At 35.0% G+C, this 72,089-nt stretch overlaps 2 protein-coding genes across 3 annotated transcripts; one reads left to right on the top strand and one right to left on the bottom strand.

The window, feature by feature from the left end:
- The first annotated feature begins 45,718 nt into the window (after nucleotides 1–45,718).
- Nucleotides 45,719–58,143, top strand: LOC123320130. Of its 2 annotated transcripts, XM_044907321.1 has the most exons (8): nucleotides 45,719–46,214; nucleotides 46,292–46,531; nucleotides 46,600–46,713; nucleotides 46,822–46,932; nucleotides 53,859–55,790; nucleotides 57,354–57,467; nucleotides 57,560–57,652; nucleotides 57,800–58,143. In XM_044907321.1, the coding sequence occupies exons 1-8, from the start codon at nucleotides 46,076–46,078 to the stop codon at nucleotides 58,024–58,026; spliced, it is 2,970 nt and encodes a 989-aa protein (XP_044763256.1). In that variant the 5' UTR covers nucleotides 45,719–46,075; the 3' UTR covers nucleotides 58,027–58,143. The 2 variants fall into 2 exon arrangements, with proteins under 2 accessions (XP_044763256.1, XP_044763258.1); XM_044907323.1 differs by lacking the exon at nucleotides 57,354–57,467.
- Nucleotides 58,144–62,552: 4,409 nt separating this feature from the next.
- On the bottom strand, nucleotides 62,553–63,944 carry LOC123320997. The gene has a single exon (XM_044908498.1). The coding sequence runs from the start codon at nucleotides 63,942–63,944 to the stop codon at nucleotides 62,553–62,555; it is 1,392 nt and encodes a 463-aa protein (XP_044764433.1).
- Nucleotides 63,945–72,089: the final 8,145 nt, after the last annotated feature.

Genomic DNA, 72,089 nt, shown 5'->3' with positions numbered 1-72,089 from the left:
ATAAATATAATTTTGAATGGATTCTAAATCCAAAAAGAATAGCAAAGGAGCGGGTAAGATGGGGTCCCAACCCCGTCTTGCCCCGAAGTAGGTACCCCATCTTTCCCAAACTGGATTTATAAGGTATATTGCATTTTTTGAGGTTATAAACCAAAGCAAACCGGGACGAATTAATGAGTTAAGAATGGTAAAATAAACGAACATTCATAAAAAATATATCACGCACCTTGTATAACATATATTTTGAACAGTCACGCACTTTATACCGGCCAATAATTAGATAAAACCACGTAATTTTAAAAAAACATACTTACCAAGTGGGTCCCTGCACTTCTACTCCTAAATTTTACTAACACTAACTAATACTGATGAATACCGTCAGATGACGTTAAAATAAATTTTCTAGTGGCACTGCATTATCCATTTTGGTAGGGTCCCCATCTTACCTCGCTACCCCGTCTTACCCCACCTTCCCCTACCCAAGGGAAATGGGGGATGTACGATCCAAAGGGACTCCTAGATTTAATGAACTCCCCCTGCGTAATTAATAAAAGAGATGAAAACGGAGAAAGAAGACATTAAACGAATCAACATATTTGCAATGATTGTGTTTATTTATCCTATCTTCAATAGTTTATTTAGAATAAAATAGAAAATTTATGTTGTTTTTTATTCGTGAATTCCCATTATCAAAGAAAAGGGACACCTTCTGAGGGATACTCAAAGGATAGGTGCATTTTTGACCGTGAAAATACTATTTTGTACTACCAATAAATACCGAAGATATTAATTTTGTGCGTTAATTTATGAACAGAAAATGATTTGAGTGTTGTTTATCCTTTCTACTGCCACTATGTATAAAAACTTCAAATACATAGTTGGAGTTTCAAGGATAGGAAAAATATATTCCGAGATAACTTCTCCAGTGAATTGAAGATGAATCAGTAATAAAACGAGAAAGATTGTTCAATGGTGAACCAGACAGAAGAATATGCGAGCAAAAAAAATGAATTTGCAGAGCTGTCGCGAGCCATCCAGATCTGTTTTGTGCGTCGAAATTCCAGAGTTGGTGAAATGGAGGTACAGTTGGACTCCTCTCAGTTATGATAACTGGAAGGTCGAATAACCATTCCTTGTTTATTTTATTCAAATTTAGAGCGAAAAAGACCCCGAATATACATTTCGAAATATTTATATTTCACTTCTGTGGGGAAATTTCTGGTGCCATTTTCCGCTTTTTATCTCTTCAATATCTTCATTGGCCCTCGGCATAAGGTAACTGGCTGTCACAGCACTGCCTGTCAACTCATTCGCCGCTTTACACGACTTTCAAAGTAGCCAATATGAATTATCGTAAACGAAGTGAGATTTATATTCAGAATCTTACATCATAATATTTTTCATTTGATTTTCTCGATGTTTACTCGATTGTAATTCTAGCAAAGAGTGGTATGGCATATTATACACAAAAATCTCAAAATCTACTTCATTTTAGGATATTATAATATTTCTGTCCTTGAAATGACTTTGTAATGAATATTTGCCAATGTAGTGGCAGCTGATTTTGGTTGTTTCAGCACAGCTGTCTTAAGTAGATGCCAGCGATAGAGAAAAAGCTTTCAGTCATCTCAACAACACAATTGTTCCATTATTTCTTCAAAACAAAAAATAAAATGACACTTCAAGCCACTTACCAACTTACATTAACTTTTCTATTAGAAATAATAAGAACTTAACTGCTCTTAAGATTAGAAGTTATTAGACTGATACATTTCACTGCATTCGATTGAGTCAACACCTAAAGATTATCTAAATCATTTTTAAGAACTTAAAACATAAAATAACCTTTGCAATTAAGCCAAAACAATAGTCATCTTCAGCCATGCCGAATGGGAATGAATACAATTCAAAATTCTTAACTTCAAAAAAAAAAACCCTCACTGATTGTAGAATAATTCAGTCTTTCTAGAAATACTCCATTCGCTATTGTTCCCATAAACAGCAATTACCATCTTTCTGCAAAATAATTTCTGGCATAATGAAAACCAATTGTTTCGTTTATTACATTGGTGAAACTAAAAATGGACCTTTTTTAATCCTTTTCAAGGAAATGTGGGGTAATACATTAGAGAAAAAATGAATTAAATCAATGATCTAGAATATACAGAGTGTCAAAAAGCGAATCAAACGTCAGACCACGGTAGAGTAGATCAATTACTATCGAATGACACCAACATTAGTTGAGCGAAAATGTACCGTTTCCAAAAAATCCTAACCTGAAATTGCCGATTTTCGGTCTATTTTTCTAATCACAGGGCCAATTTGTGATTAAGGACTGCGTTTTCCGCCCATATTATCATCCCTGTAGAGGGGGTTTATTCTGAGTAATAAAAATTATGTAGAAAAAAACAATCGTTTTAATTTACATTTACTGGAGTTTTCGATTAACTACTTGGAATAATTTTAATTAGGTGTGATAAAACAATAATCTAGGATTAATATGATTTAAAATCGCTATCCTTTGTTACATACTGGCCCTGTGATTGAAAGAAATAGTTCGAAAATCGGCAACTTTTGGTATTTTCATAAAATTCTGATTATTTTGGAAACGATACATTTTCGCTGAACTAATATTGGTGTCATTCAATAGTATTTGGTCTACTCTATCGTGGTGTGACGTTTGATTCACTAGTTTTGGGACACCCTGTATGTAAAACCATTGAGAATTCAACTTTAATACACAATAGTGAAATGATTCTACTTATATTTTGTTTGTGATTTCTGAAAGATGTCTGGATCCTAATCATCTTGAAATTTTCATCATGATCTACCAAAAAATGTATATTTCCGTTTTCTCTTCAAAATTCTGCCGGTATAATTGATATTCAGTAGCTGGATGTTTTTGTGATAGCCATATATGTAGGTCAAAAAAGAACCTTGATGATATAAATCGAGTTTTTTCTCAACATTTCAATTTCTACCCAAGCATCCCCAAACAATTCATTTATTCCATGAATGGAACACGAAAAAACGGAGCTTAGGCTCCTGGACAGAGGCTGAAACCCCTTTTGAACGTGGAAGCGTATGTAAACATAAAAAACATCATTCACAAAAGGACCAAACACAGAGAATCCAATAACAAAGGCGACTAACAAGTAGGCAAATATTTGTAGGCCGTTAAGGAGTCACGTTGTATTTTTTATCCCAGGACATTTTTTCAGAAGAACAATTGTAATTATGAGGTGAAGTGAAAGCGGTAACTTCTACCATATGAAAGTATTCAAAAGACGTTATAGGATTCATCAACACATAAAGATACGATCAAATTCAAGACATAATCTGAGATTTGGATAGCCAATAATTTGCTGACAACACTCACACACTTGTTTCCAAGTTTTTTTTTAGTTTTCTCACTCGACTATCAGTAATTCATGTTTACTTCTGGCCTAAAATATAATTTTCTGTTGTTGGACTTCCACAGTCGTCTTCGATAAAAATAAATTATGATTCCTACCGTGGTTATAACTAGTGACACCCTGTGTTTTCTTGAATAAGATAGATCTTGTCTAAATTAGGGTTTCTTGATTTGTTCTATTTCAAGTTTCGTTTCTGAACCTTCATTGTGAATATTCCATGGGATCATGAATTCATCCCCTTTCTTTCCAACGTTGAAATAATTACACGGAATAATTGAATTTTTTTTAAGCAAAAAAATTATTTCTTCATTGCTCTCTATCTCCAGAACAAAAGCAGAAACCTCTGGCGGTCATTATATTCGAATTGTCTCCTTTGTCGTGGAAAATTCTGACTGCTAAGGGCGGCGGCGTAGAATCCAACTTATCTTAGAAAGGGGTTCCAAATACTGAACGGACATAATCTCAATGAAGTTTGTTTTTCTCTTAAAACCTTAACCTTGAAATGAACATAACTGTTCATATTCCAGTTATTGCATTTTTTGTTATACAGGGTGTTTCATTGGTAACTGAAATGCGGTAACCTGAGCTAGAGCTACCCTACGCGAATCCAAAAAATCCATATTAGATAGGCCTAATCAATTCCATAACCGAGATACAAGGTGCTTCATGTATTCACCTAAAATTTGAATTTCTCAAAACTTTTGAAACAACCAGTCGGTTGATATTTAGAATATATCATTCACTTACACAGGAGCGATTTGTATCCAAAATAAGCAAAGAAAATATTTCTCCCTTCGCTTCCCCTGAGTTTCCTTTCAGCAAAATGACGCGCGGAACAATGAAATCTACTGAATCTCATTGAAAATTTTCTGCTCTTTTCAAATATCTCCATCAAATTCAAAAATTTCGATATACAGGGTGTTGAATCCCAGCTTGGAAGATGTCCCATGTTTTTCAATTACTGACCTGGAATTTTTTGGAAATTTAAATGTGCATCTATCGACCTGTGCAAGTGAATCATATATTCCAAATATCAACCCACTTTACTGATTGATTCAAAAGTTATGAGAAATTGAAATTTTAGGTGAATACATGAAGCACCCTGTATCTCGGTTATGGAATTGATTAGACCTATCATATATGGGTTTTTTGAAACCGCCTAGGGTAGCTCTAGCTCAGGTTAATGTATGTTCATTTACCCATGAAACACCCTGTATACAGGCAGAAAAAATTGAAAAGTAAGCTTTTTGTCAGAACATCCTGTGGACTGAATTGTTGACCGACATGTTTACGAACTCCCAGATGTCGCCTCATCCCTTCTGAACATTTCTTCCCATTATTAATTGTGATATCTTGATTTTGAGAGAAATTACAGCACTCTAATTGGTTAATGGATTGTTAAACAAATATGATTGAGAATCGGGACATGTTAGGTATAAGGCTTAGGAGCAGAGTCTCTGCAGAGAAAAATCGTACACAATTACACATAACACAAACATACGTAGAATTACAATTATGCACAATTGGCAGTTGCACTAATTGAGATTTGAAATGATCTGTGTCGACAGATTATCGATAATGTTATACTGATCATAGGTGGCTGACACAAGATATTGAGCAGAACTGAAAATTTTGTTACCTGTCTATTGTTATGGCGTATGAATCAAATTTTGACCAGGAAATTAATGTTTTGAATCGCAACACTCTTAACGTTTTTTTTGAACTGCAAGATATTTAATTGACATTTAAATTGCGGTAATTTCTTTTAAAAAATTAAGATATCGCAATAAATAAAGGAGGATATGAAAAAAAATTTAGGCAACATCTGAGCTGAATGTTCGTCAACTCACTTACTTACTTACTTCTCATTTTTTTCTTAACCCCTGTATATAACGAGAAACACACAGTCATGTTTTCGAAGAATCAAGCTACAATTAAAAAAAAAGACTGATCGGCCAAGGGTTTCAAGGGAAAATGAACTAAAAACTTCTTTGGGATTTTTTGGGTGGGTAAAGATCCCTGAAATTTTTTATACCGGGTGGACAACCCCGCTCATTTTGAGGGAGTAAATGCAGATATTTTGAAAATCTTTTCTTGTGGTGTGTGTAGGGTGTTCAAAAGCACAATTTAAAATTATTGTCATATATACAGGGTCTTCGAAAACGAAGATATAGACCAAAGTTACACTTTTTCAAATGTAACACCCTGTATTTGACTTCAAAAATGGAATGGCAAGCTCAAATTATGATGATTTTCTTCAGATCACTTTATACCTCAGAAGGACCATTTACGAGATAAGGGCGAAAATGGTTTACTAGTTTCGAATAAAAATCGAAAATTGCTCAGAAACTATCAGGTTAGATAGATAGGAAAATTTTATGAATATAGTTTCAAAATTAATTTTTACGTTCAACGAGATATAGAAATACCGGGTGTGTCATTTGAAATAAGAAAGTTTTCGACGATTATTTGTAGTTGATGTTTGAGAATTAATTATGATCACTCTGTATATTCCAGAGTTGAAATTTTCTTTTATATGTAGGAGTAGCTAACTTGTCTACTCGAAAAAATTCTGTCTGTATCGCTGGCTTAACTAGTTTCTTCGTCAATTGCTATTAAAAAAAATCTCCATATTTTCGATTTTTCGCCATTATCTCGTAAAGCGTGCTTCTGAGCTATAAAGTAATCTGAAAAAACTTGAGCTTGCCATTCCATTTTTGGGGTCAAATATAGAGTGTTACATTTTAAAAAGTGTAACTTTGGTCTATATCTTTGTTTTCGAACACCCTGTATATATGACAATAATTTTAAATTGTGCTTCGAGACATCCTACACACACCATATGGAAATGTTTCAAGTCTTGTTCAGTCAGATCCGGCTGTAAAGAAATTGAGAATTACGTATTTCCTTCTATTGCAGGTATATGGAGTTTTCTGGCTTTTGAAAAAAGCCTATTGCCCCTAGTATCCTGCGCTACTGCCAACTGTCCCTATCTGCCTTTTTTATTCTGTAGGAATGGAAGGATAAAGAAACTGCCGGCGATCCTATTTTTCGTCCTCCTATTTCACGAATTTGTTTTCCAGATAAAAGACTCCACATCCCCGCACGGATCCAGCATAGGAGTACTAGCTGTGTCAAACTTTTGTGTGAAACTATGTGGGGAAAAGTTTCAAAGCCTCCCCTAGCTTTTTTAAGGGACGATTCAACGATTTCCCTGAGCCATTCACACTTGGCGAAGCAGGTGGCAATATTTCGGTCGAGGATTTCGGTTTCTCGCGAATTTTGAGGAGTTCGAAGTTTCATCTCACTGGTTACGAGACTTTTCGCGTACTTTTTCGAGGACTTGTTATCTCATATATGACGTTCGCTTTTATGGCATTTACATGTGCGAAAATATGGAATACACCATGATATTAAACTAGCGTCTCAAATTTCAGCGATACTCCGTATGAGTACAGGAGGTATGGTTTTGTTTGGATTCCTCAGCTATCAGAAATTCGATAAGGATTATATTTGAAATTCCGCATTTTGGTAGTTCAATTCAAAAGAGAATTATTAGATGATATTTACGCGGATTTATTGATATCTAGTTAGCCTAGACTAGTTCCATGCATAAGAAAAATATTGCGTTACAAAAGCAACCAACAATAACTCATTAGAAGTGTCAGTGTGAAGTTTGAGGCCAAAAAAGTAAACCAGAAATACGCAATAAATTGAAAGAAAGAAGATGTCCACCGAAATTGTGAAAATCGAAAAATTGGAGTATCGAGCCATCATCAAGCACCTGTATTTAAAAAGGTTAAGAGGTAAGCAGATTTACGAAAATATGCTTAATACCCTTGGTGATCAATGTCCTCCTTATGCGACCTTGAAAAATTGGACTGCAAGATTCAAAAAAGGTAAATTTTTTATTGGAGATGATGACCGATCGGGAAGGCCAGTTTCTGTGTCAGTCCCCGAAAATATCGCTGCAGTTCATGACATGATTCTATCTGACCGTCGGATTGGGCTAAAACGGATATCTGAAGCACTGAATATTTCATACGAATGCGTTCATCATACAGTTGACGTCAATTTGGGCATTTTAAAAATTACTGCAAAATGGATCCCCAAATATTTGAATAATGACGAAAAGCGTGCAAGGGTAGAAGCATCGCGTTCAATCTGTACTCGATTTGAAAACGATGTAGACTTCTTAAACCTAATTGTTACTATGGATAAGACTTGGATACATTTCTACGATCTAGAAACAAAGCAACAATCGATGGAATGGCGACACTCTGGTTCTCCAAGACCTATAAGCAGTTTAGTGTCCAAAAATCTGCTGAAAAAGTTTTTGCTTCAGTTATTTGGGATTTCGATGGGGTAATTATGATTGATTTTTTAGATAAGGGTACAACTACAGCTGGAGATTACAATTCGACATTACTGATCACTCTACGGGAAAAAATTAAAGAGAAAAGACGCGAAAAGCTATCCAAAGGTGTTTTGTATATGCAGGACAACGCCCCTGCACACAAATCTCATGTTACCATACAAAAAATTCGTGATTTAGTGTTCGAATTACTAGAACACTCCCCTTGTTGAGATTTGTATTCAATGAAACAGTCAAAACAAACCATCTAAAAAAAATTTTTCAGTTCCATTAGACAACGTAAATTTCCGTATCTTTCGCAATTTCTTTAATACATCATGGTGAGGAAGGGGTTCCGACAAATTGTCGAAGAAGTTAGTTGATATGTTCTCCCAGATTAATTGGATCCTAAGGTATTTTCTCAGTTGCAAACTTTCGGATGAGTTGTTGAATGTGACGCCATCCTGGCAGATTGACTTTCAACGTCGAACATATAAAATTGTGTAGCGTCTTTTCGGTTAGTTTAACAATTAATTCCTGTTGAGTTTGCCATGACCAGAGCGTTTGAATTGACAGGAAAAATTAACGAATTCAAGAGAGTAAAAGTGCGTTTTTTATGGCCCTTATACTTTCTAGTGTCCTGTACCTGTGTATCACTTTGTGCATGTGTAATTTTTTTTTCTGGATACGTGGGATATTAGATATGTCATGAAACAAGGTTGTTTACAAATCAAACGGCAACACGGATCTCATTCATTTAATTTGTTGTTTCATAGGGTGACCTGGGACAATGCCGAATAGATACAAGCGGCGCATTGGCAGCAGGAAATATGCCGATTTTTAGCAGGATATTATTATTCACGTTATTTCTACAATGAAATCATCAAAGAATAAAAGATTGATGATTTGTTCAGTTTTTTTACATTTGAGATGCAATATATTTACTTTCGCTGTAATAGGGGTTTATTATTTAATTTCCTTACCGAATTTCAACTATATAATAACAAATTCTAATTTTTCAAAACCAAACACCGTCCCAAGTCACCTATTTCATTTGAGAATTGAGAAACCAATGGATTTTAACTTGTATCCCAAGCCTCCCAACTCGGTGGGTAACTTAGGACAAGAAGAGTTTATTTTTTTTAAATTTATATCCGAATTCTGAAGCATGCTATAAATCCTGACCAATAGTCTGAGTGATTCAGCATATTTGAACCTCTTTCTCATATGAAAATAGGTCACCGCTTTTGAAATATGACAAGTTGAATTTCAAAATTGTCCCAAGTCACCCGAATCTACGGTATTCTCAAAAGAATAACGTATTTTGGACAGAATAGTCCAGACGGGATAAAATACTTTCTCTTTTAAGAAAACACCTCTCAACTGCCAACTCGTGGATGTTTGATCATCCTCCTGTGAGAGGTAAGCAACCCTTCAACAATCTTATCTGCATCAATAAAATCCTTTGTACAAGTGTGCCGAAAATTATTTGTTGCTCATATTTCTCCAGAAGGAAAGATCGTTGGGATATTTCAGTCATTAGACCACGATTAGGTACTTCCCAGAACATGTCATTAGGATACAGAAGTATAAATCAACTATAAGTCAAGGGTTCAAAGAAAGTAGCGATGAATACCTGGAAGTGGGAATTCCTAAATGTTCTATTTAAAGAATATATTTTAAAGAAAACAGATGACACATTCTCAGGCTATTTTTCATGACTAATCCAAATCTGAAAACAGAATCGGGCTATCATTTTTAGATTTCGAGTTATAAACAAAAATTGAGATTTTGTTTGGACGATTCCGAAAATTCCCATAAATCTTTTGTCTTTGAAGTTACAGATCTGAAACTTGAACCTTCTTAGGCACTTTCATACGTATAATCTACTAACAAAAGATTTTTTTCCAATGCAAAAATAACGAATTCAATAAAAGTTTGCATAAAAATTAAAGCTCACCTAATGATTCGAAATGAAAAAATATTTGGAGCTCATCAGTGGATTCTAAGTGAAAAAGTGCATGTAGAAGGTTCAAGTACAGATTTGTAGCTTCAAGGACAAAAAAGTTATGTGAAATTTACGAAATTGTCAAACTCAAAAACGAAGTATCGTAGGAGGCTGCGGTTTTCACCATACTTTGTTTCTCCGAAAATGAGCTCGGAAATGTGTCATCCGTTTTCTTTTAGTTGCTATAGTTCTCGAGATCCTCTCAGTAGACAACGAATTTTGCTCACCCTGTTTATGAGCAGGAGATACTCACACTATTTACTGACAAAGAATCACAACCTGTATATCGTCCCATCTATACTATGCCTGGTTAATTCAGAGTATGGCATTACCAAATTTCATTGAAACAAATAACACAAAATATTCAAACTCGACAGAAAATATTATTTAATGATCAATTCCCGTTTTTTCCTGACACTAAGTATCCTCAGGTCTACAAAAAGATCTCAGTAAGACATCAACGAAACTTTTGGTCTTTAAAAATGGCCCAAATTCCAATTAAGCACCATTTGAACTTCAGTTGGTATTTCCGATAAAAATTAAGAGCCAAACCCCTTGCAATCAATTCATTGGGCAGCATCTATTCAAGAACGAGATGATTGAAACAGGAAACGAATTAATTCTTTTCTCGGAAGGATATTCATCATCTCCTTTTTGCCTCGCATAAAATGATTATCCGGCCGTTGTAATAGGATGAAGATGAGAAGCTGAACCTCTCTTTTTGGGATTTGCAGCTCTTCGATTATTCGATTAAGAAAATTGGATCATGTGGCGATATTTCGTAGTAGGTTTGGATATTTTTTCAGTCCTTCGCCTTTTGTGAAAGAATTTTTCCTACAATAGCCAGACAGTTTTTCTTCCCGCTCATGGAATATATCAGTAAAATAAACCCCCCAGTAATGCTTGACAAATAAGAGATGTACATGATTTTGCACGTGATTTCAAACAACATTCACTTTTATTTTAGCACTCGGTTGGCCATGAAAATTTGACACATTTCACTCTGTATAGTACGAAAATGTGGAGTTATGGTGCTTGTCAAGACATTTTTGGGTTTTAAATCAACGCTATGTTGCCCGTTCTAAGTAAAAGTATCTGTTATTACGTATTTTATCACAATGTCGAATCTCTTCGGAAAATATGTGACGAACATAATTGAAGTTTATACAAACTGATTGAAGGCATATAAAATCTAGTTATTTGCATGGAAAATGGAAAGAGATCAGTATAATATCATAATATGCACCAGCTTGAGGAGAGTTAATGTTCGTTATAATCGTTATCTTCTTTGGCTAAAGTTTGAATACGGTACATCAGTTGTAGATTTCAAAAATATTAACCCGAAGATGAAATGCATATATGATGCAGTGGTTGGGAATGGGTATCTCCCGAAGGAATTAACAGAATTACAAGAACGTTAAATTCTTCAACAAAAATCATCTTGCATCAATATAAATAAAAGAAATTAAAGAAAGTTTCAAGTCAAGATGAACTTCACCTTTGAACAAAAATTTCACATGAATAAACAATTAACAGGACAACTGGCGCGTATTTGTGGCTTCATCATGATACATTGATATGATAATAATACATAATTGGTTATTTATTGGACCTTAAGACATTTACAATGTATAGGACAAGTCAAATGAAAAATAGAAAAATCAATTTTCGGGAACTTATTCTACGATGACATTCATCGAAAATCCTGTAGTAAACTTTTCGCATTAATTCACTCAAACATAAAATTCTCAAATGCCACCGTTTTTTTGGGTCTCCCAATAGAAGGAAATTCTTTGTCATCCTCTTCATTCACAATCTTTATTAATTAATTAATAATAATAAGGTTTATTCAATTCCTACAATTATTGTGGTACAACAAGAGGGAATAACTCAATTAATCTCAATGATTACTCCTTACAAGATTTCTGTGAGTTTTACTTTGCAAGATTCAAAATATTCTGGTAAATTGTATGGTTCAATGTTCAGCAAAAATTTCATCAATTGGTTTTTCAATATATTAATATTTTTCATCAAATGAAACTGTTTAGGTAACGCATTGTAAATCTTCATGCACTGCACATGTATTTTGCATTGTTCTGTACTAGTGTTAGTTGTTGCCTGGGGTATATGTAAGGGTTAATTCTCCTAGTATAGTGAACTGTTTAAACAGTTCACTGTGGCTTTGTAGGAAGATAACACACTTCAACACATATATTGCTGTCAACGTCAATATTTATTTCTTCTGAAAACACCTCTGCAAGTCTCACTGTATTTCATTCTATACATAACTTTGATTGCTCGCTTTTGTGTTTGAAATATTCTGTTCAAAGATGTACAATTTCCCCAGTAAATAATGCCATATGATAGGGTTGACTGAAAGTTGGATTTGTATAAGAGCTTCAGTGTATCTTGTTGGACGTGGTATTTCATTACATTGAGGGTATATATTATGGTGTTGAGTTTACTGTTCAGGTTTTCTATTTGGGCGGTCCACTTCATATTTGAGTCCAGCCAGATTCCTAGAAATTTCACTTTTTCTGCGGTCTTCACGGTAGCGTTATTCAGGGATATGTGTTCAGGTATAGTATATCTACTTCTGTCAGTGTGGAATATGGCAAACTCCGTTTTGTTGATGTCAAGTTTGAGTTTGTTTGAGATGCACCATTTCTCCACTTCTTTCATAATTGATTCACAATTATGTGTCACGCTTTGAAGGCTTCTTGCGATTGTAATAGCAGTTATATCATCAGCATAAATAGTAGTGTTAAAATTGATGTCGTGGTTATTTGTTTTTATCTCATCTGGTAGATCGTTGATATAGGCAATGAATAGCAATGGACCCAATATGCTTTCCTGTATAACTCCCATTACGATTTGTTCCTCCTCAGATAAGTATGTGTGATTCTCAGTTGATATAATCACTTTCTGTGCTCTATTTTTCAGGTAGCTCTCTATCAATTTCAATTGGTTGTTGCGAATTCCGCATTGTTCTAGCTTTTTGAGCAGTCTGATATGGTCTACGCAGTAGAAAGCTTTTGACATGTCCAGAAACAGTGCAGCTGGTATATTTCCACAATCTAGTCCATCAAATATCATTTGCGTCAGTTCGTACATTGCTGTTTCAGTACTTTTACCGTTTACAAAACCGTGTTGATGCCTTGAGAAGATCTTATGCTTCTTAAAAAACGAGATTAATCGATTTGCTAATACTATTATTGGGGAAATATTCAGCTGAAATATAAGTCGTTTAGATTCAGATGAAACATTATAAGAATTCTCTTATATACATTGAATATATTCGCTACCGTCTGACGTATTGTGGATTTTAGAATAGATAACTATTTGAATGAGCGGACCTGAATTCTAAATAGCACTTCCTGAAACCCTGTCTCTTTTTTCAATCACTTTCGGCATTTGCGTAATAAAAATTGATATTAGTTGTGGCAACGGCGTTATGACATTAACGACATTTCATGAGTGCCAACCTTACTCCGTTCTAGTTATAAAAACTTGAGAAAATTATTTCATGGCCAACCGACTGCTAAAACAAATGTGAATGGAGTATACACTAATTTTTGACAAGGAATCACCCATCAAATTTTTTCGCAACTATCCATTTACACCCTGTCAAATTTCATCTCTCATTTTCACAAGCCTACAACTATACTTTTTTAGGAGAACATATAATTGAATTATGGATGAAATATTATATTCGAGATACATATTGATGACAGCAAACTACCCCTAGTAACAGAAAAAACTATAACTGAATTTAATAAAATTTTTTATTCGTACTTCCCATAAACTTTCGCAATTACTGCCATAAAACTGTGCTGAATGGCGAAATATCCACATTGATATCAGGACATTTTAAATTTCATGCCATATTAAAGGTATCGTTAGGGATGGATAATTCGAAATTGAATTATTTTATCGACATCCAGCACAACAAATGCAAAGGGACAATTCTAGAAGCCTGATTGAATTTCATACACATCAATATTATCTAATGAACAAAGGACATTTTTAATCATGAATGCTCGGTCCGATTTACACATGTGAATGAGGTTTAATTAATTCAAACCGTATAATTTCCCTCTATGAAATACCATTGTATGGTTGGCATGACAGATTTTGGAATAAACAGTGAATGAGGATTTTGTTGTTTCAGTGTGATCTTTTTTCAACATAAATATGAAATTTTTAGAATATTTATCAACCGCACACTGAATTAATAGATGATTAATTAACTCAGTATTAAAATGAATGTTACTCAACTCTCCTAATATTCTCATCACCGAATTTATATTCAATCTGAGACTTTTGACAAACATAACCATCTTCTTGTTCAACATATTAAAAATATATCTGGCTTTACTAAATAAAAATGCACAAAAAAAACCGTTAACGGGGATTCAGCGAAGTAAGTCATGAAAATTAATTTCCCTGGGGTGTTATTCTTCAAGAGATTTATGTAATGCATCTATAAACTCCAAGAAACACAATTACATTATTCCTCCTAGACTTTCCGAACTTTCAGACAGACGTTGGAATTAAGAAAAAATGATTTTACAAGAATCATCATCCATCATCGGCAATCTGTAATATGTGGATCGTCTTTAAAATTAATTTACTCATTAAACTTGAAATATATCATTATTCACGCGCTAAACAATACAGAGAAGCTCAATTGAATTACTCCTGTATAACTGGAGAAAATTTTATAGAAATATTTCTTGCTCTTTCCATGTTGTCATTGAAATCATGGAAAAGCTCTCATATTTGGCACACCATACGTAGAAAGGGCTGCATATAAGACACATATGCAGGCGGTATATGAATAGTTATGAAAAAAATTAGGGGTATATCTTTCATATATAATTTTTGGAGTAGTCATCGTATGATTAATTTTGTTTGAAAGTTTACTTTCTTCTATTCAGTCTCCAATGATTCAATCGTGAATTCTGAAAAACAGGAACAAGGAGAGCAAAAAAATTGTTGTTGATTAATGAGGTTCGAAAGGTTGAGAGAATGTAATTTTTATTTATTTTTTTCTATTCAAACGTCTCTCGATATCATTATTGATTTCTGAGATGCTTTTCTAGACTATACATTGAAATTTTTTTTATTTTCATAGATGTCATGAACTTTTTTTATTTTTGCAGCTCTGTACTGTCAGGACGAATGGATATATTTACGTAGACAGTATGTGCTGTACATGAAGCATATGGATAAAAATATCTATACGCGAAAGAAATACAAGGACGGCCATGCATTCAAGCCGCTGGTTTTGGAGTTCTTGACTGTAACTTCAAATAGGGTTGAGAGGTTAGAAGCAGTCAAGGATAGACGTCTGCGTAGGTCATCCGATTACGGGTACACATATGAAGACCCAGAGCCGTGGAACAAAGCGGACTTGGAAATCATAGAGGATTTCCACGCAGGGGAGCTGATGGCAAAGTACAGAAAAGCACGGGAGGAAGCCAGAAATGCCAGGGTGCCGCCGCCGAGGGAGCAGATTCCTGAACCGACCCTGAATTTTGCTGGTTATCCTGATTTTCTGGTGAAAATGGTGGATGACCTTGTGGGGCCTTCCTCGGCACATCGGCATCGCCAACCGGGAGCGCAAACAGGTACATTATACCATTTCCATCTTTTTTATCTGAAATTATAAGAATAATTTTTTGGCTAAAATCGATAGAAGATATTAGTTGAAGATGAGTTTCACTACGTACTTGTCGAAGAGTTTGCAATTCAATAATTTTCTCCTTGAATTTCAGGTGCAGTACGGAAATGCAGAGCAAGAAGGCGTCTATTTCCATACTAGGAAGAATTTGCTGCCGACTGAGGAAATTTGCATTTATATGCTTCCATATATGAACCCCATAATATTGTAAATAGTTTATTTTGTAGATAGTTCTTATTGTAAATAGTTTTTATTGATATGAAAATAAAAGTCCCATACACCGCAAGGTAATTTGGGATAATGATTATATATAATAAATAAAAGTGATAAATCGAAAATTTCTTTCAATTATTAAAGTTTCCCTCAAATTACCAATTGAATAGAATTAACAGGGTGTGAATGCATAATTGGGGAAAAGTGGTAAGGGGTAAGCCCTTCTCGAAAACTAGTGGGAGCCTCCTATATAATCTTAATATGCGTTGTGGGAAAGAGGTCGAAAACAGCAAGATATTCTATATACAGCAACGTCTCGCAGTTTTTCATCTGCTTCTTCAGACCTACAAATTTATGACTAACATGAAACATCAGACAACAGCCACAAGCACGTGTGAATAACAAACTAAAACAATAATATTACCTCTATAAAATATGATCCTTGAGTCATCCAGAATTGAAACAGCATAAGAATGGTCTAGGCAATACATCAATTCAACTATTAAAGAAATTTTTTCTTTTATTCATAACCTTCTCTACCACGGGAACATGAAATATGCTGAACGATGTACAATAACCTCACTGAATTTTTTTTTAATAACCTTGAATTCTTCTTCTTTGCAAACGGTCTCTATACAAAATAAAATACCAAAATATATATAAGCTATAATAAATCACATTTGTTTCATTATTTCAGATGATGAACCTTTGGGTACTCTGAGAAAAAGCTGCAAATTATAAATAATACAATAAAGATAATTTACAGCAACTGACCATCGAAAAGGGATTCTTTGAAACAAGTCACCAGCTCAATTCCAGATCTGGGCTATTCGATCAAACAAGAATTTAAAAAAAAAACTTATTCATGATATGATTCTTATTACAGTCAAGGCTACAATAACATTTTAATATGGAAGAAAATTATACATCACATAAATAAAATATTTCGAAACTCATCCTGAGCATTTTTGTTTATGTGTTCGCCATATGTTTATTTTCCATCAATATCAATAAATTTAGGTTAACTTGGCTAGTAGTTGTCTTATGATGTTGTATCAAGTGGAATATAATCTCTTCAAAATAATACGCAAATGAATGATGTAGAACTAGGGAAACTAGGTAATAATGTAAGTACTTTTTCTATTTAAACACATATACGTTGATGGATGTAAAATCTTGATAAGTTCTGTCATTTATTCTTTATCAACTACGAACTGACTGATGGGGTTGCAGAAAGTTATTCAATTTTATTCGAAAAAATTAAGTAGAATGGAAATTCGATCAATGTGCTTCATGTCTTATTGGTTGGGAAACTATTAATTTAATTTTTTAAAGACTTTTATGTTTCTTCTGCTGAACAGAAAAATCAAAGAAAAAACAAAGTATTCCTTGTTAAGTATTATTCAATAATTAATTAATTTCCTGTGAGATTTCCAACGGGCCCGTATTATTTATTTTTGCGTTGTTTTTTCGAGCGAAAGTAATCCACTTTTTCGAGGTAATATAATTTTCGACGTTTTTCTCCTATTACCAATAAAAATTCAATGCCATTCACAAGTAGGTATTACTTCTTCAATGCAGCAAATTTCAAACATAAAAGATTCCAATTTAAAATTTTCAAATAAAAATTTTAAAAAATTACAAGAAGCCTCGAACTTGCAAATTACCCCTATTTGCTAGGAGTGTTGCAGATATAGGTACAGGGTGTAAGTGAATACTTTCGAAAAAAATTGAAGGGTGATTCCTTGACAATAAACAATGTGGTTTTTGATGTAAAAATAATTTTTGAGCAACTTCTGCTTAGATGCAACCCCTTCAATGTGGCACCTTAAAAGCTATTTTTAATTTTGCCTTAGAAACCAGAAAATTGACAGAAATGAAATTCAACAGAGATTATATGGGATATAGAAGGCAATAGGAAATTTTTTGGTTGGTGTTTTCGTACAATATCAAAACGATATCTGCCTACTAGGTTAATTTGAGTTCGCAGGTAATTCCAGCTTATACGACATACTCTACGTACCTGTTGATTATTTATTCTCAAAAACCGTTAGGTAATTTCACCAAGAATGACCAAAAGACCTTATAATATGTTAATATTGAATCAAGCTGTCGAAATTAAATTTTTCTATGAGGAAATCTGAATAAGCAAAAAAGGTACTTTCGGAACAAACTTTTTGCTCTGGCGATTATAAGGAAACACCACCAAAATTTTTTTTATTGCCTGCACGATTCTATTTCTAACATGTATTCTTGTTTCTATAAGAAAATAATCAAATTGCTTTTTGAGTGTCATCTTCAGGGTGCTGTGAATAAGCAGAAACAGCTTAAAAAACAATTGTATGAAAGACGCATATTTTTTATAGTGATTTTCCTTTAATATTCATTTATACCATGTATACAGGGTGTCCCAAAACTAGTGAATCAAACGTCACACCACGATAGAGTAGATCAAATATTATCGAATGACACCAACATTAGTTGAGCGAAAATGTACCGTTTCTGAAAAAACCTAACCTAGAGTTGCCGATGTTCGAACTATTTTTTCAATAACAAGGCCAATTTGTGATTAAGGATAGCGTTTTTCTCCCATATTATCACCCCTCCTATAAAGGGGGTTTATTCTGAGTAATAAAAATGATGTAGAAAAAACAATTGTTTTAATTTACATTTACTTAGGTAATCGATTAACTACTTAAAATAATTTCAATTAGGGGAGATGAAACTATAATATCAGTTCAATATAATTTAAAATCGATATTATTTTTCAGAAACTGGCCCTGTTATTGAGAAAAATAGTTCAAAAATCGGCAACTTTAGTTATTTTAATAAAATCCTGATTATTTTGGAAGCGGTACATTTTCGTTGGACTAATGTTGGTGTCATTCGATAATATTTGGTTTACTCTATCGTGGTGTGACGTTTGATTCACTAGTTTTGGGACACCCTGTATATAATATTCTCGGACAAGGAATCACCTCTTGTATTTTCAACGCATCTTTGATAAGCACTCTTTTTTGCCATGCAAGGCAATATTTCACATACTTTCCACGTATATATCGATAGAAGTCCACTCGAACTCATGAGTGTTGTGTTCTGATGTAATCAAATGAAGAAATGAATGAAATGAGAACCACGTTTTACAACTTTATTTCTCATAAAATAAATCTTCGTACAGGTGTTTTTCTATCTTTGCTACAATACTCGAACTGGTTAATTACATTTATAATATCGGCTTGCGCCGGATTCGTATCCCTCCTACTACGCGCTGCGCACATAAATGCGTAAAGAAATAGTCTTGAGAATATAAAATATAACAATTCCTCCCTCTCTAAGTTTACAAAGGTTCCATACCTAACCTTGATGGTGCTTTTCGTATGCGTGTGGACCTCCTTAGGGTACAAGGATCATCTGGAGCAGGCAACTGTTTTGGTATTTCCGTTTGAGGAGCTTTAGTTATGTTCAATGTCTGTTCAGAATCTTTATTCTCCTCAGTATTTTCCCTACAGGAATTTTCTAAATTTATCTCAGAATTTTGAGCTGATTCTGTTGAAATCAAAACAGGATCCAGAGTAGGATTGGATGGTGTATGGCTAATCATTAATGGTGTTTCTTGACCTATTTAACGTATCTGGTCAACATGCCGTTTCCAAATTCGTGAATCATCTAGTCGAACTAAATAAGTTAAATTACCTAGGACTCTTTCAATGACACCGAACTCCCATTTATGAGAGTGTAAATATTCTCTAGTCATTACTCTCTCCCCCTCCTTAAATTTTCTCTGACAACCATTGTCTGTGTTAATTGATTTTGAAATATTTTCCGGTGGTAATAATAAATCCAGTTTAGTTCTTATATTTCTACCGAACATTAGGGTGGAGGGACTTACGCCAGTTATAGAATGAGGCAATTTTCTGTAGTTCATTAGAAATTTTGATAAGTTTTTCTCAATGTCATTTTCAGTGTGTCCTAATGTTTTTATCACATTTTTGAAAGATTGCACATATCTTTCTGCAAGTCCATTGGTTGCAGGATGATATGGTGGCGATAATTTATGGAAAATGTTGTTTTCCTTCAAGAAATTTTTGAATTGAAAAGACGTAAATGTGGGTGCATTATCACTTACTATGACCGATGGTAAACCGAAGGTACCAAATATTTTTCTCAGTAAAGGAATTAAAGTCTGTACTGTCATATTTTTGACTAAGTGTATTTCTGCCCAACGACTATACGCATCCACTAGAATGAAGAAATAGTGGTTCATAAACGGTCCAGCGAAATCGATATGAACTCTTTCAAAAACAGTTTTAGCCTGTTCCCAAGGATGAAATGGATATTTGGGAGGGTTATTTTTGAATTTATTACATTCTAAACAATTTTTAACCTTCTGCTCAATATCTTCGGAAATTCCTGGCCACCAACAATAACTTCTGGCGATTTGCTTAGTTTTAATTATACCTGAATGTATCGCGTGCAGTTCATCCAAGGCTTTTCCGCGTAACGTTTTAGGTATGACAACGGTTTGTCCTCTAAACAAACAATTTTGTTGTAATGAAAATTCTGTTTGATCTATGTTGAAACGATCTCGTTTATGTACTAGTTTCCCACGTCGCAATGCTTTTATCAGTTTTGAAAGACTTTTATCTCGCAATGTCTCTTTCTCGATTTCTTCGAAAGTAACCGGCAAATTTTGAATTTGAAATATTTCAAAAGAATCTGGTTCATCATAACATGCATTAGTATTAGTCGAATTCATAGGTAATCTAGACATGCAATCCGCATTAGAATGGTCTTTCGTGTTTTTGTATTTAATATCGTATTGAAATGATTGTAGAAATAATGTATAATGTTGCATTCGTGTTGTGGTCAAAGTTGGGAGATGCTTGGATGGAGACAAAATCTGTATCAAAGGTTTATGATCAGTAAAGAGCGTGAAATGTCTACCATAGAGGTAGTAGAAGAATTTTTTAACACCGAAAATGATACTATAAGCTTCCTTGTCTATTTGTGAATACCTTTGTTGAACTGAACTGAACTTGTGAAGCAAATTGTATAGGCCTCTCTGTACCATCCGGATATATATGCGACAGCACAGCCCCGACAGCATAGGGACTAGCATCGGTAGCTAATATTAAAGGTAGTTGTGGATCAAAATGAGCAAGTACCCTATCTGACATGATTTCTTTTTTTACCGTATCAAAGGCTTTCTGACATTTTGCGGCCCATTTGAATACTACGCCGTCTTTTAGTAAATTGTATAACGGATATAACTTAGAGCTCAAATTCTTTAGAAATCTGCCATAATAGTTTATTAAACCAGTGAAAGCTCTAACTTCTGTTTTATTTTTAGGTATTTTTGCATTTTGAATAGCCTGAATTTTATTTAGTGCTTTATGTATTCCAGTCTTATCAATAACATAACCACAATATTCTATTTTGTCTTTCATGAATTCAGATTTATCATAATTAATTCGAATATTATGCTTAGCTAATCTAGACAAAACCTCCTCTAGACGTTCGTAATGAGTTTCGTCGTCTGGTGCCGTTATTTTGATATCATCTACGAATACAGATACTCCGGGTATGTCTTTAAGTATGTTTTCTATTTCTCTTTGCCAAATGGCTGGGGCGCTAGCAACTCCATACCATAAACGAGTACATTGATAAAGACCTTTATGCGTACCTAATGTCAAAAGTCTTCCATTTGTAAGTAAGCTTGCTGTAAATCTAATTTTGTAAATTTATCTCCCCCTGACATTGTTGCAAATAATTCTTCTATTGAAGGTAACGGGTGTTCGTCAATAATTAAATTAGGGTTTAGAGTTACTTTGAAATCTCCGCATATTCTTATATTACCATTTGCTTTAACAACCGGAACTATTGGTGTAGCCCATTCTGATTGATTTACTTTGACTAAAATATTCTCTGTTTCTAACCTACTCAATTCTTCTTCAACTTTATCTTGCAAAGCATACGGAATTTTCCTAGCTTTAACAAAAACCGGCTTCGCGTTATCCTTCAACCTTAAGCGAGCTTTGATATTGAGTATTTTACCCATAGAATTATCTGAAAGAACTGGGTATTTATCTAAAATATTTTGTAAATTTTGTTCATGACCAATTTTATTTAAATTTTCGAGTTTTATGTTTAGTTGACGTATCCACTTCCGACCTAAAATAGGCAATCTATCTGTATTGACAATGTAGACATTTAACGGCCGTTTTCAATAACCTATCTATCCATCAAAACTGTGGATAGATAGATACTAGGGATAGACAAATCTGTCATTCTGTGCTTGTTTACGTTTCAATATTCTATCTGCAGATAGCGATTCTTACTGGCCGCAGCGATCTATCCCTTCCTCTGAAATGAGGTCAGATTGACAATCAGAGATAGGAACTTTCATTATATATGCGCCTATCTGCGTTTCAAAGAAATTTGAAGTAAACCATCGATTGCAAAAATTATCTCCGGTAGTTCAGTTTTTTGATCTGTCGAGTTCGAGCAGTAAGGGGTAGGGATAAGCGTTGGAAATTGCTATCAGGGTGCATTTCAGTGCTTTTTTCTTAACAATTGAATTGTAATTAACTTTAAAAAATGGATTATTTGAGTAGCGACGATAGCGACATGGAATTATTAGAGATGATTATGATGAAGAAAGTGAATCGGAAGAGACCCAAAAAGTTTATAAAGCACGAGTTGATTACATGATTATTTTGAATGATTACGAGTTCACATGTAGAATTCAACTGAGCAAAGGTGCTGTGAGTGAATTATTGGATTTAATTAATCCATATTTGAGGGCGCAATGTGGGAAAATTGAAACCGAAGAGTTGAAGGATTCGGTCAATCTTCTCCAACTCTCCTCTTTCAATTTATTGTTGGTAGCATTAATAGCTCTGCTGGTAATAACCTCATCAGCTGCTACAAATTGTATCAAACGTATGGCCTCTTCTTTAGTCATTGGTTTTGATTTAGGCTGCAAAAATCATTGCCTTCAGAACTTGAAATTAATGAAAAATGAATATCGATAACAACGGCGCTTTTATTTGAAGGTACTCACGGTTGAGGAATTCATTTTCAAGTATTGCGTGTTTGAGAATCTCGATCAACAATTATTGTGATGTATTTATTGCCGTATGCACCTTTCATTGAACGACGTTTAAGCATAGAATCTCTATGGGAAAAAAAGACATTAAGGAATTGAGCTCGTTTAATGAAATGGTGCATACGGGTATGTAGTCATACACACACGATCAACCTTCTATACATAATATTCAAATATTTACACTATCTAACACACTCCAATATCTCAACCGCTAGAAATGAATTAATGATGTGAGGTCTTATATTAGTGTTCTGTGGTCTGAGCTGAATAGATTCCTATCTATCCTTGCCTTGAGATAGATAACGTCAAACCATAATTGTGAAATGCAAACCATAGATAGATAACTACAAGGATAGATAGGCAGACAAACTGGAGAGCGATCTATCCCTTATCTTGGATAGGTTATTGAAAACGGCCGTAAATGTTTTAGTTTACCCTCGTATACGCATTTCACCCTTGAAAAGCCAACAACATCCAAAACTCTCTTGCAATATGTAACCAATTTCCAGATCTGTCTTATGGATTTCTAATTTGGGAAATGACTTTTTAAACAATGCATGACTCATTATTGTGACAGCAGCTCCACTGTCCAGTTCAAAATTAATTAATTTATCTTCAATTTTGATTTTTACCATGTATTTATCTCTGTAACTTACATGTTGTGATTCTACCGCAAAAATTTCCTCAATTTGATTGGTATGCTCAGCTTTCCTGGAGCTTTGTCTGCCTTTGAAACATACCTTTGCCAGATGACCCTTGACTTTACATTTTGAACAGATAGAAGAGATGTATTTACATGTATTTGCAAAGTGAGAAGGAGAACCACATCTGTAACAATAAGAAGATTTATTAGAATTTTTATCATTAGAAGAAGGCTTTGAAGAAGCCTTGATTTTCAAAAGTCGATCACCCATTTGTTTTCCACATTTAACACTATTCACAGAAGAACTGGTCACGTTATTCCGATGAAGTTGTGCTGCATCCCTGGCAGAAGTTTCCATGCTGATCGCTACCTCTAAGGCTTTCTCGATTGTCAAATCCTTCATCTCCAATAGCCTGCTTTGAATATTTTGGGTTCGTAGACCAAAAACAAATTGGTTCCTAAAGGCTTTCTTCAGGTAATCACCAAATTTGCAAGTTGTTGCCAGGCGTTGTAGGGCCGTCAAATATTCTTGAACACTTTCCCCATCATTTTGTTTTCTTTGAAGGAATCTAAAATTTTCTGCAATTTCCAACGGCTCAGGATTGTAATGGTTCTTCATTTCTCTTATAAGGTCTTCGTAAGGTGTATCATTGGGGTTTTGGGGTGATATTGTATCACATAGAACGTCATAAGCATCTGGCCCCATGTAATGGAGTAAATAGGCCGCTTTTTTATCATCAGGCACTTGAAAAACTTGGAATGCGCTTTCCAATCGCATTAACCAACGATCGAATTTTTTGGTAATATCGTAGGTCTCGATCGAAAATACTGTATGAATGGAATGTGTTGGGGCAGCCATTTTGTGATCTTCGTAAATCTCACGTGTTCGACGTAATTAAGTAGTTAAGTTTATCCAATTAAATGCAGGATCGTTTCTTTCTCGTCGCCAACTGTTGTGTTCTGATGTAATCAAATGAAGAAATGAATGAAATGAGGACCACTCGTTTTACAACTTTATTTCTCATAAAATAAAACTTCGTACAGGTGTTTTTCTATCTTTGCTACAATACTCGAACTGGTTAATTACATTTATAATATCGGCTTGCGCCGGATTCGTATCCCTCCTTCTACGCGCTGCGCACATAAATGCGTAAAGAAATAGTCTTGAAAATATAAAATATAACAATGAGGTTTTTTTTATTCCATATTCTTGAATAGGCCCAACTTCCGAGTTTCCTATTCCGAGTTCATAACTCGTTTTCTTCCCGGAACTCACTGTCGGCCGCACCATAATGCGGAACACTAGGACACTGGAGTATTCCAGAACAGCCAGCAAAAACCACATCACATACAAACTGGGAGTTTATGTAGAAATTCGTCTAGTGGTAATGGCTTTCAGCTACAACGTTCCAATTGTTCCAGGCTTGTTTTCATTCAACGCTTATCGCTAGCGAATGGAGTCTGCGGTTAATGATATAGGACAGTGAATATATAAATCGAATGATCGAATTTTGGTCAAAGGCCCCTCCACCTGGCCCACCGAAGCAAATGTTGCCAGCTACCCCTAATGGGGAATTCTCCTCAATTTGGGTTATCACTGCATATGCAAGTTTAAACTGAATAATTATTAGTTTCATTCATGATTTTTTCAAATGCACCACGAAAACTGTTCAAAATAATTCTTTAAATATGGGGTTTTAAAATTCAAATCGCTTGGTTTCAAGTTTACGATTTGGCAGCAGCGCCAACTAGAAAATTAAGAGAACAATGTCCGATCAGCTTGTTTATAAAATATCAGCTGTTGATTACAGGCGCGTACTTTCTCAACTGCAACCGGCCATAAAAATCCCATAAAATTTTACGACCTTCCTCGTTCGTCGCAGACTTCATAGACAGCCATCTTTGGGCCTGTTCCGATATTGCTGGTTTTACTGGCCCGCAATCGAATAACAATAGAACTCGAACGACTTGGCCAATAGGCATCGTCTCTGAAATACTGACAGTACTGTTCAGGAATATGGGAACAGACGGTTTGTCTATCTCATCAAGATAATGTATTTGTTGTCCTTTAATATCGAGGCATATTTCAGTCGATGTTACCAACTTGTGCAATTGAAATGAAACGCTTTAAATTTCAAATGACCATTTTTATTTTCCATTTTTAAGTGCTTAAAATAATTTTTTTGTTGTACGGTTGAAGTGGTTTTTTCAAAATGTGACGTTTCAAAGATATTTCATAAGAAATACATCATTTTCGTCAGAACGAGTATTCCCTATCGAGGCAGAATATGAAGCCATTACTCAATATGCTAAAACTTCTTTCGGATTTGATTCATTACCCATATTTATTTATTTTTTTCATTTATTCTATTCGTTTTCGAAATATTGATATTTGAATTTAGAAAAACGTCTTATACTCTTGCTGGGGTTTCCCCATACTTCGTTCATCAATCGAAATCTCATTTATTCTGTTTTGATCCCTCGTGTGTTAACGATTATCATCGAAACCGTAGAATAAATCGGTGAAAATTTCAAAATTTGCATACTTAATGGAATGACCACTACTTTATACACAAAATTTGAATGTGAATATTTCAAAAATGACTGGATTGAATGAAAAAACAACTAAATATGCTGAACTCAGTGTACACTGAGAAAAATCTTGAGGTTACAATGTGAAATTACCCATATATTAGCTGGACAGGTTACAGTTACACAGTTGGATTTTTTTTTTCACAACTAATATCTGGATGTTTCTTCAAGGGTGTTGCGAAATTTCATGAAAAATGTAAAACTATCGTGTATATTTACAGTGAATATGAAATTTACAGAAAATATGTGTTAATTCTCTGTGATATCACAAGGGTTGTAATATTCACCTGAAAAATTACAACTGCAATGCAATATTACAATAAATTTGCGAATTTCAACATGAAATGGTAATTTCACAACATTATTGTGATCTAATTTTTTTTGAATCACAATAATTTTGTGAATTATCACATGAAAATGTGATTTCACAACGTTATTTCACAAAGTTATTGTGATTTTGGAATTTTTCTTGTGAATTTGCGAAGAAAAAATTTTGTGTTGTAGAATTACAATGCAGAACCCTTTTAATTTTAAAATTCCTCCACAAATGTGCTTATACAATGTGTTATTAAGGCGGTTGTGAAATTACCACGAAAAAATATAATTGTACAACATGATATCGCGGCACAATTTCCTTCAAGGATCGAACACTTTTTATGTAGATACATGTCTACAGTAAGAAAAACTCTTACAAGAAATTGTTAAAATTTATTATGGTCAAAATATTTCTCTCAAATATGAAAACAGAATAAAAAAAAAAAAGATCAATCGGTTTCCATTAGAGCGTTCCAAAGATGCCGCTTGAAATTTAATAAACAACTGATGATCTTACGAAGGCCAAAATTGTGCTGTTCTTTTTACGATCCACGCATAGTCTCATCTGAAGCTGACTTTTCAGAAGCTCATATAGTGGCAGCTCTAGGAGCTTTCGGGTGTAGATCGGTGAAGGAAAGACGAATTTTGTTGTTGTTATAACTATTCTGTGCATGTCTAGGAGTGTGTGTACAGGATTTTTTATTGCTTCCTCTCCTCCTCATTAATTGATCTGTGTCCACACACCCCAATGCCTGTACCTCTTTCTAATTTTGATCCATCAGTACAACATAGAGTCCATACAGATGACTTTTTGTCCAATTTATTCATCGCATTGAGACAGTTCACAATGACGTTTTTTGTAGAAATTTTTTTCTCGACTTGTTCTTTATATGAATACATTTCTGAAGATAAAGATGAAATATATTTTATTCTATTCTTTGTATAATTCATATAGGAGATTATAGGTTCCTGCATTCCTCCTCAACCATAATCGAAAAACAAATTCTGTCACTTGGTCAGAAAATATTTTGAGTAGGTAACTACTGCTGAAAAAACTCGTAAGACTGGGTATTTCTGTAAAATATCTATTTCAAAAATGTGTTAAACTGTGTTAAACACATTCATAGCTTGAACGTAATATTACAATATGATTGCAAATATCAAGTCATTTTCCACCTATGCGGTACGTGACGTCGCTCGGCTGGATCCGAATTCACAGCTTCAAGCTTCAATGGAATTTCATTATGCAATTGTAAAATCACAACTTTTATCTGCTTCTAGATTTATTCCGTGGCCAATCAAAACCTTTCCTGCAACTGGCACCTGCTCCTTGCCCAATCCCATATCCTATCGTCGTAGATACTCACTAACTCACCCCATAACCCAATTCCCAATTCATTCTGGATTTCTGGAATGATCCACAGTGTCTTCAAGAACTATGAAGTGCGAAGAGTTATACATGGTTCAGTTTTTTGTTTAATATGATTTAGTTCTTTCAAGTTCCAAGTATTTCTGCCTTCCAAGTTCCTTGAAGGTTTCAAGTGTGTGAAAAAAGAAATATATACTGGTAAGTAGATAGTTTAAATTTTTTTAAAGCGATGTTTATTTTTTCGATTTCTGGTTTTCCTTTGGCAGATACTAATGAAAAAAATTGAACACCGCATGCATACAACTTATTATTCAATTATTCTGTATCGAAATATTGCTTATTGGATTCCTACTTATTTAATTTTTTTTTTCAGGAATAAACCACCGATAAGAATTCTTTATGGAAAAACCTAATGTGTTTACAACCTATGTATTCAGGGAGGCCCTCAATTTAATCTATGGAGATGTTCCGAAGGATGCATTTCAACATCCATCCGGATTCTGGAAATAAGTCAAGCACGACAAAAGCAAGTTTTATAGCAAACAAATTCATAAATTTATCTATTCCAGAAGATTGTGTCTTTTTTGTTGGAAAAAGACTAGGTATACTTTGTTTTTGAATTTTAATTTTATACTCTGAAATTCTGTCTGTTCCGAGACTGGAATTATGTGGTGCCTATCTTCTGGCTAATGCCATGGAAATTGTTAGACAGACATACCAAGATTTGCCTGTGGATGAAATTTTCTTTTGGACTGATTCGATAGTCGTTATTTCATGGCTTTCAGCATCACCACACAGGTGGAGTACTTTCGTTGGGAATCGGGTAAGCCACGTACAAAGAAAATTTCCTTCGGTTCCGTGGCGTCATGTTCCTTCCTCTCAAAATTCCGCAGATTATGCATAGAATTGCTTCATCATAATCAATGGTGGAATGGTCCAGAATTTTTGAAGTTGCCAAAAAATTGTTGGCCAACGGATCAAGGTCACCACGGAGTTGACGAAAACTTGGTGATACAAGAGGAGAAAAAACAAATTTTCTTGACAGAGGTGGAACATCATTTCTTGGATGATCTGCTGGATAAATATTCATCCTTGTCGAAGATACAACGTTTGTCGCATATATATTAAGATTTAAGTGTCCTAAAAAGTATCCTTATTTTTCAGAGGATGAGCTCAATAAATCTTTGAATGTTTGGTGAGGCATGTTCAGAAGACTTCATTTCCTGAACTGTTTCACAAATTAAAGTTACATTCGCTTTTACCTAAACCGTTTGGAAACTTTTCACTTCTCTTGGATGATAACGATTGTATTAGAGTTGGAGGACGTTTATCCAATGCAAACCTTCCGTACAGTGCAAAACATCCGCTTCTTCTCACAAAATCACATCGTTTAACAGACCTTATTATTGAAAGTACCCATGTAAAATATTTGCATCCGGGTTCAAATACATTGCATTATTTACTTAGACAACAATTTTGGATATTGTCCGCTCGACGTGCAATTGAAAAGATAATATCTTCATGTATAAGATGCTTCAAAGTTTCTCCGAAATGTTCTTCCCAATTGATGGGAGATCTTCCATCATTTAGAGTGTCTCAGTTAAAAGCGTTTCTCATGTTAATGTTGATTATGCTGGTCCTTTTTTCGTAACAATGGGAATATATAGAGGAGCCAAAGTGTATAAATCATACATTTGTGTATTCGTTTGTGCGGCCACTAAGGCGATCCATTTGGAATTGGCCTCAGACTTGAGTTCAGAAACATTTTTGGCTGCCTTCAAACGATTTGTAGCTCGACGTGGTCGCGTGAGTAACATTTATTCCGATTGCGGTACCAACTTTGTAGGGGCAGAGAGATTGTTGAGAGAGTTTTCTGAGAATGCCTGTCACGCATTGCAGTTAAAATGGCATTTTTCTCCTCCTGGAGCTCCTCTTTTAATGGTTTAGCGGAAGCCGGTGTCAAGTCGGTTAAGACTCATCTTTTACGAGTGGTGGGTGAACAGCGCTTGACTTTTGAGGAATTCTACACATTCCTTTGTCCGATTGAGTCAGTTTTGAATTCAAGACCTATTTGTGCTCAAAGTTCAGATCCGAATGATATGGTCCCACTAACGCCAGGACATTTCCTCACCCTAGAGCCGCTTAATTCTTTACCTGAACCAGATATAACTAATTTAAAATTGAATTCCTTATTTAGATGGCTGCAGAAACTTCAAGCAGATTTTTGGAAAAAATGGCATCTCGAATATTTGCATACCCTTCAGCAAAGGGTATGCAAAATTTTTTTTTCTCGAAATCGTTGGTAGATACGACAAAACTACAAGAGACCGAAAAGTTCAGTTTAAGAACAAAGCTTCTATAAACATTTTTTCAAATTAACAGTTGCTCACCAAAAAAAAGTTCTGCAGAATAACAGGTGGCAGTGTTCCAGAAAAATATCACCCTGTAGATCTTCTATCGAAATTGCCATGTCACGTGGTGAGAACTCTAAAATGTAATATCTATGCCAAATTTCATTTGAATATCTTGTGAAGTGTAGATACTATGAGAAAAAAACTTGAAAAACATTCAAACTTCAACACTCTGTATCTCGAAAACGAAACGTTTGCGACCCCATGTATATGGGACTTTTTTTCTTAAACTCACTTAAAAAATCTCCCCTTTTCGTTTGTACGTTCAATTTAGGAACACCCTGTATATTCACGATATACCAAAATCTCCAAGGACTATGCTGACGCTATATGCCGACGACACGGAAATCGCAATGCGACATCGCAAGCCAGAAATCATAGAAGGAAAATTCCAAGAAGCTATGGATGAAATATATGACTGGTGTATTAAATGGAAAATAAAGCTCAATGGATAAAAGAGCCAAGCGATATTACTGCAAAAGAGGAGAATGAGAACCACAACAAATCTAGAGGTAGATGGAGAAGAAATCGAATGGAAAAAAGGAGCGAAATATTTAGGTATCACCCTAGACAAAAGTCTAACTTGGAGAAGCCATATCAAACAAGCGGTTGGCAAAACCAAGGTAGCGATGAGTATGCTCTACCCGCTGATAGGTAGAAAGAGCCACATGTCAAATGAGACAAAATTGAAAATAATCAAAGCCGTTGCTAGACCGCAACTGACTTATGGATCAGGTACTTGGGGATTCGCGGCTAAGAGCCATATACAAAGAATTCAGGCAACAGAAAACAAGCTACTACGATGTGCCATAGATGCGTCTTGGTTTGTCAGGAACAAACAGATATATCGAGATTTGAAGTGGCAAACCATCACCGAATTTATGAAGAGAAAAGCTGAAAAGTTATTCGAAACAGCGAAGGAACATCCAAACGAAGAACTCAGGAGACTAGTGGACTACGATCCGGAGGAAGACAGAGGAAGAATGAGAATTTACAAAAGGAGACCGCGAGATCAATTGAGGAGAGATAAAATGAGTACGGAAACTTATTAAAACTATACTAAGAAGAGATATCCGAAATGGACGAACATGGAAACCCTAGCACGACAATGTGCAAGAAGAAATCAACCGATCAAGGGATAAATGGTTCATAGGCAATGCCCGGAACAAATGTAAAGCAGGTTAGGTTTAGTGGGTCGCGAACTCAGGAGAGTGAGTAACCCCACAGTGTTCCCTAGAAATGGGTTCCTCTGGGCGAGAGATAGAGTCCCGTGTTTTCACGATCGCAGATTCCCCCTGCTATATAAACAAAAACAAAAAACTACATCGCTGCCAACGAGACCGCTGCACCCTATAGTTTTTATTGTAGTAGTAGTAGTAAATATCCCATTAGCTTGAAACTACAAAGTTCATAACATCATATTTACAATATATCTACATCAACAGTCATCCGCTCAATATCTATTATTAATATTACCATTACCAGTCTCTTGAATTGATTCAAATTATAAGAGCAGATCTTATGAGAGATGGTTATGACTATATAATTACCATTAGGTAACTGGTAGAACATACTCAATCCATTATAAAAAAGTGATCGCTTTTGCTCTTACAATGCCACATAGAGGACACTCATTCTTTTTCGATATAATATACATACTACTTGGCACGACAAGGAAACGTTTCATAATAGTGGCTACAGGAAGGAGATGTTCGTTGCTTTTTATAGAATATACTTTGAGAAAACACCATAGATCCACGTTTTATATTCGTGACTACAGTAAAGAGTTGTTGAATGATTTCGTATACAACGTTGATGTAATGTTATTTATTTCCTATTGAATATACGTTGAGCAAGTATGCTAAAGAAACGTTACATATTGGTGACTACAGTAACGAGTTGTTGAATGGTAACGTATTCAACGTTAATTTAATGTTTCTCACTTCGTATTGAATACACGTTGAGAGTGCACTTAAATAAAACGTTTCATGTTGGTGTATTCAGTAACCAGCTTGATCATAAACGTTGATTATATGTGAAACCAACGTATGGTGGAATTTAGGTTTCTAAATAACGTTACAAAATTCAACAAGAAACCTTGAATCAACGCCCCCACCACATATAAACGTATAATACACGTGTGTGTGTGTTTATTGGTTACTTCGCTCTTCAGTCTATTACCCTATGCCCAAGAAACAAGATCCACATTTCAGAATTAGAATATCAACAGATTATCGACCCATCAAGTCTTGACAGGTTAGTGTGTGCTTCTAATAGTGTTGTGTTCCAGTGTTCCCAAAATGAGGTGAGCTATTGTTGTAATGAATTTGTAGAATTACATCATTCATTCATTCGCGATCCTTCGAAGTGAACGCATGTGGTTTGAATGTGTCAGCAGATTAGAGGGGAAAAATTCTGAAAATTCGAGTGAAACAAATCCGAAAATCGTTTCATAAGTGAAAATAGGATATAGTATCCCACACTACAACAATCTATAACAAAAACGATATTCAAGATAATTATAATAGTTCACGCGAGTTTCCTGCGTAATTTCTTTACCTTGGAAAAAGAGTAAACATGGGAGATAAAAATACCAAGAAAAAAACCAAACACAAGAAGACAACGATAAAAAGGGAACTCCAATGTGGCGAATGCAAGAAGGGAATTCCCAAATCAAAATTCAAAATTCCATGTGTGGGCATATGCCAGCAATATTTCCATGAACAATGCACTAGATGAGAAAAGAAAGAACTGAAAGAGGTGAAAGATGGTAAATTGGATTGGTACTGCACCCGGTGTCAAGACTGTGAAACAGGGGAGGAAACATCGACAGGTTTGGACTCAGACTCTGAAGATGATGAAAAATCCGACGATACGGCGAGTGCAAGGAAAAATCGTAAAAAAAGCACAACACTTGAGGATATTGCCGAAAAATTGGATTTAATCTGGCGCACTATAAACAATCAAACACAAGAGGTCACAAAAATCAAACAGGTAGTTGAAGAATTGAAAAAACAAAATATTGAATTCAAAAAACAACTCGAAAATTTCAAAATTGAGAAAAGTGATGAGAAACAAAAATAACTGAAAAACAATATAATCATATCCGGACTCGATAAGAAAATTGAAACAGACGAAGAAATGAGAACACTAGCATTGAAAACAATACAACTCGTCAAGAAGAATATAAGCAGGGATGATGTCGAATGTAGAAAAATTGGTCATAAAGAAAAACCTAGGATTAAGATAACTTCCAAAAATTATGAAGACAAAAAAACTGTGATGAGTGAAAAACGTAAAACAACTTTGAATACAAAAAAAATTGGTTTACTAGAAGACAATACTCTATATATCAATCATGAACTAACCAGGGAAAATCAATACCTTTTTAAAGAAGCTAGAGAGTTCCGGAAGCAATTCAATTATAAATTCGTTTGGACTAATGAAGAAAAAGTTCACCTTAGAAAAACCGAAACGAGTAAAATTCTTCCTATCAATAAAGAGTCACAATTGAATGAACTGAGAACCCAAGAAACAAGGAAAAAATCATTAAATGGTACTGGAACAAAAAACTAATTACACTTCTCTATCTAAACATAAGATCTTTAAAAACCAAATACAAACACGAAAACATAAATTATTACATTTGCAAGCACAACTATACAGAAATTCTAATACTAACAGAAACCGGGCTGTACGCAGACGATTGTAGATTTTTTAAATTTGGGGGTTATACAGGATACTTCAGTTGTAGGAATACTAGGGGAGGAGGCACAGCAATATTCATAAGAAATAATATTGAACATGAAGAGATATATAGTTACCAAGACCGTTTTATGAACTTTGTAGGCGTAAGAATGAATAGATACAAACTGAATCTATACTCAATATACAGATCCCAAAAAAATCGGATTGAACATTTCTTTTCCTTGATTGAACAACTTCTGAGTGGAAGAAACAGCTTCATCATAGGGGATATAAACATAGATATCAAGAAGCATAATAATATGACAACTAATTATACAGAAATCGTTATATCTAATTCTTACAAATTTTTAAATACCAAACAATATACTAGGGTACAAAAAAAATCAAAGACAAAAATTGATCATATTATTTCACCTCAAAAATTAACCGGATCATATAAACTTTATGACACCCCTATATCTGACCATAAAAAAATTGTTGTGAAACTGGAAACTAACACAATACCCACAAATTACAAAAATTCCGTTACGACAAGAATATTGGATAGATCGAAATTCAAAAATATCGTGGAAAAAATATGAAAACTTTAAAATTAGACTCTGAATTCAATGGGGAAACTTTTATAAGTATAATCAAGCAAGCTAAAACAGAAGCAACAACCCTTAAAACGTTTAAAAAAATTGAAAATAAGCAATGGTACAATAGAAGTATAGCGAAGATTGTTCGGAAAAGGGATAAAGCTTATGTAAAATTTAAAAAACACCCTAAAAACATGAATTTAAAGGAAAAATTCATTGAACTCAAGAGGGCAGTATTCAAAATAATCAGAAGATCAAAACAAATATATTTTCGTAAAAGATTTATGAATGCAAGCTCAAGTACAACAAAGCTATGGAGCACTATAAAGGAATTAATTAACACAAGTAATAAAAGACAAAATAGAGTCCAAAAATTGATAATCGATGGGGAAGAATACACAGATCCAAATGAAATTTCGGATACATTGAATAAATTTTTCATAAATGTCGAATCCGACACTAGCTGGGGCCCAATTGAAGATGAAATCGAGCTGAACTGCTCTGATAGGTCAATATATCTGAAAAAATGCACAGAGGACGAACTGAAGGGAATTTTACATAATTTTAAGAAAAATGCTTCTCCTGGGAACGACCTGATTACAGCAAATGATTTGATATTTTTATATCTAGTAATAAGCAAATACCTCTTGTATTTCATAAACAACTCTCTAAAAACAGGGACAATGCCAACACAATGTCTTGAAAGCAAAATAATACCAATATTCAAAAAGGGAGAAAGGACTTACCCTAACAACTACCGCCCTATAGCACTCACTTCAATATTCTCCAAACTTATAGAAACAGTAATTAAAAAAAGAATTTGCTCATACTTCAATTTCTCTATCAGTATGGCTTTCAGAGTAATAGCTCAACCCTTGGAGCAACAACAGATCTAGTCCAAAAAATATAATAAGTACTAGCATAGATACTAGAAATTATGTAGTTGTAGTGTTTATAGAGTTACGAAAAGCTTTTGACATGGTTGACCACGATTTACTGCTGAAAAAACTTGAAAACATGGGAATAAATAGAGAAGCCTATTCTCTCATAAAAACATTCTTGAAAAACAGAAGACATCACACAGTTATAGGAACTAAAAGAAGCTCAGAGGAAAGGGGTACCCCAGGGATCAGTGATTGGTCCACTTTTGTATCGTTTGTATGTGGAAGATCGTGCAGCAGTGGGATTGGAGGCACTTTACTTCATGTTTGCTGATGACACTGCGTTGTTCTACGAGGGTAGGGATCTAGACAATTTACAGCAGCGCATCGAGACTGATCTAAAGAAATTCCAAGATTGGCTAACTGACAATAGACTCATTTTGCATGTGGACAAAACAGTTGCTCTCTTTTTCAGTCAGAAAAATAAGCCCACAAAGCCACTTGACATCACACTTAATGGAATAAAAATCAACCAAAAAAATTTGCACACGTACCTTGGATTGAAAATTGATACAAAACTGGAATGGACTGGGCACATAGATTATTTGTCACGAAAACTCACACCTTTGATTGGAGCATTGAGAAGAGTCAGTCCCTAACTCAGTGAACAAGCAAGAAGGTCCATTTATTACTCGAATATTCATTCAGTGCTCACCGAGGGGTAAACCGCTGAGCAAAATCTGTACACCAGACATCCCCATAGAGAAGGGACAACCTAAGACATCCCCGAATTTACTAAGACGAGACATCCCCGGACTTCCTAAGACATCCTTGGAATTTCTCGAAGTTCTTAGGTCTTTTTCACACATTATTACATCTCAAAAAAACTTAATATGAAGAACTTAAAATTTCTTTCGACATAAACTTGCTATCTACTTGATTATATTATCCGTGAGTGGGTATAATTTATTACATACAGTTGTTGAGTATGAATAGTGAGGGACAATTTGCCAAACTCAGTTTAGTTTATTGAAGTTTAAAAGGCAGATGTCTGCAGTCATATAGCTACGAATAGAATCAGAAAACGATGAATGTTCTTGATATTTTGATCATTTGCAAGTTGATGTTGGTGTCCCATATTGTTTAAATTTGGCCATTTCTCGAAAATTTAGGCCGAATAAAAAAGAATTATTGTGAAAACTTGTAAGAGGGAAACCTTTTTCCGGTACAATAATCAGTTTTTGAGATATGACTAAATTTCTATATTTTGTCAAAGTCGAAAATGTAGTATATTACAACTATTCTATTCTTTGATATATCCGGAAGAAATAAAGATTTTCTGGTGCAACTTTTTACTAGAAATATGATACTTCCTTTCCATTTTTATTTTTCCCTCGAATATACTTCGATATCCAGTGAGGATATCTCAGAAACTGGAAGAGCTTGAGCAAAACAGGAGGAACTTTTCCGAGTTTTTTTCGGACAAACAAGAATAGTGGAAACCTTGGCCTCCCACGACAAAAAAGTTATTTGAATTTTTTAAAATCTACGAATCCTTCATTTTAAATCACGCAACTCTTTCATGTTCAGTTGAGGAGTTTGCTATATGTACCCTCTGCAAGGGTTCGATGGTAGTTAGAGTTTTTTGAAATGGCAACCCTCACTATCTGTTTCAGAAATTTCTTTTTGTTACTGAAGATAATTCTGTGTTCGATGAGGTTTTCCTACCAACCTTTTTTTATTTTAAAGATTGAATGATTGGACTCAATTAATTCGAATCTTTTTTTTTCATTTATTTCTCTACGTACGACGTAAGTGTGAGCCGCAGTATATAAAAGAATTGATGAATTTTTTGAGTTATGTCTCAATGTCCAATGAATATACACCGAAAAAAACTTAAATGGTCTATAAATAACCAATGAAGAAAAAAAGGTTTCTGACACCAAGGCTCATTTGAGTTCCGTTCCATAGTGTGATGGTCAGATGTCGAAAACTTCTTAGGAAACACAATGGAGAAAAAGAAATAAGCCGACACAAAACTAATAAAGGTGATGAAGAGTGCCTAAGGCAGAATATACTCATTATCGTAAGCAAGTGCTTAAAATACCTCTCGATTGCAGTGAGGTTACATGGCCTTCACAAGAGACGGAAAAAACACGAACTCTGTTCTCTATTGGATAAGACATATAAGTCGGACCAAGCATAGCATTCCATGAAGAAAGGACACCACATCGAATGTTCAAGAACAAAAATAACCACTGTTAAAAATTGGAGGAATTTTTAACCCAACTCTACCACTCGATGCACATCTTTAGCAACTCAGTGACTACGTTTATCGTTACATGCTTCTGTGAACGTAACCTTAAAATCGCTGTCAATCAGCTGTTCAAAAAAAAAAACCGGTGGAACCTGTTGAATCTGCTCAATTTAATTCATTCTCTCTAGATTCTTCGATCGCTCAAGTGATTTGTTAACTTGGTGTAATCGATATCGTGGTTTTAGTGCTCTCTCATTCTAAATTCATTCAACTCAAATCATATCAATATTAATTCATAATAATTATAGGATTAACATCTCAAAAAGTACAGTACTTTTTTCACTCAACAAAAAATGTAATCATTTTTTGCATGTGTCACGTTAGAATATCATTCTACATAATTTTCCTCTCAACATTAACTCCATCGCTATGCATTTTCTCACAATTACATTTGCAATATTCTGCTCTACATCTCTATATCATATTTGCATGTATATTTTCTCAATTTTCTCCAAATCTCTCAATCATCCACGTGCTCAATGTACCTAACTGCTTCAACCTCCTCAAAATGCATCGATATTTCATTCACTGTGAATCACATCACCTCGACAACCACTCAAATTTTAATTTCTCTAATTTTAGCACCAAGTTCACATTTCACACCACTCTATTAGAAGCTTATATACTTGTATTCACTCTCATTTTGTATACATGTCACCTCAGATTAACTTTACACCTCTTACGATCAGACTTCTCAGGCCTCTTAAGTTTCAGGTACCTCTACGCTCAAGTTGGACACTTCGAAGGCTTCTCATAGACCAGATCGAAATCCATCTCACTACACTCAGAACTCTGAATAATGGAATACACTCAATCAACTCTCTTGGACAGACTGGTTTGTGATAATGCTCGAGGAGGTCCAACCTGATTTCAACTCAATAAGTATAATTTATTATAAACTTTCTCATGACTCTATTACCTGAAACTTATGATACCTTATTTATTTTCTCTAACGTTATGAACTGCTCTTCTTGTTTCATCTCAATTATGAATACTATACATTAATTCTTTCTACGTTTACAATATTTCATTTCTCTACATTACATTTGTTACACAACTCACCTCAATTTATGTACACTCATAAAACACCTTCTGCTTTTCTAATAGATTTGCTATTCCTGTAAGCGTTGGTAATCATCTCTCTCATTCTGTCTCATTACACCTGTCTCACTACATTACATATCTCTAACTTCTCAAGTTGTCACTGCAACCTTCTGTTTTTCTGATAGCGAGACAGTTTATGAAATCGTAAACTCTATCACTGTAAACGTTGTGCTTGCATGATAACACTCACATCAATTCATAACTATCAAGCTCAATTATTATGCAACTCAAAATACATAAACACATTTTGATGTAAATCTATCTCAATTCTCTCAATTCTTATCAAACACATAATAATTGATCTTGTTACTCGATACTTGAAATTCACTCAACCTGCTCTTTCTCTCAAGCAAATACAACGTTGATTTTCTCATTGAAACATTACTCTCAAATTCTCTCAATAACTTCTCAATACTTGTAAATAGGTTCACTCTGTTTAGATGTTGTATATAATTTTACTTCATGCGAGTGTCTATTTATTATGTGAAGTGTTTGATATACAATAAATATTTTATTTTACCATCTCCAACTCAATCATTTGGTAACAGTCCACTTTTAAGTAATTGCCAAAAATCTCAACACCCAGATTTTTGAACAACCACCAACATAAAGAGTTATCATCCGGTGATGTGATATGAAGCCATCGAGATCTATAAACAAATAAAATAATTTCAACAGAAAAAAAAACAGAGTCCTGAGCTACATAGCTCAGACGAATTTGAAACCAATGCACAATGGAGTATGCGGAAACATAAGAGCTGGCAACGTTTCCGTGCTCGCCGGGTGGGGATAGGAATACAACTCCACCTGACCACACTACTTCAATATCAATGAGGGGTTAAAACCGGTAAGATACAATATTAGAACCAAATTTCTTTGGAGATGTCTACCACAGCATGAAGGACTGTGGCTTTGAAGACCGGAAATAAATAATACTCAAATACTGGGTTTGTGCTGAGTTCCTAAGAAGCAAGGGGAGAACCAATTCGAGAACCAATCTAATTGACAGACGGCGATCATGTGACAATGGGATTTTTCATTTTCCCTCTTTCTTCCTTGGTCTTAGTTTTCAGGAAGTCCACATACACGCACCATTTTATATTAACGAAATACGCTATTACAAATATTATATATTATATACCCATTCTTCGATATACAGGTTTTTCATCATGAAAAGCTTCATAGAAAAATTCATGATTCAATGATTCACGGATAAAAAACAGCACTTTCTCTGCCAGAAATATTCTGTTAAAGTGTGATTATATCCGAAGAACTACTTTTTCAGCTACCTCCTAGTGGATCTAATCTCTAGATATGGCATCTAAAGGTGCCTTGGTCGCTCATAATCTTGTCTATATAAGTATGTACCAACAACATTCTGTGCGAAGGAAACAGAATTCTATTTTTTTTTTTTTGGAATAAAATTTGTGAAATCTGTAGCACTGATAACTATGTAGAATCTTTGAAACTACTAGCAGCACCATACTTTCTCGCATTGCCTTTAAAATGCGATTTTTTTCTATCGATGGAAAATCCTAGATTTTTGATTTCATAATTCAAAATTTCAGTTAGAATAACGTTTTAACGCTACATCTTTACTATTTGACGATCACAAAGATTGAGCAATTGATTGATGGATTCATATCGATTTGTGTGTAAAGATTTTCCACGTAAAAATCATTGAATTTTGGTTATTGAGTCCTATTTATCCAATAATACGCATCACTCTGCTATTATACAACATGAATTGAATAATTTTTAATCGATATCTCAGTAGATATGCCCATAAATACAATTCAGATATTCCAAAGACATCACCGGACAACCCTAAGACATCCCCTGACATCCTTAAGACATCCCCGGACATCCCCAAGACATCCTCGGATATCCCATGATATCCCCAGCCATCCCCGGACATCCCCAAGACATCCCCGGATTTCCCCGGACATCCCCAAGACATCTCGGGACATCCCCGGACATCCCCAATCTTGTACCAGACATCCCCAGCGGTTTACCCCTCGGTGCTTACATACCTGATTAGTATATGGTCCAACACATCAATCAACAACTTACAGAGAATTCAAAAACTGCAAAATCGAACATTGAAGGCTATATACAATTTACCAAATGACACTGCAACAACTGACTTATATAACACCTTGAAGATACCCAACATGAAGATTGTTTATAAAAATATATATATATATATATATATATGTCAAGCGGCAGTTTCGGGGACATATTCTGGCAAGCATTGGCAGTTTCGAGGACTTTTGGTGTTTATGAGGACAGTCCTCAGAAGCCTTTTTTGTCTATCGGCAGGTTTGGGGACTGTCCCAGTAAGCACCAAATGTCCCAGAAACCTCCGATGCCTGCCAAAAAATGTGGTATGGTGGTTATGGGGACATCAGATCTAATGGTAGTTTCGGAGTCTCATTTCTTCGGAACAATATTGCTAACTGATTTGTATTATCAAAAACCCAATGGCGTAGCGAGCTTAACTCGCGTATGGGGCATAATACCTTTTTAGCGCCCCCTCCCCCTCGACTCATTCTAAAACCATATAGGCATATAATATATTATTTTAATTATACTGGCAAATTAATGAATGAATAAAGTAAGATAAATATGATGATAGACTCAAGCAAATGTATGTGATCTTGTGATCGTCTAAAATTACTTCATTAATGTTATTTATGTTTATAAAGAAATATTAAGAAGTAAACGTATTTTCAAAACTATGAAAAAGTTAATATTTAATATTTTCAAGGAGATACAAATTCAATTATCATATGAATATAGTACAGATACTTTCTAGAAAACGACTAAACATTGTATTTGTTGGGTGTCTGAGAAGTATCTGTATAGAAAAATAGACGATCCTTCAGTTTTTGTTTTCCGGAAATTTTTTTGAGTGTACAGGGTGGGCAGATTTCGATGTTTTAGCACTACAGTTTTTAAACCAGAGGAGATACACAGAATCTGATACCCCATTCTCATTCTCTTCTTCTGAGAAACTAACAATTGTAGTAGTCATTTTTGGCCACTTACTTTTGTTTTCGGGTTATAAGCAAAAATTGGAAAAATGGCGATATTGAAATGAATTTATATCTCCGCTAATACTGATGATAAAGCTCTGAAATTGAAACATTATACAGGCACTTTTTTACTTAGAATCCAGTGGCGTGCTCGCCTTTTTAGCAGGATTTTTAATTACGGAGCTATTATCCAAAGTTATGTTTTTTTAAATGGGAACACTAGTTTTCTCTGCAATTTTTTGAAAAATTAATTTTTTCTGATTTCAAAAATATATATCATCATATGGTTTGTATCAATATAAATGATGAAAATGGTCAAAAACCATTTTTCTCAATATTTCTATGGTTTCAACTTTTGATGAGCACAGAAACATATAGCATCGTATGATTACCACTGTCTCCTTCTATAAGTCTTTTCATTATTATGAAAATTTATTAAATATATCTTAATTCAAATTTTGTGAAAATTGGTAAAAAGCATAGAAAGAATGACATTGCCGGAAGGAGACTGCTTTTGTTATAGGAAACTCTATTTTTCTGTGCTCGTCAAAAGTTGAAACCACAGAAATATTGGGAAAAAAGGTTTTTGATCATTTTATATCATTTATATTGATACAAACCATATGATGTTATATATTTTTGAAATCAGAGGAAATTAAGCTTTCAAAGAATTGCACAGAAAATTAGTGTTCCCATTTAAAAAAACATAACTTTGGGTAATAGCTTCGTAATTAAGAATCCTGCTAAAAAGGCGAGCACGCCTCTGGATTCTACGTAAAAAAAGTGCCTGTATAATGTTTCAATTTCAGAGCTCTGACATCAGTATTAGCGGAGATATAAATTTATTTCGATATAGCCATTTTTCCAATTTTTGCTTATAACTCGAAAACAAAAGAAAGTGGCAAAAAATCACTACTACTATTGTAAGTTTCTCCGAAAAAGAGAGCGGGAATGGGGTATCAGATTTTGTATATCTCCTCTGGTTTAAAAGCTAAAGTGCTAAAACATCGAAATTTGCTCACCCTGTACATAGGCACATTAGAGTGTTATTATTATCGTTTTAAATAACATTATCATTATAATGAGGATAAATTCAGATGCATACCACCCGACGATATGAATATCGACAAGTGTTACGATCTGAATTGAGCTAGCCAATTTGTCATCGTCAAGGCCCCCAAATGGAGTACGCTCCACCGAAGAAAAGCAGATGCTGACCATGGTTTCGGCCTCATTTGGCCTCATCGACCATGGCCAGGCCGAAACCATGGTCAGCATCTGCTTTTCTTCAGTGGAGCGTACTCCATTTGGGGGCCTTGACGATGACAAATTGGCTAGCTCAATTCAGATCGTAACACTTGTCGATATTCATATCGTCGGGTGGTATGCATCTGAATTTATCCTCATTATTTTATTCATTGCCTCCCTGTTAGGCGTGATCACATTCTTCATTATCATTATAGTTTCAAAATAACAAGCGTAAGCTACGTAGCGTCAATAAAATAATAGGAATATATAAAAAAAGTGTTCTGAAAGAAGGAATGTTTGTACACTGCAAATATTTATCATAACAATTATAACATAGCAGTAAGCCCATAGAACTACCTTGTAGGTAGATTTACCTTTACAGGCTGATTCAGTGATGATTCTTATATTCTTATATTGATTATTATCTTATTAGTTGGGGAGCCGACGATGCTAAGTCGGGATTTACTCTAGCGTCGTTGAGACCTAGTGCATTTTAAAGAATAGATGGTAGAAAGAAAAAAGGTTCTATGAGGCATGCACTTTTAGCGGTGAGGAAAGCGTCTGCAGGTTTTTTTTTGAAAGTGAAGGGCTTGAAGAATTTGTTTCTTGGCGGAAGCTCATAGCTTCAGAAAATTTCTACAAAATGGTCCAAACACTGATTGCATACCTCGAAAATGACCTAGATGTAGTTTTTCATGGATGTGATGAATCTTCTCCGAACTCTAAATTTTACCCACATTTTCCAGTTTCTTCATTGCCATAAAAATACCAGAAATTCAAAGAAACCAATTTTAAAAGTAAGTTGAACTCCCACAAATATAAATATATTTTATATATACCATTTTTTATTTTCCGTATTTTCTCGTATGAAAGGTTTTCGAATAATGTATTCAAAAATAAAAAATTATCTGTGATATTTCTGAAAATTTGGTACTATGGCTGAATGCAACTTTGTTTAAAAGATCCACAGACGTGTAGTCTCATAGATTAAGCAAAGAGTTGTTACTCTTTGCATAAGGCTTGTTATTCTGAATCCATAGACATAGAGACATGGACTGAGCAATGCCAGCATGAAATTGGCTATTTATTAGAAAGAGAGAAAAGCTCGTCGGGACATTACCTTTCTCTCTTTTGTTCACATAGAGGTGAGTGTAGACCAATCAAAATTCTAGAAAAAGACAACTGCATTCCCGACGTGTTTTTCTCTCTGTCACTTTTTTTTGACCGTATTTCATGCATAGATATAAAGGGAAGGCACAGTCCATGTCTCTATGTCTATGTCTGAATCATAGGATCTCATTAAATAAAAGGCATTCAAGGTCAGTGCCCTGGTCGAATTCATCATGGCGTAACTTTTTTTTTGACATATTTCCTTTCATACCTAACACGAATATGAAAACAGAGTCGAAAAATATCGAACCGTTTGTTAACTGCCGCCTTCCAAATATCTCGTAGGAACCTCTGACATAATCAAAAGAATAAAACTGGTTGGGTTTCGAGGCCCAGAATTTTTAAATTGAACTGTTGAAATATTTCAGATGGTTATATGTATGAGTTTATAAAAAATTTTTTTTTTTCAATGAAACTTTGTTGTGAGTCGAACTCTAAAATTTGAGGTATTACCCTCACCTATTGAATGTAAATTGAAACCCATCTAGGGATATTAACTTTCGTTACTGAGCAACGGTGATTCACAGAAAAAAATAGTTTCAAGGAACTTGCAAAATAACATTCAAATGCAGTGAAAAATTCTGTGAATCATCGTTACTTAGTAACGAAAGTTAATATCCTTGGAGCACTTTCAAATTCACATTCAATAGGTAAGGGTAGTACCTCAAATTCGAGAGTTCGACTCCCAACAAAGTTTCATCGAAAAATTTTTTTTTTTATAAATTCATATTTTCGTCTGGAATATTTTGACAGCTCAGTGTAAAAATTCTGGGCCTCAAAGCCCAACGAGTTTTTTTTAACTATAATAGAGGTTCCTACGGGATATTTGGAAGGCTGCAGTAAAGGAACGGTTTGATATTTTTATATTCTGTTTTCATATTCATGTAAGGTATAAAAGAAAGTGCTACACTCCTGAAATATTACAACCATTTCGGGTGAAATTTTTTTTTCGCAGTAAACATGTAAGAAAAAAAGTTGTGTTCGATTTATTGAAAAGTTTTTCACAGAAATTCTTAGAAAATCGAGTTCATTCAGAAATTGAAATTCAATTTAGCAACCGAGAAAAAATTCACGAACATTGCAGGTTTTCCGCCCTTTTGTAAATTTGTTTTTATAGTTCTTCACCTTTTCTGAAATGAGCATCCAAAAATACTGAGATGTGACCATAAACCGTTACTTTAAAGTTTATAGATAACTGACCACACTCATCAGAATATTACTCAAAAATTACATTGAACATCCTGTATCTCGCTTATGCGTCGAAAACGGGGTATATGTCATATGGCAAAAGTGATTCTTCCGGTGTCATCTACAGACCATATATGTTTGTCCAGTTTATGATGATGATGAAACACCCAGGATGCACGCTTTGGAGCGTGCAGGTGTCCAGTTCGCAAGACGTGCATATTGACAAACGTCGTAAAATAGGATTTTTATTGCACTTGCATTAGCCTAGCGAAATATTAGACGTAGGTGAAAAATCCATTGGAAACATAGGGATTAATGTTAAATTCGAATGAGCTGAGAGTCTAGTGGAACAGTGGAAGAATCGAAACCTCTTTGCGAGTCGATAACAAACAGAGGACTGGTCTGTTGGAATGAATATATATATATATTCTTTTGAATGTCAGCAATACATTTTTTTTGTTATTAAAGGTATGGTATAAGTTATATACAAGGGTTGACGAAGTCACGCAGGAACGTTGGAATTAGCGGACAGTCATAAAACGCCAAATGTTTGAATTCTGATAGAAACATGAAAAAAAAGGGAAGAGCCATCTAAACCTACCAATAGGAATTTTTTTCATGTGTTTATGAAACGGAATGTACACGTATATAAAAGGAGAAATTCGCAAAACTTTTTCATTTCTCGTTCGAATATTCAAGTGTGATATACGAAATAAAACTTGGTGAAGATGTATTTTCTTGTGAAATTTGACGACGGTGTTCAATACATTTGTGATGAAAAGAAAATATCGAATAGGGATGGAGAGAAGTGTAATGTGAAATACCGAAATGGTGCTCGATATCCCGCCAAAATTTTAGCTTCAAATGGTAAGTAGTGTTGATTTGTTTATCGATATTATACTAGTTTTGAATGATTGAAATCTATTTTGAATAATTCATCACAGATGATCTCAATTGCCTTGAGCACTTGATGAATAAAGAGGACACTTCTGAGAATGAAGTGGAAAATTTGTCCCGTGAAGAGGAAACAAATTCGAGCCTTTTACCACTGACGGAGTTCAACTCTGATGATAATCCTGCTTATGCCAACGCAAACAATGGTCGAAAAAATCCGATTGTTCTTATAAGTGATGAATACATACTACTTGACATTTCAACTACAAATGCAGAAAATGTATCTGAAGGTGAGCCTTTCATATTTCATGATGTATGCAGAATACAATTTTTTTTATTGGTTTTTTCTCTGTTACAGTAAAACCATCTCATTGGTACCCCAATGAAAATACTTCTGGACAATGCAAATCATCATCAAGCAGTAATGAATCGGAGAATGCTGGTGCATTACCTACACAGGACAGCTCAAGCGGTGAGTAAGATTTCAAACAAAGTATTCAATACTTATGATCCTTATCAATTTGGAATACTTGAAACAAATTTAAATTTGAATTTTTTCATTATATTTTTGTAATAACAGGTGAATCACCGCATCGATACCCGAGCGAAAATACTTCTGGACAATGCGAGTTACCATCAACCACTAATGAATTGGAGAATGGTGCATTAAATACACAGGACAACTCTAGCGGTGAGTAGCACTTTTATTTACCGATAGTAATCACGCTGCTTGGACATGTGAGATATATGTGTGAAATTGGCCCAGCACTTTTCGTTTTCCAGAAGAAAAACTTGTGCTGCTTTGCGCCGTTGAAATTTTTTTGTATTCCACACGGTTCTCAAAATATTTCACAGAATGTATAGAATGGGCCAGCCCAGCACTTTTCGAAAAATTAGTTTTTGCGATTGAAACAGGTTGTGCTATGTATGTAAGTATGTACTGTGTTGTGCCGTCGAATTTTCGCGAAGGTCCCTCTCATCTCCCGGAAAATCGAAAATGAAGAAAAAAAAAAAGTCATTCCAGCAGTTTTGTTTATCTTCTCATAAATGAGTGGAGAAATTTATGCGGACTTGTGCCGCGAATATTTCCTCGAAAATTCGTCGGATTTTCCGGGAAATCTTGAAATTGAAAAAAAAGTTCGGCAAGGTCCTAACTCTCGAAAGCCGCAATATCATACTAAACTAATTTTTTGAATATTACCCTATTCTTGAGAATTCTAATAAGCGAAGTATTGGAAAAATTTCTGGATGATTTGCCAATCCATTGTATTAATAATCGTTGGTTTCAAATGGATGGAGCGCCAGCTCATGGAAATATAGGTCCTTTTCTTTTAGCTGCTAGATCGCCGGATCTCACTACTCTAGATTATCATTTATGGAAAATTTGTTTATAATGATCATATTATGAATTACCTGAATCTGAAAATTAAATATGTTGCGGCTTTCGATAGTTAGTTCCCTGCAGAAATTCGTAGATCAACACAATCCGTCTTTTGAAATACCCCGATGAAAACGGTGAACATATCAAACATTTGTGCGAAATTTTAAACAGATCCAGTGTACAGGGTGGGCAAAATTCGTTGTCTACTGAGGGGATCTCGGGAAATATAGCAGTTAGAAGGAAACGGATGTCAAATTGTCGAGCTCTTTTTTCCTGACTAATCCAGATCTGGTAACGACTACCTCCTTATTGTCTTATTATTCAATAGTGAAACAGAAAGCAGAAAAAAGTTCCTATTTTATTCTCATGAAATATTCAGGTGAATATATGATATACATACATTTTTGAAATTAGCAAAAAATTTGCAGTAAGATGAAAGGACTTTCAACTATAGTTCACATTTGAAAAATCAGAAATCTCTTTCATATCTGCAAAATGGCTGGATAGAAGAAATTAATAAAATCATATTCAAATTACTCCTAAAAAAAGTGCCTGTAGAATGTCATGATGATTATTGAGTACTAATTCAAAAAAGCGTGTAATTCACCATTATTGAAAATGACAATTTCTCAAAATGTAGAAATGTTTTCAGATTAGGATGAATCAGGAAAAACGAGCTCGAAAATGTATTATCTGTTTTCTTTTAGCTGCTATAGTTCTCTGAATCGCCTCTGTAAACAACGAATGTTGCCATCCTGTTCATTTCTGTACATGTAAACATCTAATAGCTTACTTATTTATATTTTATTATTATTTGATTGAGTCGAATCAGATTCCTTAGTTTACTAATTAGTTTGGTTGAATATCTTTTAGCGACAAGCAATAAGAGACCAGATGGTAATATGAATTTATCACAAAAAAATTTTTTTCGATGAAACTTTGTCGGGAGTCGAACTCGCGACTTTAAACTTTGCTTTTTTCCCAACTTCCGCAACCTCCCACGCCCGCACACACCGCTACTTGACCAGCTGACGGTCGGTTTCGTTATTAGCAATGTGACTACAACATACGGTATGAAATTCCTTGAAAAAAAGCCGCTGCCTCCTGGACTACATACACAACAAACGACTTGTCAAGCTTTGCATAGCGTCATAAATGAATCTGAAGTGTATTGCGATAACAGGGTTACCAGAATTCAATTTTCAGAAGAAATTTCTCGTAAATTAAGAATGTTACTGCTTCCGACTCGATCTTCTTGATACAGATACAGACAGATTCGTGACTCTTAGTTTAAGTTTACCGTTGATCTCAAAATTTTACATATGTACATAGAAGATACGTTTCAGTTATAGTATAAAATTAAACTGAAAAATTAAGGGCATGTAAACAATTATTAACATTACTTTTTCCAGAATTCTGTCTGCATACTGTTGAGTTTTCAGCTCAAAATTGAATTTTCGTCCGAAAATTAACTGGGACTTTCTTCAGGATGGTTGTTATTGATTAATATTTTAATTTCATTTCCGTTAATTCAGGGTGGTCCAGATCGTAACCAAGAAATTTTAACCACGTAGTCTACATAAAAATAAGCCCTAGTTTGTCATATAAACATATGTCGAGAAATGTTTCCTCTCCGAGATACGGGGTGTTAAAATCATAGAAAAAAAAATGTTTTTTATTGATAACTTTCACACTGCTTGAAATATTTTTATGAAATTTGAAACATAGGTTTTGAGCGTCAAGGAGCACTTTTTGCATTATATAATTTCTTTTCTTTTCTACCAGTGGCGTCCGTACTGCAGCGAGACTGAATATTTTCAGATAAAAAAATGATACTCCACTGATTTTTCAGACAATAAAAATTACTATTTAAATACCTATTTAATTTGGAGCAAATTCGGTGTCCTGACTTTTTGTTGTATGAGGCACCGTTTCCGGTCAAAAAAATAAAACACATTCTCATGCATGAAGAAATCGCCAAAATTTGATATGGTAGGTACATAATGATAATAAGGCTATTTTTGCTATATCAAATTTTGGCGATTTCTTCATGCATGAAAATGTGTTTTATTTTTTTAATCGGAAACGGTGCCTCATACAGCAAAAAGTCAAGAGACCCAATTTGCTTCAAATTAAATAAGGATTTGAATAGTAATTTTTATTGTCTGAAAAACCCGTGGCGTATAATTTTTTATCTGAAAATATTCAGTCTCGCTGCAGTACGGACGCCACTGGTAGAATAGACAAGAAATTATATTACGCAAAAAGTGCTCCTTGACGCTCAAAACCTATGTCTCAAATTTCCCAAAAATATTTCAAGCAGTGTGAAAGTAATTAATAAAAAACATTTTTTTTCTATGATTTCAACACTCCGTATCTCGGATAGGAAACATTTCTCGACATATGTTTATATGACAAATTAGGGCTTATTTTTGATAATACGTGGTTGAAATTTCTTGGTTACGATCTGGAACACCCTGTATAATAGAACCTGATGACGCTTATGAGATTTAGCAAAGTGCTAGATCTAAAGTATTTTCACCCATTCCTGGAACTTGTTCGATAATGATTTACTGTTTAGGTTTTAGAAAAATCACACAAATTTACTGAGAAAAGGATCCATCATGCTCAATGAAGTATGAAATGGAGGAATCTCACATAATTTTCCCTTAGTATCACACTTCCTTCTAAACTATAAATTCGGAAACATTTTACAACTACAAACGTCCGAATTTCCAAACTCCCAATACATCAACCTAATAGTACAAATAAAGAATTCCATTCCTGTAAACCAATCGTCATGTCATAGCGACACTGAAGTCGGTGCAAAAATAGTAATCAATTGCCCGACCAAAATGGAATTTTGTGTTCAACTGTTGAACTATTGTCTGACTCTCGTATTCCATACAAAAAATTCAGTAATAAACAATGGTAATCTTCTTTAGTCATTAGCTATACACGATCAATTTACGAGATTTCTCTACTGAAAACTGAATTCTGGCAACATTGTTATCGCAATACACTTCAGATAATTTATGACGCTATGCACATCTTGACAAGTCGTTTGTTGTGTATGGAGGGTTGCGATCCTCAACGTTATGAACATAAGGCCTGTTGCCATATATACTGATTTTGAAATAATCTACTGATTTTTCTAATATCCGCCATTTAAAGGAGAAGTTGAAAGTTTTTTCTCAAAATCTCAACGGCACAAATCAGCACAAATGTAGCTCAACTATATAATAAAATGAAAGAACTGAAAGACACGAAAGTGCCGGGCTGACTTTTTTCCAAAATCTCAGTTTTTCGGAAAACTAGAAGTATTTCCGTGAAAATTTCAACGGCACAATTTTTCACATATGTTTTCATTGGGAAAAAAGTGCTGGGCCAACTTTTTTTTCAACTTCAAGATTTCCCGGAAAATCCGACGAATTTTCGAGAAAATATTTATGACACAAGTCAGCACAAATGTAGCACAAATTTTTCCACTCCTTTATGAGAAGAATAAACAAAAGTGCTGGGCTAACTTTTTTCTTCGTTTTCGATTTTCCGGGAGATAAGAGGGACCTTCGCGGACCGTTTTCGACGCATAAGCCAGGTACAGGGTGTTCAACGTCGTATTTGAGCAATATTCTTATGAGTGTGGGCAGTTATGTATAAACCTCAGAGTAACGGTTTCTGGTCACATCGGAGTATTTCTGAGTGTTCCATTCAGAAAAGATGAAGAACTCAGAAAAAAAATTTCAAAATGGCGGAAAACTTTCAATGTTCGTGATTATTTTTTCGGTTTCGGTTGCCAAATTGAATTTCATTTTCTGAATCAACCCGATATTCTTAGAATTTGCGTGAAAAAATGTTTTCATAAATCGAACACAATTTTTTTTTACATGTCTACAGCGAAAAAAAAATTTCATCGAAATTGTTGAAATATTTCCCTATTGTACTTTCTTCATACCTAGCACAAATATGGAAACAGAATCAAAAAATATCAAAAAGTTTCTTTACTGCAGCCGTCCAAATATATCATAGGAACCTCTTTTATAGTTAAAAAAAACTGGTTGGGCTTTGAGGCCAAACATTTTAACATTGAGCTGTCAAAACATTCCAGGTGGTACTATGAATTTATCACAAAAAAAATTTTCGCCAATTCACAGAATTTCAGAGTGCATTCGAATTACTTGGTGATGAAAATTCATATCCTTCGATTAGTTTCAATTTACATTCCACAGGTGAGGGACATAGCACAAAGTTGCGAGTTCGCCTCCCAACAAAGTTTAATCGAAAATTTTTTTTGTGATAAATTTATATTACTATCTGAAATGTTTCGACAGCTCAATGTAAAAATTTTGGTCCTCAAATCCCAACCAGTTTTTTTTTAATTATGTTGGAGGTTCCTACGAGATATTTGGACGGCTGCAGTAAAGAAACGGTTTGATATTTTTCGATTCTCTTTCCATACTGGTGTTAGGTATAAAAAGAAGTGCAATCGGGAAACATTTCAACAATTTCGGGTGAAATTTTTTTTTCGCTATGGACATGTAAAAAAAATTGTGTTCTATTTATGGAGAAAAATTTTTACGGAAATAATTCGAAAATTGTATTCTTTCAGAAAATGAAATTCAATTAGAAAATCGAAAAAAAAATCACAAATATTGAAGGTTTTCCGCCATTTAGAATTTTTTTTTTTCGGGGTTCTTCATCTTTTATGAATTGAGCACTCAAAAATACTCCAATGAGAGCAAAAACCGTTACTTCGAAGTTCATATATAACTGTCCACATTCATTAGAATATTGCTCAAATACGATTATGCGTCGAAAACGAGGTGTCATAAGGCAAAAGTGATTTTCCCGTTGTCATTCACCCACCATATATGTTTGTCCAGTTTATAATGAAACACTCTATATACGCTCATCCGTTTTTTCCGATGAAATTTGTCTTTATTTAGTCATCCCCTTTGAATGAGTCAATTTAAATTATTGAAATAATGTTAACAAATACTAGCCTCATTCAGATGATCCCTCCAACGCACGAATCTTTATATTGAATGAAGGGTAATATTGAGGTACGCACGGAATATACAGGATGGGCTTTTTAAAACGAAACAGACGAGATAACGGGCGCAATATATTTATTTCGAAAAAATGCTCGGACACGTCGATTTTTACTCCGAGGGGACAACTTTTAAGGTCAAATTCACAACTAGCTCTTCAACCCTTAGGGTTAGAACACTAACCCCTAAATTTTGAATAGGAAAGATAGGGTGAGAGATACTTCATTTGAAAGGCCTTTTCATCCTGAATTCAGCGTATTAATTTTTTTCTACTTTAATGCATTCGTTTTCGAGATATTCAATTTTGAATTTTATACAGTACCAGTCATTCCGCTAACCATGATATGTGAAATCATGAATTATTTGACTAATTCATTCTGTGGTTACGATCGTATTCGTTAATTGTCAACATTAGACAACGAAATAATTATTATTGGTAATTATATTCTTCAACAATTAAGGTGAAAATGGTTTATTCTTTTTCAGAAAGAGTTGAAATTATTTCTTTATTGCATTTATTTATTTAATTTATTCAATGCTTACAAGGAATACAAACTTTCTACAGATGTGCTTTTTTGGGTGAAATCAATTGAATAAATCTGCTGTACGATTCCCGCATTCCTCATTCTCGAAAAATAAAGAAATAATTTCAATTCTTTCAGAAAAAGAATAAACCGTTTTCACCTTAATTGTTGAAGAAAGTAATTACCAATAATAATCATCTCGTTGTCTAATGTTGACAATTAACGGTTACCATCGTAATCACAGAATGAATTAGTCAAATAATTGATGATTTCACATAGCATGGTTGGCGGAATGACTGGTACTGTACGAAATTCAAAATGAAATATCTCGAAAACGAATGCATTAAAGTAGAAAAAAATTAATACGCTGAATTCAGGATAAAAAGGCCATTTAAATGAGGTATCACTCACCCTATCTTTCCTATTCAAAATTTAGGGGTTGGTGTTTTAACACTAAGGGTTGAAGCGATATAGTTGTGAATTTGACCTTAAAAGTTGTCCCCCTCGAAGTAAAAATCGACATGTCCGAGCATTTTTTCGAAATAAATTCATTGCGCCCGTTATCTCGTCTGTTTCGTTTTAAAAAGCCTACCCTGTATATCTACTTAAAAAAATAAAAAAAAAATTCTTGATTATAGTTAATGTGCGAATTTTTTCACAGATGATGATTTCGCGGATACGTTTGGAGATGACACTCATGAAGATAGTGAGTACCTAGGTTCGCTATCTGATTCATCTTCTTCGAGTTCTGAATTTGAGAAGGACTCTTCTACACCGAAACGTAAAGAGAATTCTACAAATGTTAGAACAACTCCCAACGATGACACCAGACGTTCCTTGGAAATATCGTTGACGGCCAATGAATATGGAAAATCGTCAAAGGATGATAATGATATGTTCGTTCGTACTAGTGAAGCTACAAGAAATCCTAAAAATAAAAAGCTCTATTGTATGTTTTGTGGAAAATTCCAAAGTAAATTCGCTAGGCACATTGAATTGGTGCATTCGAATGAGACAGAGGTTAAAAAATTTATAAATTTGAAGAAAGGTTGTACTGAGAGGAGAAATATCATCGAGACCATAAGAAAAAGATCTCAATTTTTTTACAATACAAACCACAACGTCAACGATGGTGAATTGATAGTAAGTCGAAGGCCTGGTAAGAAATTGAACAAGACAGCATCAGATTATATTGCATGTCAGAATTGTAAGGGTTTCTACACGAAGAACAATATTAGACATCATGCAAAAAAATGTTTCAACTATGATGGCTCCAGAAGCCGAACAGTTATGGTGATGGGGCGAAAGGTATTAGGAAGAATCCATTCCGATGCATCCGATATCTTGCGAAAAGCTATATTTCCTGTTCTAAGAGAGGATGATGTTATCAAGTCTATCCGATATGATAGACTCATAATTCTGTATGGAAATAAAATGTGCTGCAAGTATCGCTTGCAACACCAGCACGATATGATAAGGGCACAATTGAGACTCTTAGGAAGATTCCTAATCAGCTTGAAGTCCATTAATAGAGAAATAGTGGAACTGGAGGATTTATATGTTCCAAATCATTTTGATGATGCTATTTCGGCCATAAATATTGTAGCCGGTTTGGACCCGAACACCCTTATGTATAGGGCACCATCAACGGCGTATACTCTTGGCTCTTTAATTAAAAAATGTGGAAACATTCATGTAAGTGAATGCATTAAAAAAAAGGAAACTGAGAAGAAACAAAATGCGGAAGATTTCCTTAAACTACTGGCCGAGGATATTGGAGTGACAGTGAATAAAACTGTAGAGGAAACACAGACAAGAAATGCGAGGAGGAAAGTCTTTGAAATGCCTTCAACGGAAGACATTAAAACTTTTAATACTTATTTGAGAGAAAGGAGGCAACTCGCTCTCAATGAATTACAGACAAAATTCAGCCCGGACTCTTGGTTGGCACTGGCAGAGTCAACTCTAACTTCGGTTCATGTGTTCAACCGCCGTAGAGCAGGTGAAATAGAACGCATATTTATAGAAGATTTCAGGAGTTATGCTCAAATAAGTCCTTATGAGTTGAAGAGTTTGCCTTCTGATGCTCGAAAGTTAGCTAAAACTTATGTTCGGTTTGTAATTCGCGGCAAACTCAACCGAACAGTGCCTGTACTCTTATCTCGCGAATTAGTGAAGTGCATTGAAAGTATAATCGAACATAGAGATGAGATGGGGGTCCATCGAGAAAACAGGTACGTTTTTGGTATCCCTGGTTTCGAGAGAAGTAGACATAAGTATCTACGTGCTTGTGTTCTGATGCGGAAATTCGCAGAGGCTTCTGGGGCATGTTTTCCAAGTAGTTTGCGAGGAACGAAACTGAGGAAACACATTGCCACCAACTGTATCAATCTCGACCTCTCTGAAACTGAAGTCACAGATGTGGCTAACTTCATGGGACACAGTAGCAAAATTCACAAAGAACACTATCGTCAACCTATAGCTAGTAGGGAGATATTGAGAATATCTAGAATTTTAGAATTGGCACAAGGTGGCAACGACTCTGAATCAGATAAGGAAGACTGGAATGATGAAGAAAGGGGCAATCGAGAAGGTGAGATAATGAATTCAATAATTTCCATAATTTGAATCAAAGCAAACTGGATACTATAGAACTGGTGCGAATGAACACTTCTTCAGATGATTTTAGTGGAATACACAGCATATCCCGGGAAGAATGCGAAAAATGGATACCATGAATTAATGTCATCAAACTGGACTCGTATCAAGAGGTTTTAATCGCCTGAGTGCCTTCGCTTGGGATATACAGGGTGAGGTTCATCTTATCAGATAAATTTCACTGTTCTTTTGAACTAATCGATCGAATGATTTCAAATTTTGAAGTTTTGTCGCCCTTTACTATCGCCTTTTTTCGATATTTCTGAAATCGAATAAACCAGATCAGTACTGGAAAAATTTTAGACTTTTCCTATGTTCGTGAATATTGGATCACCCTATCGTATTCGGTCGTGATTTAATAATTTCGCAAGAATCAATAATTTTTTGTAGCAGTTGCTCCCTACTGTTTATATGTACTTCATAGAACTCTTGTTTAAGCGCTCTCCATGAAAAATAATCCAACGGTGTCAGATCAAGGGAGGCCAAGCCACATGTCCACCTCTGCCTTTCCATCTGTTTTCAAAAGTGTTAGTCAAATAATCTCGCATTTCTCTTGAATAATGCGCAGGAGCTTCATCATGTTGCAACCACAATGTTTCCATTTGAATGTTTTCTAACAAACCAGGCAAAATTTGTTCCAAAAAATTCTTATAAATTTCTCCTGTCAACCTATTTTCAAGAATATGAGGGTCAATCAAACGATTGTTGTAAATACCGCACCAAACATTTAGCGAGAATCTAATTTTGAAATTTTTTTTGAATTATTGATCTTGGATTATTCTGATCCCAGTGAAAATTACGGGAAATGTTAATTCCATCCCTGGTGAATTGCGATTCTTTGGTGAACAAAATCTGAGAAATCATTCTTCTATGGCCTATGATCCATTAATAAAAAATGAGCCTTGAAATTTCATCACCTTGTTCTAATTTTTGCACAATTTGTTGATGATAGGGATGCATTTGTTTTCACAATTTGAGGAAAATTTCAAGGAGTGCAGTAGTAAAGGTTGTCAAAACTGCAAAATTCGAAATTATTTTACCGATTAGTTCAAGATGTATTGAACTATGAAATTTCACCTATAAGAGAATTTTTATTGTTTATTGTTTATTCTTTGAGGTTATGAAAACGAGAAGAAATAATAATGTCCACGTACAGGTGATCCAATATTCATGAAAAGATAAAAAGTCTAAAATTTTCCCAGTACGGATCTGATTTATTCGACTTTAGAAATATTGAAGAAAGGCGATAGTGAAGGGTGACAAAACTTCAAAATATGAAATCATTCGATCCATTAGTTCAAGAGTTATTGAACTGTGAAATTTCACTCATAAAATGAATATCACCCTGTATATCCCAAACGAAGGCACTCAGGCGATCAAAAAGTCTTGATACGAGTCCAGCCTGATGACATTAACTCACGGTATCCGTTTGTCGCAGTCTTCCCGGGACACCCTGTATATCAATAGATATGCCAAATATTCAGTTTTTTTTTTCTAGTTTCTGATGAATTATCGGCTGTGATTAATCAGCCATCGTCGACATTTTCTTCAGAATCGAGTGGGATTGCCGAATCTGAGAATTCTTGCAGAAATGCTGAAAGAAAAAGATTACGTGCGTATCTTCGAGAAATATTCAAACTTTATTTTGAAGTTTTTAATCATGAATCTTGTGATAACCATACCTAATATTGAGTTTTCTTCTAGTTTCTGATGAATTATCGCCGACACAGCCATCGACGTCTTTTTCAGGCCAGACTGTGATTAACGACAGTAGGAATGCCAAAAAGAAAAGATCAAGTATGTATTTTCGTGAAAGATGAGGGAAAATGAGCATTAAGATTCATTTTTAGATTGTGTCGAAGAATTTCGCAATATGAATATCGTCTGTTGGAAACAATCAATGAATGATGTACTTATGAAAATCTTATCTTATTTATTTCTCAGCATCTCCCTTCGGCCTCGTGAAAAAAAAGAAGAGATGGACTGAAGAAGAAACGAGAGTGGCAAATATGCTGTTCGAAGATGCTATCAGAACGGAGATATATCCATCGCTGAAAGCTATACAAGAATTGAAGCAACGATATCCATGCCTGAAAGATAGGAATGCGAATGTAATCAAAACGTGGATATCAAACAAGATCAAGATCAAAAGAGCAAGGCAATCCAATTGAAAAAGGAAATGTGAAGAGGAAGTTTGAATATCTGATTCAATCATGTTATTTTATGAGAATGTTTTCATTTAATGCAATTGTAATTTAATTTTCATATTAAAGTTTAATTCAGTTTTCTGAAAGACTTATTATTCGATTTTGTAATTCTTATTTTATTTGAATATTTGCTACTTCACTTACATGATAGATAAACTTACTCGCCCTTCAGGCTCGTGGGTAAAACTTTCTTCTCATGAATAAACATTCAGTTAACTCACTTGTGTATGAATCCATTAATCCTACTAATTCCTACTAAGATATTTGCAATCAAATTGTTTATATCTCTATATGTATTTATTTCGAATTTGACAACGCTGACTTTTCATACCTGCAAAAAGAGGGCGAAGTAAGTTTATTTCTTTGTTTGTTTAATCCTAAAAATGTCTTCTCACTTGATTTCGTTTTTTTTTTCCAAATCGGACACACCAGGCGGTCCAAACTACTGGATAACCTTGACAGTACTCAAGTGCTAGGAAGTGTAAAAGGATTACTTTATTCTCTATTCTGGCGGTAACGATGAGGGAATGGTTGAAAAAATTTATGCTGAAAAATAACGATATTGAAGTTTTGAATGTTATAGCTCCGTCAATATTTGCTCAATTCATTTTTGATAGAGTTAATTTGAAAGCTCTTCTCAAGTACTTCGAAAAAGATTCTATAAATTTTTCCCGAATTTGTCTTTGTTTTTCTACTATTCTACCTATAGAGAATCATAGACAACCTTTATATAGGCAGCTATCGGGAAAAATTCAGGACAAGTAACAGAGCTATTTAGTCTCACCAAGACCCATAAAATTCCATCACTTCCAAAATGGTCTGAAATCGTCCCGGCCCTGTATGAGTACAATGACAAATACAAGTTTATGGCGAGTCCAAGGAATATAAATAAATGCGCCAAAAAGACATTTATAAAGCCATCGCCAACACCCTTTTTTGAATCAATTTGAATTATGCCCAGTAAGGTAACCACGGCGTATTTGTGATGGATTTGAATCCAGTGGACTTCAGTTTCCGAAGAATCTTGCTATGTTAAGGAAAATAGAAGAACGATATACACACAATACATTTGGTGTGACAGCGTCATTTTGAGCCTCATGGTATCGATGTTGTTCGGTTTCATTAATTATTTATTCTGAAAGCCAGAAGAGAAAGGGTGTATAAAAGAACATAGTTGAGCAAAACGATAGAGCCTTTCCATTTCAGACTGCTTGGGCTCTTCGAAGACGAATATGTTCGAAGGTATTTAATTCAATGTAAGCTAACATTCAATATAGATTAGTTAATTACAAAAAATACATATGCGACTATAGATATGTACTCTTCCCAACATCAAAAACTTTTTAAAGCAAAGTCTTATAATCCGCTGTAAGATCTTATTGATAAAAAGTTCAATTATTCATTGAGTTATATGGGACTAATTGCATTCAGATTTTTCAATTAAGATCTGATTTTGCTAATAATGGCATTTTCTTCAGCAAGAATTGAAGTGGAGTAAAATGGCATGGGAGTAAGGAGTCAAATATACGAAAATATTTGGAGTTAACCCTAAACTGGCATATACAGGGTGTCAGGGGAATAACTGTACATACTCTTACCAGAGATAGAGTTGGACTAGCTGGTTACGGATTGACTATAAAAAATTAATTTCTGGATTTCCCTAGAAAACTACAGGGTGATTTTCCCACTTCATGGAAATACTTAGACCATCATAAAATCCAAACTTATTGACGGATATTATTGAAACTTGCGAGGTTATTGAAACATGCTAAGGTCAAGTCAGAAAGATATCAATTATTTCATTATTGCAGGGCCGGACTCATTAATATTCATCTAAAGTGTTCAGGGCAAAAAAAAAACACTTTGTATTTCAAATGACAAATAATTGATTCGTTTTTTAGGAAGAAGCTAAATTATGCTTCAATTCTTGGTATCACTCAAAGTTGTCACATCAAGAATAAGTTTTGTATGAATTTTTGAATTTGGATAAAGTTCGAAAATTTGAATTTTTCAACATGAAGAGAACTGAAAATGTCATGTTTGAATATAAAATGCGAATGTATTAGTAGAAAATTTACAAAAAAGTTCAGAGCTTTAATAAGTACTTCAATAACGAAACAATAATAAATGAAAAAAACTGAAATACAGTAAAGAGCACCTAATAAAAATAAAAATAGGAACGAATGAATTGCTGAGTCAACGATATTTCAAAAGTGGTTCGAAATGAACTCTTGCCGAATTTTCAAATTGGATACAGCCTTTCGAATCATATCACCATTTCTTCTTAAAATATCGCAACAGTTGATTATTCTGTTCATCAGCTGTTCTCTTCACTGGAAGAAGTGTAACTTTGGTCTATATCATTGTTGTCGAACACCCAGTATACATAAGAATAATTTTGTACTATGCTTCTGTATACCCTATACACATCACCAATTTTTTTTTTTCAAAATACCTTCATTTACTCCCTCAAAGTGAAATCCGCGTCTGGGGTGGCCACCCAGTATATCAACAAATTATTATAGTCTTTTTCACCTTCAGTGACTTTTCTAAGAAAATTTATTATTTATTTTCGACCTGCACAAAATGTGTATGTTCTGTTCATGTAAAAAATTGCAATTTTCGAATTTTATCCAAATTGAAAAATTCATAAAGAAATAATTGTTGATGTGACAACTTTGAGCGGTACCAAAAATTGAAGCATAATTTAGCTTCTTTCAAAAAAGGTGATCAATTATTTGTAATTCGAAATACAGAGTGTTTTTTTTTTACCCTGAACACTTTAAATGGAGATTAATGAGTCCGGCCCTGGAATAATGGAATAATTGATATCTTTCTAACTCAACCTTAGCATGTGTCAAGAACCTCCTAAGTTTCAATAATATCCGTCAATAAGTTTGGATTTTATGATGGTCTAAGTATTTCCATGAAGTTGGAGAATCAACCTGTAGCTTTCTAGGGAAATCCAGAAATTAATTTTTTATAGTCAATCCGTAATCAGATAGTCCCACTCTATCTCTGGTATGAGTATGTACAGTTACTCCCCGGACACCCTGTATATAAATGAATTCTCATCGAAAAAAAATGTGACGTTGTGAAAGTTATTTGGTGTCCGGCGCACGCGAGGCTTCCGGGAAACGAGAAGGCAGACATACTTACTAAGCGGGGGGCCCGCTCTCTGCCAAGAACTCCTTTAATAGAAGGCTAGAAATTTTCCTCTGAATGGAGCAAGGGAAGTGGTCTCAGGCAGTCGAGGCTTCTCATTGAGAGACCATCACCTATGTCTGAGGTCAAAAAACTACTGGCACTGGAGAGGAAACAGCTAAGTCTGGTGACTGGAACAATGGGACTAACCGCTTGTTCCTGTGCCGCTGGTGCAGGAGCACGAATGAAACTGTAGACAGTGTAGAACATATTCTCTTCACCTGCAGCGACCTTGACGAATAAAGAATGACACACCTAGGAAACAACACCCACTATTCCTATGGTGCGAGGGACTCCTCTCTGTTGACTTGTGGAATTTTTGTCAGCGTGTCTCAGGGTGTCAGTCTCTCTAACTACAAGCAGATGAACAATGAGTCATTAGGCCCCAGTTCAGCCCGATGGGGCAACGCACGTAGAAGAAGAAGAAGAGTTTTTTAGTGATGACGGTTTTTATAATCTGAGAGGAAGTTGATCCCTTGAACATCCTGCCTCTGAAACATCCTAAGGACATTTTCTTGTGTTCATCCCACAAATCCTATAGCAAAGTTTGGTGGTATTCCGCTTGGTTATTGTGCGAATCAATTTCTCCCACTTCAATAAATTACTAGTATTATATAGATTGAATTAATATGGTGCTTTGAATATTTGAAACAAAAAAAAAACATATATACATTGTTCGAAAAGTTGAATTTTCAATCCTTTCAAGTGTTGTTACTGATACTTCTTTCTGACTCAAAACCCTTACAGTATAATATAAAAAAAATGTTCACGTGAATCAAACTACTTTTTCCGAAATTGTGTTGTATTGTTTTTGCTGTTTCAGCAATACTTTGGTTAACTTGACCATACTGTGGCACTGTCCCCAAAAATGCCATTTCTCAAAAAATTTACTTTTCGAAAAAGGTGATATTTTGTAGAATTCTTCGTATACATAATCTATATATCATCAAAGAAAGTGATGTATGCTCAGAAAATCAACCCTACGCAAGTGAGAACCTAGATAGTGGTAGTCCTCAAAACTACCGCTACATAATAAATTCGAAATTTTTCTATAACTATAATATATATAAAAAAATTTCCAGTATACATAAGATATATATTTTGTTCCGGAGCTATGTATGCGATAAAATAAACCAAGTTTTTCGTGTCCCCGAAACTGCCATTAGACATAAATATATATATATATATATATATATAAATTTTTTTTTTTTTTTTTTTAATTTCACACAGTTGTGGGATTCACCAGGTTACCCGGACCCGTGAGCCAAGGGCAACCTTGCTAGTTACTAATAAGGATATATAACCTGTCGGATTATGCCAACCGTTCCCAGTATTACGGCCTTCTGCATCCATGCTATGGTGTTTGGAGGCAGGTTAAGTTCTTCTATATGTGCGGAACTTTTTCGGTGGACCAGCCCATTGGCGCTTATGATCAAGGGAAGTATTGTGACCGACTTCAACTTCCACATGTCTCTGATCTGACGAGCGAGAACGTTATATTTGGTGATCTTCTCCCCATATGCCTTCGACAAGTTGTTATCCAGGGGCACCGAAAAATCGATGATATGTGCGGTTTTCTTGGTCTTATTCCACACCAACATGTCTGGCCTGTTGTGTTCCGCACCCCTGTCAGTCACCACGGTCAGATCCCAGTAGATCTTCGTTTGGTCATTCTCTAGTACCGCCTGTGGGCTATACAAGTGGTGAGGGGTGAAGTGCGGTAGTAGTTCTTCTCGGAGACATATAAGTTGGTGCACTACCTTCCCCATATCGTTATGCCGGGCCAGGTATTTTGTACCAGCTATTTGTGAGCATCCTGAAGAGAGATGCTGAATTGTTTCTTCAGCAATGTTGCAGAGGCGGCATTTAGTTGTTTCAACCTGCAATTTCATTATGTGTTTCGCGTACACTCTAGTTGGCACTACCTGGTCTTGAATCGCCATTAATGTTCCTCCGGTTTGTGGGTATAAATAGCCTTGCATGAGGTAAGTATGTGATTTTGTTCTGTCCACTTCTTCCTGTTGCAGGCTGGCATAGAATCTGCCATGAAGTGATTTAGACTGCCAGCTCTGTTTTAGCCTTTCTAACCTATTTTCCATTTCAGGTTCTACCGGTGGCGATGTTCCTGCTCTATTGGATGTTTGCTGGTAAGTAGCCACCCATTGGTGTACAGGGTTATTTCTCTTGCGAAAATAGTCTATAATGTTCCTCTCTTCTCTCTGACAGGTATCTTCAAGACTGCTCAATCCACGTCCGCCCGTTTTTCGAGGTAGGTATATTCTTTCCACGGCTGAATTAGGGTGGAGCAAGCCATGTTTGGTGAGTGTTGTTCTAATCTTTTGGTCAATTCTTTGTAAATCTGTTTTTGACCATGACAGCACACCAGCGGTATAAGTGAACGCTGGTACGGCCCACATGTTGATTGCCGTTATAATGTTCTTTGCCGACAGCTGTGTCCCGAGTATTTTCCGCGTTCTTCTGAGGAGTTCACTTTCGGTTTCACGTTTATTTTCTTGCTGACGTATTTCATAAGTTTGTTGGATGCCCAAGTATTTGTAGCTGTCCTCAACTCCTAAACTTCTTATTTCCCGACCATCTCCCAGTTTGATGTTTTGTTGTCTAACCAGCTTTCCTCTCTTGACTTCCACAACTGCATATTTCTCCAACCCCAACGACATACCGATATCGCCGCTAAACTTCCTTACCAGCTCTAGTTCTCCCTCCAACTGTTTTCGTCCTCTGGCGAAGAGCTTTAAGTCGTCCACGTAAGAACAAATGTGAAAGGATAGTGTTACTATCAATGGCGTAACCGTATGCTGATCTGTTCAGCATACTACTGATGGGGTTCATGGCTGCACAGAACCATGAGGGACTGAAGCTGTCACCCTGAAAAATCCCTCTTGCTATCCTGATCTCACCAGTTTGGTAGGACAAGGTTTCGTGTTTAACTGTCAGCTTTGTGCGCCACGTGGTCATAAGGTGTTTCAGTAGTTGGATTGCTCGAGGGTTGATTTTATATATTTGAAGCACTTGGAGTAGCCAGGTGTGAGGGACGGAATCGAAAGCCTTGCGGTAGTCTATCCAAGCCATGGATAGGTTTTTCAACCTTTTCCTTGCCTGTTTCGTGATCGCATTGTCTATAACAAGAAGTTCCTTAGCTCCTCTGCCGTTTTTGTTGCAGCCATTCTGTTCCCAGGCTAGTAGTTTGTTGTTCTTTAAGTGTGTGACTATTTTGAAACCTATTGTAGATGTTAAAATCTTGTACGCTGATGGAAGACACGTGATTGGTCTGTAGTTCTTGGGGTCAGACAATTTTTCTGTTTTGGGAAGCATGCAGGTCGCACCTTGGGTGAAATATTTTGGGATGCTCTCCGGACTTTGCAGCGACTCTTGAAAAAGTCTGGCCAACACTTTATGTGTTGACTTGAGGGACTTCCACCAATAGTTATGTATGTTGTCAACGCCCGGGGTGGTCCAGTTTTTCATTCTGCGGATAGTGTTATTGACGTCTTCTGTAGTTATTGTTATTGGTGCCATTTCTTCTAGATCAGTTTGTTCTTCGATTAGAGTTTTTATCCACGGTGCATCCTTATTGTGCACTTCGCTTCGTGACCATATATTCGACCAGTACTCTTGCATCTCTGTTGGTTTCGGAGGGATATCTTCGGGATGTTTTTGTTGTTCATCGAGGCTCCTGAAGAACTCTTTCTGGTTATTCGTGAAAAGGTTATTTTCCCGGTGTCTCTGAGTTCTCTTATGGTATCTTCGCATTCGGCTCCCCAAAGCTGCGATCTTCTGCTTCATGGTCTCCATGTGTACTTTCAGGTGTTGGTGGTATTTGTCATCACTTTTCTTCAGTTTTCTCCTATCTGCGTACTTCTGTACTTTCTTCTCAAGTTTTTTGGATGGTTTCGTGGTGTTCAGGTAGCTGTGTATGACTCCTATCTCTCGTCGGATGTTCGTGATCTTTTTTTCGATTCTCTCCTCCCATGGGGGCTTGTTGTTTCGTTGTTGGTGCGTTATTTTGGGGTTCGTCGTCTTCGTTGGTTGGATCATGTTGGCTACGGTGGCTGCACAGTATACCTTGTGGCACAAGTCTTCCAAGTTAGTCGAGTTGCTGAATGTTCTGTCAAGGGCTTCATCAATGGCTTTCATCATTGTGGTGGTATCTTTACTGTTGGTCAGTTTGGTTATTCTGGGTCGTCTAGTTATCTCAACTCCATTCCATTCAAGGTCAGCTGCCTGGAACATAGTGAGTATCTCCAGGGTTGTCTCATCATCTTCGATTCGTTCGTGCTGTGATTGTATATTGGTTCCTTCCTGTTGTGTGTTACTTTCTTGCTGTTGTTGTGAGCTGTTTTGTTGTTGTTGTGAGCTGTCTTGTTGTAGGTTCAGGCTTCTTCGGTGGATGCTCCTTCTTATGTTGTTGATTGCTTTGACTGGTGATTTTCTGATCGATTCCGCCTTTATCATCTCGAGTTCGTCTGGGGAGAGAAGCTTTCTCGTCTTTATGTTCTTGACCTGTGCGACCAAATGTTTGCCGGTAAATATTTTGTCTGGGTAGTTTTCTGTCCAGAGTTCCACCAGTTTCTCCGCGTACTTTTTTGTCTGTGTTTCTCCTTCGGTAACTTTGTAATATGCATTGATGAGACTTAAGTTCATTGTTCTAGTCCAATGCTGCCTACGTGCACGGGTTGAAGCGGGATTGTTTTGTGTAGGCTCTATTGAACCTCTACTCGACACATCCAAGCTGTTACCCTGTGTGGATGTCCTCGACGTACTTGGCCTTGTGGTTCCGTTTCGCAAAGAGGCGCCACTTGCTTCACCTACATCTGCTAGGGGTTGTATCAATCTTCCCCTCAGCGCAACCTCGACGCTGGGGGCGGTATCCGAGGCTTCGTTAATTTTGTCGTAAGCGAAAGGGTTTCACGGTGGAAGGGGTGCTAACCCTTAACACCGGTTGACTCAGGTATATATATATATATATATATATATATATATATATATATATATATATATATATATATATATATATATATATATATATATATATATATATATATATATATATATATATATATATATATATATATATATATATATATATATATATATATATATATATATAATCATTATCCCAAATTACCTTTCGGTGTATGGGTTATCCTTGCATTACAATTTCACAATCGGTATATGTAATTCAATTCTTCAATTATTAATTGAATAAACACTCTTAATGAATTCCTTCCATTGTTTTCTGTCTACTGTTAGCACTTTGGCCTCTTCCACACTTTTTCTTCTCCGGTTCACCTCTTTTTTAACGCTATCCATCCATGTTAGATGTGGTCTTCCTCTTCTAGGTTTCGTCTCCACTTTTGCCTCCCAAATGCGTCTTACTTGTCTATTTATTCCCATCCGTTGTAAATGTCCCCACCAACCCAACTGTCTCTCCCCGATATAATCATTCAGTGATTCCACCCTCAACTGACTTCTGACTTCTTCATTCCTCCACCTGTCTCTCCTGGTCACCCCCTTTATTCCCCTCAAAATTTTCATCTCCATAGCCTGTAATCGACTCTTCTCTCTCAGGGTTGTTGTCCAGGTTTCGCATCCATATGTTAGCACTGGTCTAATAACTGTCTTGTACACCATCATCTTAGTTTTCTCGGCTATTTCTCTTTTCCTGATGAAGTTCTTATTCATGGCGTGGTAAAGTTTGCTGGTCTTTTCTATTCTATCATTCAACTCTCCTTCCTAATTTCCCCTCCTATCAATACTGACCCCCAAGTAGATGAACTGTTCTACCTGCTGTATCAGCTCTCCCTCTATTTCCACCCTCACTTTGTGGCGGCGTAGTTAAACAATCACCCTAAGAGCACGCATTTCCTCGAATAGCGTGAACTCACCCCAGCACATACCGCCAAAACTTCATCCTCCTCCTCTGAAACTCTCATTATTTTTGTCTTCTTTCTATTGATTTCCATTCCATACTTCTTCAATGTTTCATACCAGATATCCACATTTTTCTGTATTCCCCTCTTACTTCCCGACATCAGCACCACATCATCTACAAACGCACATTCTGATATCTCTATCCTCTCCATCCTCCAGTGTCCTACAAACAATTTAGACATATTTTCCTTGCATTCTTTTATAATTTCATCCAAGAATATTATCAACAGCAGAGGGCTTAGTGTTTCCCCCTGCCTCAGTCCATCCCTTGTTACAAATTCTGCTGATCTCATGTTTTGCCTTATGACAAAGTTAACATTTCTCTTGTAAATACTCTGGATCGACTGCAACATTCCTGAGTCAACACCACGCTTCCTTAGTATTTCCCACAGCTTCTTTCTTCTGACCTTATCGAAAGCCTTGACCAAATCTATAAACACAAAATAGGCAGTCCTTTTGTTTTTCCTTACTTTCTCAATTATCTGCTTAATTGTGAATATATGATCTTGAGTACTTCTTCCTTTAATGAACCCGCTTTGTGCCTCGTCTAGGGATTTCTCTTCATGTGCTCTCAGTCGCTGTTCGAGTATAGATTCATACACCTTCAACGCAGTATTCATTGATGTTATCCCTCTGTAATTACTACATTCTTTTTTATCTCCGCTCTTATAGATAGGAACAATCAAAGCCCTCCTCCAGTCCTCCGGTATTTCTTTCTCGTTCCACGCTTTCTGACAGATCACTCTAAAAATTTCTCTACCGATATTCCCCATATTTTTCATCATCTCTGGTGCTATCAGATCATATCCAGCTGATTTTCCACTTTTCAACTTATTTAATGCTTCGTTAATTTCCTCTATACTTATATGGTCTTCATCAGTGTTTGTTCGAGCATCCTTTCCGACAGCTTCCTCAGGCATGACATATCCATCGTTTCCCTCCAAGAGTTCTATAAAATACTCTCTCCATCTTCCCATGATTTCCTTCTCACTTGTCAGTAATTCCTTTTGTTTGTTTCTTATGGTTATTTGTTCTAATCCCTTTTTCTTTCTCGTATTTTTTAACATTCTATAGAACAATTTTTTGTTCTCATTAGCATATTTTTCCATTTTATTCCAAAACTCAGTCCAGTTCTTTTCCTTGTTGCTCTTGATCATTTCTTTAACTATTTTTCTTTTTTCCTTGTACCTCATATAACTTTCCTCAGTTCTTTCTCTTAAGTATTCTTTCCATCTGTTCTTCTTGCATTTTATCTCTTTTTTAATGTCCCCACTCCACCAAGAAGTATATTTCCTTTTTCCTTTGACTCTTACACTTCCACAAACCTCCTTAGCTGTTGCCAATACTTTTGTCTTGAAGTCGACCCACAAATCTTCCAGCCTCCAGTTATAGTTGACTACATCTACCCTTGAAAGTTCTTCTTCTAATTTTGTTCTGTACTTCTCTGCATTATTATATTAATTGTTTATAAACCTGTACATAAATATTTGAATGCATTGGGAAATATAAAAATATAATGTTGTTTGACTGAACTTTTTAATTTTTTTATTTAATATACATATATATTTTCAGTTATTATGTATGTTTTTGTTTTGTCCATTATTTATGAATATGAATATATTTTGTTCGTACTACATTAGATTTTTATTTAGCAGCAAATATCTTATGAACCATTAAAATGATGGGTAACAGTTATGAAACATTATATAAGATTTAAATTAATATATTTTAAAGGTAATTTTGAGAAATGACTTTTTACAGTTAGAGTAATATATTTCAAATTATTATATTATTTATTCGATACTAAAAAATCTTATTAATTGTAGGTATAATATATTACAATAACAATAATATTTGATTTCTTAACTATCAACAATACTATGTATATAGTGATATCGAATAATTTATTCTTAATTAAATTTTTTTCTGATTAATAATCGTTCACTAACAGTTAAAAAATACTTCTTCTTCCCTAAATTTGGTTATTTCTATCAACTCAAATGCGATGAATATAAAGAAATAGTTTCTTTGGCGTAATCTGATGTCATACACAGGATAAATTATTGATTTCTTAATATTGAGATTTCAATGCTGTAACAAACCAAAACATAACTTTTAAATGAGTGATTTGGGCCTGTTTCATAGAGTGTTAACCAACTCTCTTTCGGTGCCTAGCTTATTGTAGTTAGTTATGTTCAGGGTCCCGAGGAGGGGAACGAGAAGTAGAGAAATCTCCATTGCACCTTTCAGGAGAATAAACCTCACGCAAAATTTCCCAGTTTGCAGAATATTGGCATCCTTCAACGCTCTCACTTTCGATGTGTTCCAGGTTTCTCAAGCAACTGTCAAAAGGAATTTAAAAAAAGGGTTTCTTCGGGCTCAGTCTGATCTTTAGTTTCGTTTTTGCTTTCGATTGTTCTATGAGTTTTTTCAATCAGGATACTTTTATTTTTCACATTGCTGCAGTTATTGTTTCAAAGTAGTAATCATGAAATAATTTTATATTTGTTAGGTTAGAATTAGATTAATGTATGGAAATTGTAGTTTGGCGCTTTAGTTGGTGCTTTGTTGGGTAGTAATACCTGTTTGTATAATACCTTACTGTGATGAAATAAATAAATAAATAATAATAATAATTACATTACACATAATAATAAAATGTAGAGGACGAATCAAATGAAAAATAGAAATATGAATTTTATGTAACTTATTCTACTTTGACCTTCATAGAAAATCCTGTGGTAATTTTTCGCATTCGTACACCCTGAAATAAAATTCTCAAATGGCAACACTTTTTGGGTCTCCCAAGAGAAGGATATTTTTCGTCATCCTCTTCATTAAGAAGTGGCATTAATGTCTGTGAGTGATAAATAATAAATGGTAAAATCCATTAACAAAAAAACAGACATTGAAGGTTTGAATACTGCCTATTACTATCTCATCAACAAAATGAAAGAAGAAATAACTTGAACGAGCTGAATGTCATTGTCATTTGTGTAGATCAAAGCAGTATTCATTATTACTACTATTTTATAGCATTTGTATGATAAGAGCAATTTTTTCCTTGAATTATCAATCTCTATTGTTCAGTTCTCGTTTGATGGTGTCCAAGTTGTATTGTTCATTTCATATCTTGCATGTTCTGACTATGAAACCACAAAAACACCGTAATAATTGTTTTTTTCTCCTCTTTTAATGTTGAATCAAGTACATGTATGCTGAGCTGAATTATATTTAATGTTTTTCTCACTGTTCGATCAAAAATTTCTTTTTGTGCACTGTAGTATACAGATATTCATATGATTGTTTATTGTGCGGATGTTATGTCTCATTACATGTTCTGGAATTGTGTAGGGGAAATAAAAATCTTGTAATTCATTTTAGAACCCTGAAGAAGATTTAAGATTGAAATCGGCAATAAATAATACCCTGCATCGATTCACAATGTTCAGGAACGCCCTATTTGCTATAACTGCAAAGAAGTAGTTTTATCATATAAAACTCTCAGAAAAGCACTATATCATAATGAAGACTATTACAAATTTCAACCAGAAACCAGTACAGTGTATTATCAATTACCAACCATTTCATTATGTTCACTTTCCCTTCTCCGAAAAATTACCTAGGTATTTGACCCCATAGAAGTTCTATTCATTCCCGGAATTGGTTTTCAAATATTTCTTACAACTGACCTATCTGAAAGGGGTGCAGTTGTTACCTGCCGCCCTTATCTTAATCCCTATAAAGTTAATTGTTTATGGATAGTAGTCATATTCATGTCCTAATGTAGGCAATATTCCTTCATTTAGCAGGTCAAAAATTCATTATCCTACTAGCGTTTCGAAAGTATTACTTTCCAGAAGCATTGACTTTTGGAAAGTAGTAATTTCCAATACTCAATGCTGCTATTCACTTTCCGCGGAAAGCAAATATTAAAGAGTCGCATCAGTCAGTTATGTGAAGCTGGCAACCCCAAATGCGAATTTCGAAACAAATATTTCAGGTCGTTTGTCCATCGTAGGTCCATGTTGTCCACCTTTTTTTTCCATTTGTCCAGGCACCGTTTGAAAAATATGGAAAAAGAACTTTTTTCGGTGCATTTTCTGAGCGGCACCCAGCACCCCCAAATTGCAAAAACGTATTATTAATATTATAGATCGTTTGTTCAACGTAAGTCCACTTATGATTGATGGTGAAAAATTTGTAGTAGAAATTATTGGACAGAATGGGTAAATGATAGAAATGTACCAATTATACAAGGATTTCCATTCAAATATACAAATCTCATTTTATTACATACAAACGGGCCTTGATTTGAATATTTTTGAAGAAAAAAAAACTCGTAATTCCTCCTGTGTGGGTGTCTAGAAACTCTTCAGCTTCTACATAATGAATTCATTTCAATAGCCATCAACCTTCCTCTATATGGTGGTAAATCATACGGCTTTCAGTAAATCAAGAAGTTACAAATTGAATTGAACAAAATGGCGTCTTTACCTCATTTCGTCTTCCGAATAGATTACGCCTGCGCATGTTCGACAAACTCTATATAATATTACTTGGACAAATATCAGCATCAGTTTGAAGGGTACCTTCGAGTTTCGACTATAGCTTTTTACCTACTTCTTGTGATTATTAAGAGTATTCGTGTCAGTTTGTGATTACTAGTGAAATTTACCGATATAGCAATGATGGATGAGTGAGTATCTATTTTGCCTTTTTTTTTAATATTATGTTTACTTTCTTGTTACGGTGGACTTATATGTCATGAATCTTAAAACAAACAAAAGGATTGTTTCGTTTTGAGACCAGGATGTTAGTTTTCATCTGAAAATTGTTTGGATTGGAATCGATTGGTATCAATGAAATGC

The sequence above is a fragment of the Coccinella septempunctata genome, chromosome 9 (assembly GCF_907165205.1).
Source record: "Coccinella septempunctata chromosome 9, icCocSept1.1, whole genome shotgun sequence".
NCBI classification, from domain to species: domain Eukaryota; kingdom Metazoa; phylum Arthropoda; class Insecta; order Coleoptera; family Coccinellidae; genus Coccinella; species Coccinella septempunctata.
This window is presented reverse-complemented; position numbering and strand designations above follow the sequence as displayed.

What these genes read in the sequence shown, in the direction of transcription:
- LOC123320130 (XM_044907321.1), top strand. Translation starts at nt 46,076, where the DNA reads ATGTATTTTCTTGTGAAATTTGACGACGGTGTTCAATACATTTGTGAT. An exon ending in TACACAGGACAGCTCAAGCG is followed by an intron (nt 46,714 to 46,821) that starts GTGAGTAAGATT and finishes TTGTAATAACAG; the next exon opens with GTGAATCACCGCATCGATAC. An exon ending in AGAAAGGGGCAATCGAGAAG is followed by an intron (nt 55,791 to 57,353) that starts GTGAGATAATGA and finishes TTTTTTTTCTAG; the next exon opens with TTTCTGATGAATTATCGGCT.
- LOC123320997 (XM_044908498.1), bottom strand. Translation starts at nt 63,944, where the DNA reads ATGTCGTTGGGGTTGGAGAAATATGCAGTTGTGGAAGTCAAGAGAGGA.